Consider the following 72089-nt stretch of genomic DNA (forward strand, 5'->3'; position numbering starts at 1 on the left):
AAATGTGGATCAAGGGACTGGAGAGATGACCCAGCTGACGGAGTACAGAGGATTGCAGTTCAGATTGCATTCACATCATGCAGCTCAAAACTGCCTGTAACTCCAGAGGCAGGATATCAAATGCTCTGTTTTCTACAAACCACCACAGCCAGACACACACTACACATCAGTAAAAGTAATACACATAAGCTAAAAAAAGAATTGTCCATGCTCACAATGTTTCAGGTAGGAGTGGAGACTCCATTATGAATCAGATTCAAGGCTCTTGATTATATCATGGCAAAGACCATGATTTTGTCTACTCCTTGTACTGTTGTGGGACTCTGATCATAAAGATAAGTCACTTTATCTGCCAAAGAAGCTTTTAAGACAGCAAAACTGTGACATGAGTATCATTGAGCTAAATTGATAGTGACAATTGTAGGCAATGATTGAAAACTTTGCAATTTGATAAAAACAAAAACAAAACAGAAAACAAAAACACCTCCTCCAAACAAGAATGAATTAAAAATGCATCTATGATGGGAACATTAGCTAAGGAAATTAGCACCAACAGAAAGAAGTCACAGGTTTGACATCCTGCTCAGTTTAGATATCTTTAAATATTTTTTGTAATGTAGGTTTGGTGGTCACAAATTCATTTAATTGATGCTTATTTTAGAAAGCCTTTATTTCTCCTTTGGATTTGAAGAATAATTTTGCTGGAAATAATAATCTAGGTTGACAGTTCTTTTTCTGAGCATTTTAGCTACACCTTTACATTGTCTTTTGGCCCTCAGAGTTTCTCATAGAAGGTTGTATTTTCTCTCAATTCTTATTCAATACACTTTTTTTGAAATTCGAGAACATTCAGGCCAGATAAATGAAAAAGCTATGAATAGGAAATAAGGTAATTATATTATCCCTGTTTATAAATGACATTAATCTTATCAAGACAGACTAATTTGATGACAAAATCAGCAAAGTGTCAGCATCAATATACAATATAGACAATCAGTAAACAAAGCACCAGTAGCTAATAGTTACCTATCAGAGAAAGAAAACAGAAAAACAATCTCTTTCAAAAACAGTCTAAAAAATATTTACTAAAAAATCTAAGCAAATAATAAAAGAGCCTCAACCTACAATGAAAATGTGTGCTGATATAGAAGTCAAGGAAGATACATAAGCAAATGCAGGCAATCTTTTTATCATTTTCATAAGCATGTCACAATCATAGACTGGAAAACAAGATTATAAGCTTGCTCCAAATTGATCACAAGGTTAATGACTTCCTATCAAAATCCATGAAATTTCTTTGTAGATATTGTCATGCTATTTCTAAAGTTACATGGGAAAGTGTTGCCCTAAGCATTGCTTAATCTCATATTGAAATAGAATATAAAGTGGAAAAGGAATGACCATTCTACTAACTATTAACTTATATTACACAGCTACCACAATCAGGATCATACAGTTTTGGTGGAAGGAAAGAGTCATAAACCATTAGGATAGAGAATACAGAAACAGTTCCCAAGAAATTTTCCAACTAATGGTTTGACAAAGATAATAAAAGAAAGACTAATGATATTTTAACAAATGGTGTTGGAATAGAGATGAAGAGGAAGAAGAGGAGCTCCTGAGGAAGGGAAAATAGAATGTAGTACCATAGAGATATACAGGGGAAACTACAATAAGAGGATTAAATAGGGACGTGCATTCGAGAGAAGAGTCAAGGAGGAAATGTGGGGTAAGGTAACTAACACTAAATGTCATTTGAAAAACCAAATAAAGGCCCACTACTTAAGAAGCTTCCTAAAACATAAGCATATTTGGAAGGAATCTGAATGGGATCACCAAATAAGAGGGGAGACAATGGCCAAATTAGACATCTTATGCCACCAAATAAAGCCTCCAATGTCAGAAATGTGCTACATCTTGTTGAATTGTTGGCCAAAATGATCCTATGGAACCCCTAAAATACCAAAGGCTATTGACAAGGTTGCTCTCTAAAACATGATAATAAGATCCTATTGGTAAAGACAGCTCTTACTTGTGTTATTAATGATGGAAAAGTCAAGGTGGTGCCTTATGAGAAACTCTAACCCTACAGACTAGTGTTTATAGTTCTGGAAGGTTCTCTGTGCACTGCCAGAGGAGAAAGACACCAGTTCCTGCTTCCAGGTTCCTACCTGGTTTGGGTTCTTGGCCTGATATCTTTAGATGATGGACAGTGATCCAGAAGTATAAGTCAATAAATCATTTCCTCCTCAGTTAGCTTTTGGTCATGGCATTTTATTACAGCAATAATACCCGAACTAGGACAAGCTCTCACTACTAATCAAGAAACTATCCTCAAATAACACCTGCTGGCAAAGGAGAAATCCACCTTTTTTTTCCAGTAGAGTCTCACTGAAAATATTAAACAAACTCTAGAGCAGGTCTCATACCCAGGAGCAGTTGGCCAACACAAAATAAACTCTGGGTTTTTTTGTTTGTTGGTTGGTTCGTTGGTTTGAACTTTGTTTTTTTGTTTTGTTTTGTTTGTTTTGTTGTTGTTGTTTTAAATTTGAAACATTTTTGTCTCATTACGTTGTTTTGCTTATTTGCTTAGACTTTGGTTTTGTGGATATCTTGTTTTGTTTTGTTTTAGTTTTTGGAGAGAGAATGCAGGTGGGTGGCTAGGAAGGGGGAGAGGATCTGGGAGCAGTGGGGGAGCAGGAACATGGACATATGCTTCAATTAAAATGTGAAAATGCTTCAATTAAAAAGCAATAAAAAGCCAGGAAAACTCTTAGCCAACAAGAGAGAGAGAGAGGAAAAAAAAAAAAAAAAAAGGAGTGAAAAGAGCAAAATGAAATTGAGTCTCAAAATTCATTTGAGTATTTTAATTTTTGCATTAGGTTTGTACTAGTATTACAAAATGACTTAGTTTTCTTTTTCTTTTTTTTATTGTCTTTTCTGAGGTTATGTAAGATTCCTACTGATTGTTTCTTAAAACTTTAAGATGGTTCACCAAGAAATATTTTTGAGCTAAAATTTCTTTCTGGGATGATTTTGAATTGTACATACAGTTGTTTTCATTTAAACAACAATTTTGATCTATAATTTGTTCATGTTTTTAGGACTGTCTCACTTTTAAAAGAAATTTATGCAGTTGTTTAAGTTTTGTCTTTTTCTCTTTTTTTTATAGTATTTTACTATCTTCAGAGGTTTCAGACTCATATTTTTACTTTTTATTCTTTTGATTTTAGTTGATATAATATCTGTATATATTTCTGTCTTGATACTTGTGTATATTGCTTTACAATAAAATCAATGATTTTAACATATACACTACCTCAGAAAGTTATCATTTCTTTAAAATAAAGTCAAAATCTTTGCTTCTGTCTATTTTTGAATTAAATAAAAATACTATTACAATGGACACTCTAATATGCAAAAAAACCTCACACCTTCTAACTGTAACTTTGTACACGCTGACCAAACTTCTCTTGTCCCCTTTTAATTCTGAGAGTGAAAATTTATTTTTTCTGTTTTTTCCTGATAAGAGAGATAAATATTTAATTTTCTTAAACTTTTAAAGAAATCAACTTTGATCCTCATTCTATTTTTGGCATTACTGAATATTGAGCCGAAGGCCCCAGTACAGTAGGCACCCGCTCTACCGTTATCAATAGCCTTCTCTTTTCTTTCTTATTTTTAATTTTTCAGACACCTTCTAATTTCTTGGAAGTGGTGTGTTGTGAAGGCTCTGCACACCGTTATCATTTTCTCAGTGAGATTTTGTTCTAGTGAGAGTTAAGTACCGAGAGGTTCCTTTAGTTGGCAGTGTCTTGTTTTGTGCTTTATTAGATACAACTGTGCTTTGTGGTCCACCTACTCTTCAGGAATGGCTCATGGTTTTCAGTGGAAACTTACTTTAAGTCAGCAAGACATGAGATACAAAGTGTATGTCTATCCTCTCCTGGGAAAACTGTAAACATTCATTCATAAGACATCTTGCTGACTTGAAAATAGAAATGTGTGACATAAGAGTTTTCGTTTTGCTTGCTTTCTTGAGTTGGATCCATAATTCCATTGCTAATCCTGATTAAAGCAATTTTAACTTCAAGCTTCAATGGGCTGTTTGTTTTAAAAATAAAGACACACCACACACACACACACACACACACACACACACACACACACACACAGAACAATGGAGAAGAATGAAGGGGCCAAGTGAGGCAGCCATGAAGCAAGAAGGAGTCTGTACTTGAATAATTATAAATTGTTCATGGGGGAATGATTGAGTGTATGTTAGTGCTCTTGACTATTGGTAGCACATTTATAGAGAAAATTGCTCCAATTACTTCACAGTGAGTGTTCAACAAGTTAACAGCTCAGGGCTCGACTTTCCTTTCCTTTAGAAATTAATCTGTCCACAGTCTTTCTTCAGGAACCCATTAGTGGGTCAGGAGGTCTACCATCCATTTCACTCTCCTCTACTCTGTTTCCTTTCAGAGCTCTTTTGTTTCCTTACTGTTTTCATCTCCTTTCAGAGGCGGATAAACTATGTAGGGGTAAGTTTCTTCCTTCAAGTGGGAGTCTAGGTAGGCACACATAATAAGGTCATAATCAGCACTGAATGGAAAGATTGTTTGGTAGGTAACAGCTGCAGCAAGCATGACTCTGGAGCCTCTAAGTGATCTGAATCCTTTGCAAGCATAAAAGCTAAGGTAAATACTTTCAATGAAGGAAAATATTTGCAGGGGATGCAAATTTTCAACCCACCACTCTTCTAAGAAGATTGCTTTAATTTTCACTAGGCGTGTTGGAAAGCTAACAGTTATAAGGCCATGGTTGAAACATATCCAGTTCACGTCTCTTAGGCAGGGCTTTTATTCATGTGAAAAACAGCACAACGTTTAAACATTCCTGAGGAGAAATGGTGCATTCTACTCTTCCTGAAGGTGTAAGGCTGATACTTTTAATCTCCTTGTTAAGTTTTTCATCGAGTATCTCTCATCTTTCGATGAATGTAAGTAGGACTTGGGAAATGTTAATATGAGACAGGCCTAGAGCTTAGCCACCTAGATTTGGCCAAGAGCTTACAAGCAAGGAGTTATGGCCTAAAGTGGAAATGAAAGTGCACAGTAAAGCTCTTAACAGAAACTAAAATTATAGATTCGGTAGAAGGAATGACTATCTATATACCCAAATAAAAAAAGGCCCTTCCAAAAAGCCTAGCTAAATCCTTCAGCTACTTTAAGATGTCTTAGTCTCTTGCTGCCTGGCGTTGGTGCAAGCTTGTGTCGATTTTCTATCTACTAAAAGAGCAAAAAGACTTCCTCTGATAATTTCATGTGTATCTGATTCATATAATCACCCTGCTTTGGATTAGTACTGCTCTTTTTGATACCGATAACCCATAATACATGACTCATAAGCATTTCTTTTAAAGTACCACAAATAACATAAGGGCCAAGATGTAAGGGTGGTGGCACCATCATGGTTCAGAAGTCTGTTTCAGTTTCATTGATTTGTCGAGAGGGCTGACTTCTCCTCAGCTGGTCCTATGGAGTCCATCCAAATAAGGACATTCAGGTAAAGATGGCTACCCTTTCAGCGATTTTTCTTTTATGAATGATTTGTGGGTAGTTATCCTCTACTGAGAGTCTTAAAAACAGCACAGAATGTTTAGTTTTTCAGTTACTAAATTTGAAGTGATATTCTTATTTTTTTTTTTTAACAACATAAGGTGAGACTTGGACTTTTATATAACAGTTGCGATTTGAAATTGTAATGAGGTGAAGAACTCACCAGAAAAATGCTCACAAGTGTGTCTCATGAGAAATGACTGAAACTCAGGGGAAGTGAGACTGAAGAGGAGCCTCAGGAGAGACAGCAGACAGAGAAGGGCACCTCTAACCACCATAGCCTCTGCATCATCGAGGTCGCAGGGGAGAGGCTGAAGGCCTCCTAGCCTCTTTCTTCATGGGAAATGGTGTTCCCTGAAATCAGGGACGCTAGGCAGGCAGGGGGAGGCTGGAAAGTGCAGAGGACAGAGCTTGGGGCAATAACACAAGAAGCCTTTCTGGGTGGCAGATGAGACAGCACAGAAGGCTGGGAAGGCAAGAATACGGGAGAGGGATAAAAGACATTTTATGGCATTGCTATGGATTATAAATTGAGGCATTTCAATTTTATTAATTATGCCGGGGAGGCCTGCAGGTTTTTTTGTTTTTTTTCATACTTTAGGTTGCTGGCCTGAGCTGCCTTGAATCCAACTTTGAGTCTGACCCACATGGGGTCCTGAGTTTGTTTTGTTCACAAAAATTCCTGGTTTCTAAGTGTGAAACTTAGATTAAATGTTGATTTATCTTTTAGAACAAGAGGCAGGGACCTGGGGAGAGAACTACATCCAGTGGGCCCTTTAAATTCATGTGTTGCATCTTCCTTCAATTCCCTGAGTGACTTTAGGGGGCCCTTGACCTATCTGGGTGACATGGTTTTTTTTTTTTTTTTTTTAATTCATAAAGTAAAAGGCCAAATGAGGCAACTAAAAGTTTAAACCCTCAGCTTTAAAATGTTGGGACTTTTAGTTTAAAAAGTATTCTACAGATTTTATTTGTTTCTTCCACTAGTCCAAGGGATGCGTCCCATGAAAAACTTTACTTACCAGGAAAGTGGGTCAGAGGAGAGGACATCCTATTGAGACTTTAGGTAAGAGTAGCATGGAAGAATGGGGAAACAGAAGGATCCACAGGGTCCTGGAAACCTACAAGAAGAACTTTATGACAGGCAGATCTGGATCCTGGGGTCCTCCTCAAACTAAGGCACCAGCCAAGGAGAATATAGGCAGTAAACTTCGAACCCCTACCTAGACCTAGCTGATGAACAGGATATTCTCCACCATTGAGTGGAGAGTGAGATCTGACTCTCACATGAACTCTGGTGCCCCCTTTTCTGACCATGTCCCCTGGATGGGGAGGCCTGGCAGCACTCAGAGGAAGGATAGCAAGTTACCAAGAAGAGACTCGATACTCTAAGAGCATATATAGGGGGAGGAGGTCTCCCTCAGTCACAGACATAGGGGAGGGGAGAAGGGGTGAAGTGGGAGGGAGGGAGGAATAGGAGGATACAAGGGAAGGGCTAACAATTGAGATGTAATATGAATAAATTAATAAAAAATGAAAAAAGTATTCTACAGTAAATGCAGTTTTAAACAGAAGATTGTTTGCAGTTATTATCTGGTTCACTCATAAAATTACGACAAAAGTAGCAATGTGTAAATGAGTCCAATCAGAAATTATATCTGTATTTTATTTAGTTTTAACAATAATTCTTTAATGTAGGGGCTGTTATCACTATATCAGGGCTACAGAAATGGAGGCTGAGAAAGCTTGATTGTCTGTGGCCAGACATTTCATTTAGTTAATGGCAGAAAATGGATTTGAACCAGGTTTCCTGAGCCCAAAGCCTGGCCAGAATCTCGTATCTTTGCCTACACGTTCAGGAAAGAAGGTTTGAATAATCTACCTTCAGTGTTGGACCTAGCATTTTCCAGAGAGTACTAGGCTAATTTCCCAGCATTCCTCAGAGTGAGAGTTGTCATGGAACTGTCATTCAACCAATTGGAACTTGGGAGCGACATTTGCCCTGCTTGTCCCCGGGTGGAGTTCCTTTATTTCCATTTCTCCTTGAAAACATCTCTTCTTGTGAGTAAGGTATGTTTACAGCTTGCAAAGTTTGTACGGGTTTCACCACAATATCTGCATTCTAGGTAGATGGGTGCAGAGTGGAACTTTTTGTAGCCCGCTAGCTCCTGCCTCTTTTTTTATTCTTTGCAGTAGAACAATATCAGGGCGTGTATTAGTACTTTTGTTGCTAATATGGCAGTGACAAAACACCCTACCAAAAAAAAAAAAAAAAGCATAGTGGCACAGGCCTTTGATCCCAGCAGTAGGGAGGTAGGGCCAGGTGGATCTTTAGTTTGAGGCCAGTTTATACAATAAGAGTCTGCCTCAAACATAACAACAAAACAAAAACACAAACCAAAATGAAGGGTTTATATAGGATCATTACTCCTTGAGGGGTTTACCACAGTAGGGGAGTTCAAGGCAGGAGGAGTCTATGTGCTGATCACATTGCAACTGAAATCAGGAACAAAAAAAAAAAAAAAAAAAAAAAAAAGACTGGGCCAGGGAGACTGCCAGTCTCTTCTGTTTGTTTTCTTTAATCTGAGACCTTAAACCGAGGTCCCTGGGAGAGTGCTACTAGTAGTCAGGGCATTTTCTCTCCAGTAATACCCCTCCAGAAGACTCTCAGAAAGATTCCTAGACATGTGTCTCCTTGGGGTCTCCAAATCCTGGCAGGTTGAGAGTGCAGGTGAAGCTCACACAGAGGGTACATCTCTACTTCTGCTCAGTTATTCTTAATATTCTGCTTTGTTTTCACTTTTTTTTCTCTAGTTGCTATTTACCCAGGTTGCAGAAAGTGCTTCAGGGGAAATCAGTTTTGAAAGTCTGATTTTCTTGCTACTAAGAACAATTTGTGTGTGTATGTGTATATATATATATATATATATATATATAAAATATCAGCTTACAAGCCAGGCAGGCTGTAGATAAACTACCTACACCCTCTGTTTCCCCTCTTCTCACTTCCCCTAAGGCAAAAGCATCCCTTACCTTCTCTCCTTACGTAACCCAAGGCCCCATGCATACCAGAGCCTTTCCCAGAAGGAGAAGGGAGAATGATGTATTGAGCCATCTGCATCCATTTTTAACTACACAAAATACCACCTTCTACCCAAACCAAATTTATGAAGGGAATATCTCAAGCTGAGCCTTGGACATAGAGGTTGTTGTTTTGACATCTAAATTAAGTCATGAGATTTTGGAGAATGCATCACAGTCTTCTTGCACATAAATTTTTATGCACATTATGATCTTTTCAGGTAAAATTAATCACTGTCTCTCTGTAGTCCTATACCATATTTATTTATATCTCTATTATAATATGGGCCCTACCTTTTTCTTCCATTATCATGATTTATGTGTGTGCCTCATCTCTCCTTCTAGACTGTAAACTTGTTAAGACTGGAGATCATTTTTATAGGCTTAAGCTGAATATTTAAATCTGTAGAGACACAGCCTAAGTCTGTATGATATTCTCTTATGATATACCTAAAAAGACACCAAAAGTTAAAAATTTAAAGTTTGAAAGATTATTTTAATTCAGAATTCAAGGTTGGCTAAGATGGTTAGGATTTTTTTAATGCTATGCAACATTTTGGGAAAGAGAATTATTAAGACGTATAACATGTCCTCACCATTTAGCCAAGTTAGATTCTAACACTAAGAGAGATTTTGTTGGATGGATAGAACTCTTTTTTACTGGCAGTCTCCCTTCCCAGAGCAGGCTAGGTTTTCAATAGAGTAGTAAGCCCACAATCCAAGCCTGGGGAGACATGAAATTGTCTGTCTTTTTCAGATTCTTCCCTCATAATAATAAGGATATGCAGGATAATTAGCAAAAAGGAAGAAAATAAGATTATCAGATTATATGCTGCTAAACATGTTAAAATTTATTTACTTAAGGTTCAGTCAAAGGTGGTCAGTTTTAGTGATGTCTTAAAATACCTTTGAGCAATGCTTGTTATTTTTAATGTCTTCCCATTTTTTAAATTGCTCTCCCCAAAACGATCAAAATCAATGTATCAGGTTTTAGGAGTTTTCACTTCTTAGACTCTGAAAGATTAATAAGTATGGCAGTTAGCCTGAGATGGTAAACATTAAGAATCCAAGAAGCTGCCTTTTAAAAGAGCAGCCTGCTGATCTTGCTAGCAGCTTTCCTGCTCCCTTCCCTCGCTCCCCACTTATCTTCCTTCCTGTCCGCTGTCTCTTCCTTTGAGTTCCTTTAGGCCTCATACACACTTTAGAATTAGGACGAGAGGACTTCCCGGCCTACTTATGCTCCAAACCAGCAAAACGCTAAAGATAAGCAGCTCACATGGATAGAGCCAAATGTAAAATGAGAGCAAAGAGAAGGAGCAGGCAAGAAAAGAGATAGGATTTGAAACGGACTCTGAAGAATAAGTGAGGAGGAGCTTTTGCCCAGCCATCTCAGGCGGAGTTATATGTGTCATGACAGAGATGAGATGGGAGTCAACAGTGAACATTTCCGTATTGCAAACACCAGGATTAACTTTAAGTCGAATTATGAAGGAAGAGTGGGGTGAGGTGCGCCAGATGATGACCTTGGCTGTTACGGATAAGAGTTTGCTCTTTATACCAATCACTCTAAGAGCCTTTGGAGGATTTTGAGCAGGAAGCAACAATCTGAAACTTTGTACACCCAATGGGTCCTCAAGCAAGACAGGACTGTGTGGAGACAAAAGTCCCCACTATGCACGGAGGACCTTTCAGGGGAACTGTATTGGGTGAACCCTGTGTGACATGAGCATTCAACCTGTTCTGATCAGCAGAATAGGTTATACAGATCAATTGAACAGAAGGTCCACCCTGAGCCTTATGCAAATCATAGATCCCATCCTCCAGGGATTTGATGAGGTCTTAGATTCGGAGCGAGAGATCTTCTCATGCCATAAAGACCCTTCTCAGGTCTGTATTCCTAGGAGGATGGCTTGAGAAGACCACCTTACAGGTGGTCTCTCAGCATTTGCGTTCTGAAGCCGGAGGGAGACAGTTTTATTTATAAATGTATGAACTCTCTTAATAAAGTCTTATTCACCACAGAAAATGCCCCTTAGATTCTTTAGTTCCTGTGGTCATAACAAGAACACCAGAGAGATACTTATTGATTTCAATAATATTAGAAACCACATAGGCTAACCTTTAGACATTCTGATCTGACACAATTAGATCTGTGAGATTTCCATAATTATCAACGCATGGAACTTTTCAGTTTTAAAAGAAAAAAAAAATGTGGTTGGCGTGTTTCCTGTCTTAAAGTTGTGTTTAAAATTCTCCTTTTGTTCCATCTTGAGTAGTTGGAGGAGTGCATGATTGAGCCTGTCAATTTGAAATATGGTTTTCAGACTTCAAGATATGGTAGAGATATTTTTTTCTTCTTCTCTTCACATGACTGCAGAAGCTAAGCAGCTATTTTATAAGATATTTTTGTTTCCATTTCGTGAGGCAGTGCACTCAGCGACTCACCTTCTTCCCATTTTGTAACAATAAAACCCAATAATACTGCTACCTATAGTTTGCTGAAGTACAGGCATGTTTTTCACCATACATTGTATCAACTATTGTATGTAACTTCACAGTGTGTATGCTGTTGCCTCCACTTTGCATGTAAAAAGGCATTTTAAAAATGCTAAACAGGTAGTGAAAATAAATGTTAGATTTGAAACTAATCTCTCTAATTCTACAGTTTTTGTTACTTTATTGTATCAGACCTATATTCTTTCTGAGTTACATACACACACATACATACACACATACACACACACACACACACACACACACACACACAGTTTTCAAAAAGAACATTGTCAAGTCTGTTAGTCGCACAATTCCATACTGGACTTCTTATATTTTCATATGATATGTGTCTTTTAATGAATTACTACTTTAACCTATAAAAATATCCTGCTAGGTAAAATAATAACAAATACATGTGATAAATAGTATTTATCTTAAATATATTCAAATTTTAACTTTTGCATGGTTTGAACAAAAGGTTTCTAAAACAAGATTCATTAGGAGGAATTCTTTAACAGAGACATGTGTCAAGTGTTCAACTTATAACCACAGATAAATTAAAAACTTCAGGCTTTTTTTCTCACTTAAATGGTATTGCATAAGAAGTCTTTAAGAAATAGATATCTTTGTACTGGGAGAACTACAAATATCTATTTTTAAAAGTTTTTTATTATTATTTTTAAATATACATTTATATTATTACACAGAAATACAATAAACTACATACAGCAAGAAGAACAATGAAATAAATGTTATATTCACAATGTTTAGGCTATTTGAATTTGGCAACCTTGAAGAAAACATCTTTCCTATCTTGGTGAATCTAAAATTCTGAATGTAAATCAGTATCTATCATATTTCATCTCTACTAACTTAAAACATCTATCTAGACCTAAAAACATCTTAATCCCTAAATAATTAAGCTTAATTGTAAAACTAAATTATCTGGTCTTCAACCCCGTCAGAGATTTGAGAAGAAATAAAAATTAATTAACTACCCGAGTAAACAGAAAGTGCATGTTAGCAGCTTTCAAAGGGAAAAAATGACAGAGACAGTTTGTTGCCTAGACAGTCATCCAAAACTCCCTATAACAATGGAGCATCATCTTCAGCCTTATGGCCCATATTTGTGAGGCAGGAACCATTAGGAACTGGATTATCCTGCCTTGGCAGAGTTTAGCCTACATCCAAGCTTGCCCATTTTTAGGCAGAATTCTGTCTGCGGCAGAAAAGAGAACATTTTGCTCAGTCGCTGATTTGCCACATTTGAAGCCATCTCCACAAGGAGGTTCTTTGGTGCTCATCATCTTCTTTGAGGTAGACTGGGTGCTGCCAGTAGTTAACTTGTCTTGTCAGGGAATCCTTAAAATAAGAAAAAAAAAAATTTAAATGCTATCTTCTGTAGGCCTCTGAGGTTTTTCAAGACCTTATCTAATTCAAATATCTATTTTTTAATTTTTATTTTATTAATTTATTCATATTACATCTCAATGGTTATCCCATCCCTTGTATTCTCCCATTCCTCCCTCCCTCCCATTTTCCCCTTACTCCCCTCCCCTATGACTGTGACTGAGGGGGACTTCCTCCCCCTGTATATGCTCATAGGGTATCAAGTCTCTTCTTGGTAGCCTGCTGTCCTTCCTCTGAGTGCCACCAGGCCTCCCCATTCAAGTCTGAGTTATAGTCTATAACTCACACAAATTTTAAGTAAATATAGCTTCGTTCAGGGCATTTCTAGAAGTATTCAAAACTCAAAACAGAAAGAGTATCTTTAAAATGCAGGGAAAGCACGGATAGAAATAGTTTCCACAGTGCTGCACAGATCACGGCTGGTTTTCTGGGTTACCAGCCTGGCCAGTGAGCCATTGGCCTTGGCTTTTCTCAGAGATCACGCGTTCTTGGGTTCCTCGGAGTGGAAGAGTCTCAAAATCCAGAGAACTAGAAATGATTGTTTCCATTTATCAAGGCTGCCATGTCCTTCTAGAAAGCACACACGGGCACTTCTCTTTTCCTGTATTTTATCTTTTCTCAGGATGAGCTCTGTTTGATGTTGGCTCTTCACTAGTCAAATCACTCAGGCAGCCACTTCCGAGTGTTGTGTGTATGCAAAAGGAATTTTTTAGCAATGGTTCCTGCTCTTTAATTTCAAACTAACATAAGAGAAAGCAACTGCATGTAATAAAAACCACAATTAACATTTATTTACTGTCACAGTTTATAAAACACTTTTAATATGAACTGTCTCATTTAGTCTTCACTGCAGTTCTGGGGGAAAAAAAAAAAGCACTTTCTTTACTTTGCCCTGCAGCTGAAGACTAAGAGAATCGGAGCCAATCTCATGTCATTTGGCCACAGAGCAAGGGCTTGAACTCATGTCACTGCCTTGGACAGCTCTTGGGACATGGTAGCTAAATGAACATTGATTTTCTTTCTCATTCTTTGCTTGCTTACTTCCTCCTTGCCCTTAGCCATAGTCCCTTTCTTCTTTACATCCATTGTTCCTATTGGTTTTGTATGTCCACTTGACACAAGCAAAAGTCATCAAAGAAGAAAGCACCTCAGTTGAGGAAATGCCTCAATGAGATCTGCTGCAAGATGTTTTCTCAATGGCGGAGGGCCCAGCCTATTGTGGGCGGTGCCATCCCTGGGCTGGTGGTTGTGGCTTCTATATAAGGAAGCAGGCTGAGCAAGCCAGTAAGCAGCACCCCTCCATGGCTTCTGCATCAGCTCCTGCCTCCAGGATCCTGTGCTGTTTGACTTCCTCCCCTGACTTCCTTCCATAATGAAAAGCAATGTGAAAGGGTAAGCTAAATAAACACTTTTCTATTCAACTTGGGTTTTTTTTTTTTTTTTTTTTTTTTTTTTTTTTGGTTACAGTGTTTCATCACAGGCACAGAAACCCTAAGTAAGACACTCATCAACTCTGCAGTTTATTCTCTTAGAAGCCGTATAATGTGAGATGCCAGTAGTCCTCACATTAATAAGTTTTAATAATTATTAAAACCTTAAAGTCATCACATAATGATTGTTAAGGGAACAATAAAGAAGGGACTGTGAAACGCATATTAGTTGAATGGCTGCGTGGCAACTGAATAAATAAATTAATAGAGTAGAAACCATTTTTATAATGGTTATTTCAGATTAGACTATAAACCTGTAAGGTTTATAAAGGTTTAGGTTTTTCATTCTTAATCTAAAATCACAGGAATTTAGTGGTCTAACTCTAAGGTTTGATCCCAGGATTCCCAGAAGGAGTTTTTAAAATAAAAGTGCCCATACGATTGTGGTCAACAGAACCCGTGAGAAACCAAAAACTCAACATCTAATACATACTAGGCAAGCCAGGCGTTCGTCATTCTATGAGGAGTTGCCATATGGCAGCATCTGGAAGACGTTGGGCCTTTTCTCCTCTCTTAATGCATGCACAGTCACTGTGAGCAAGAATCTCACTCACTGGGTTCCTTAGTGAGCCAGTTGTACACGGCCAGCTTTCCCAAACAAAACTTCTCATTTAGAACTGAATATCTGACATGTTTTGGGTGTGAAGCATCATGAAAACTAGAGCAACATCTGTACATTCAGAAACTGGTCAATTTTCCTGTTTCCTTCCTTATGACGCCAGGGCTTCTCTGTGCTGAGGAGCTGCGAAGATAAAAGGGGCTCCCATGAATATGGGTGAAGAAGGTCCATCTCATAGCTTCAGCCATACTAAAAGAAAATTGGTATGATTTCTCAGTGTCAATGTCCCCTCCTTGTGTTTTTTAAATGTGGAGCAGAGAGTGGAACAGTAGGGAGAGATTGATGATACTGAGGACTGGGAAGGTCAAGACCACGGCTTCGAGTTTGGCAAGAACAATGTGGAAGTGTATGTAAAGGGGAAAAGCAGAGGAAGTTTGTCAAAGGCAGGACAATCAGGTGTAACTCAATGCGAGCCAAGATGACATGCGGACCAAAGTAGGAAGGGGGCAGAGGCTCAAAGCAGCTGGACTCAGGCTCTGTCTCACCATTCCCGGTCTGCTCAGGCATATAAGTTGTCTTGGTTTTTTTTTTGTTTTGTTTTGTTTTTTAAACAAAGCTCAATTGTTTTAAAAAAGAGAATAACCATTTGTACCACCGTTTCTTAATTATGTTGATGCTTTCAAAATACATAAAGAGAAAATAACATAATCCAGTTTTGTTATTATCAAGACCATTCAACATATAAGAGATGATGGCTCCTAGGAAGATGTCTTGCCAGCAGAATTGGGAAATGGTATTTTGTAAGCAAAAGAAAAAGCTGCTTCCAGGGGGAGCTGATGGCATGCATTCTTCTTTGATAAACAATTTCCTTATGTATAAAATGAGAGTGTTCGGAAAAAATTGTGCTAGGAAGTATTTAAAACTCAGCCCCATATGTATACACAAATATACACACACAAAGACTACTCAGTCTATACACACAGACAAGCACAACTTACCCTCATACACACACACAAACACAACCCACACTTATGAACACACAACACACAACTCATTCTCATACACACACAAATACAATTTACCTCACAGACACAAACAAACACACAAATACAACCCACCCTCATATACACAAACAAAACACATCCTTAATACATTTCTAAACCCAGCTTACTCTCATACACAAACATAGCTCAACCTCATACACACAAAAACAACTCACTATCATATACATGCAAACACAGTTTACCTCATACACACACACACACACACACACACACACACACACACACACACACACACACACAACTTACCCTATTTCCCAAATTCTGCTGATCCTAACAATCAATTAAAGTGCTTGCTAAAAAGATATAGATTTCTAGGGCCCTATTTTTAAGACTTTAATTCTTCAGGTCTTAAAGCCCAGGACAAATTAGTTTGAAGGCCAGCTCTAAAGATTATCACAGTTGTACCCTGAGTACACAGTGGATTAAGCATACTATATTTTATGTATTAAAAATATTTCAAAATAGCTTATATTACAACAAACACAATTATATCAGGATATTTTACATATTTCTGTTGGGCTTTGTGTGTGTGTGTGTGTGTGTGTGTGTGTGTGTGTGTGTGTGTGTGTGGTGAAACTGGAGAGTCCAAAGATATTTTAGACTTTGTGCTAGTAGAACCTATGGCTCTCATGATTTCCAGGGCCCTTGCCTGAACCTGAAATTTTGGTAGTCTCTTACATTCACTCTTCTCTTTCCTTAGATAGGTATGGTGGAAGACTTTACAACGTCCTGAGTTGGATTGTTTTTGGCTTTCTAGAATACGGCAGTGCAAACTAATGTGCTGTGGAATTCATACTTGACTGACCCTCCCGTACTGTCCCTTATGTTGACTTTCCTCCCTTCCTCCTGTCCTGGGAGCATCCTTTGTTGAGATTTCTCTGTTAGGTCTCCCCGTTTCAGCACAGCCTCCTCATGAGAAGTCTGTCCACACCTGCTCAGGGGCTGTCTTAGTGATGGATAGTTTCTGAGTGACTGATGTTTCTAGGACCCCGTTATAGTAACTTATACAACTCCAATGAACAAATGTACACACGGATAGCTGTGATACATAGTTTCCTCTTGTTGTGGCAGAATGTTCAAGAGAACTTAAAAGAGTAACGATTTATTTTGAAGCATGGTTTGAGAGACAAGTTCATGTTCACTTGGCACCACTGTTGGTAGGCCCATTGTGTGGTGAGACAAAAATATCATGACAGACGGGCATGGTTGAGCAAAGCTGCTCACCTTATGGTGGCCAGGAGGAAGAAAAAATGACTGGAACATTTGGAGATCCTTCAAAGGCAAGCTTCTAGGCACCTATTTTAAAGTTCAAGGAAGGCCCATTTCCAAACCATCAGTCTATGAATTTATCAGTGGATTAAGTTAGATTCTTCATAATTTAATCATTTCTCCAAAGCTATCAACTGGTGAGGAAGCCTTTTTCATAAGGGCTTTCTGTTGCAATACCTCATAGCCAAGCCATAACAGAACACTCATGGGCACTAGACAGCATCTTGGTGAGTTAGAGGTCATATCACTAGGAAAAGCCAAATAGAAGAAGCGGGCAGCGTTTCTTCACACCATCCCCTCTGGAGATTGCTGAACTTAGTGAGGCCTTGAAGGGCATCAGAGTTCCTTCATGATTACAGATACTTGCAAGAGGCTTAAGCCACCTGTCTGAGACACCAGCACAGGTGACAGTCATATCTTCACTTTCATCAAACCAGCAACACTTTTTTTTATTGATTTTTTTTTCATGGTTCAGAGAATGACGTTTAACTACTAGACTTATCTCAGTGCCAGTGTCACTAGGTTATTTGGATTGGAAGTCACGGGAGCAGAAAATCTCAGTAATATAATAAAAAAAAGAAGTTTGGTTAGCCTTCAAGCACTTCACTCAGTGGGTGAATCAAAAAATCATTTTGAATCTGAAGGTTATTCATGTAATAATTAAGATGACACATCTCGAACTTTCCCTTCCTGACAAATGTTCCTTTAAAGAGGCACGGATGCCTCATAGAAAACTTGCAAGATGTGACACGTCGGCAGAAATTGTTTCTGCACAGACTGTTTTGCAATGATTTTTTTTTTCCTGAGTAATCACTGGCATTTCCCCCCATTTTCTTATAGTCTTTGCAGAACCTTCTGTTACTGCATGCTTTTTTTTTTCATTTAGTAAAGGTTTCATTTTTAAAACAACTTCTGAAACCACAGTATATGTAAAATTGAGTTTAGAATAAGGCAAACACTTCGATTTGAATACTGATTAGAATGGAACACGCTCATCAATAAACATGGAGCATGAATGACCTCAGGAGGACACGGAACTTGTGCTGTGCATCAATTGTTTGTGAAATAGCTTTTCCTCGTGACTTGGAAGTCTACTTAATCTGGGTTCCCTGGTGCAAAGGACACAGAATTTCGGCCTCACCTGCCAGCACTCCCTGCAACACATAGGCTTGGCTTCTGTTCAGTCAGGAAATCAGGCAGCGTAGTAACAACGTAGTCATTTCTGCAGGATCACTTTCTCTTCCACTTAGCTCATGTTGGTTGGGGGGGGGGGGCGGCGATTTGGGGGAGTGGTTTTCCACTCAGGGAGGTGACAAAGCATTCACTATTCCTCAACTTTGTTCTGTTTGTATGTCACAGGCTTAAAAACAAGAGAGACAATGAAATCAAAATGTACTAATTTCCTAGCGGTGGAGTACGAAGGCTTCATGCAGTCTGACTAGATACAGAGCCTGTAGTAGACAGATGAAGGGCAGCTGCTAGGAAACAAACATCATTCATGCGATGCTTGTGAGAGAGAGGTTTGGGCACCTTGCAAAGGAGGCAGAGGGTGTCCTACTGGACCCAATACTTCAGCCTCTAGGGAGCTGGTGGACACAACCTTCACAGTGTATGCCAGTGGGTATTGAGGGCCAGCAGAGGACAAAAAAGGACAGGGGCTTTCTTCACTGTGGAATCCCAGACTCAATGGTTTAGTTCTATGTGCCTTGGCCTGAATCTACGCCAGCCCCAGGCAGTGGTAGGTAGGTGAGGTGAAGTGTCGAGCTTTATGCCCCTTTATGACATAGGAACGTGGCTGGACTCCCAAGGGAGGAAGGTATAGGTGGCATGTGACACACAATCTGTGCAGAGGGAAGTCTTGTTGAGCTGTGTGTGCCCACCAAGTTCCTCTCACACTCGTGCTCCATGCATGCATTTTCCTCTTGTTCCCTGGTTGAAGAGACTCACCAACCTCTCCCAGGCATGCTCAAACCCAGAACCTACTTGCTTCTCCGTGGAAAGAAACCTCTGCACAGTGAGGAGATTTCTGGGCTTGCTTGAAACTGAAAGCAAATAACTATAGGCTGGGAAGGAGGAAGACAGCAGGGTAGAAAGACAGACGGAAGTCTGGACTAAGTCCCAAAGAGGCATCCCAGAAGGCAATAATCCTTGAGGGATTTACAACCCTACTGATGGCCACTTAGCCATGCATCTGGAAGATCCTGGGCAGGTTAATAAGCTTTGACAACTGGCGGCTCCATCTCATTTTTTTTTTCTTTTTTGCAGCGTTATGAAATACTCTACAGCTCCCAGCTTATTGCTGATGTAACAGCTGCACAGGGTTACTCCACGTGCTGTCACTGCTTTGTGATCAAGTCCACCATGGGCTGTGCCCTAGAGCTAGTCCTATTCTGCAGGAAGATTCTACCCTCAGGATCTGTTGTGCACCTTCTGCAGATGTCTGGGAAAGAACTTTCAGGACAAGTTAACCTCCTGACACTCCCGAATCATCATCTTTGTGATATGTTCAGATTTGCCACAGTTTTGTGTCCTTCAAGGTGTAAAATGCCCCGAAACAGGTGCCAAGGGAAGGATCGTTTTGTTTTTAGTCTCAGACCACTTTTGGACCTCGGTTTTTGCAACGGAAATGACCCATGAGAAAATAATTAGATGGGTCTGTCTGATTCTGAAAGAGAAAGGTGATATAATCTTTATTTAGCAAGTTCCATAGGTGTGGCTGGGACACTTGACACCGAGTCTCACACTGTAAACACAGCCCTGGCAAGTACATTGGCTCACCTCTAAACTTTAAGTATTTTCTAAGTGCTGAGTTTATCTTATCTCTGGTCTTAAGAAACAACAAATTATATTGGATTTACTAAAAATCACTTATTAAGTGACAGTGGGGGATGACTTAATGCTATTAGAGAAAGATGGCAATATTGATTTCTGCTTGTGTTTCCTAATGGAAAATAGCTGCAGTGAAGGGTAATAAATATTGATAGGGACAACAACAACAATGACACCAACAAAAATGACTATTAGGAAGGTAATTATCACTGAAAGGTGGTATAATAATAAATTGATGATTATGCCCAAATATCAGCAGCAGCTTGGAGTAGTTCACAAGGTGAAGAAGTCACAGAGGATTAGAACTAATTACAGATTGGGCGGGAGTCTGGGATCTTTACCACTGACTCTGTCTTGTGAACTGTGTCATGTAAGTTAGGTGTTCGACATCAAAGGAGAGGCTGTTTGTTTATCTGACAAAGCCCCATAGCCTGTATCACAGTTTGAAGAAAGTGAGCAACATGTTAATTTAATACCTGTACTTCTGAAGGACCAGAAGTCACCCTTCAAGAGGAGGTCTTTGTGTGCACTTGATTATACATTCTAGAACCTTCTACCCAGCAGAAGAGGGAGCAGGTCCTCTCAGCATTCCTGTGGATTTCCCTCCTGTAACAGCCATGATCACATATGCCTTACTCAGGGTCATCATGCAGGTTAAGGGTAGCAATGTGATGAAATGCCTTGGTGAAGCTCTCTATTGCACAATACTTTATACCAGAGGATTGAAACAATGAAACTTTTAAATTATTTATTTATTTCTATAATTTGGTTGGCTAAGAAGTCTAAGATAAGTGCTCGTGCAGATTCTGTGCCCGGTGAGGGCTTGCCACTCATGGATAGGACCGTCTACGTGTCCACACATGGAGGAAGGCCAAGGGAGCCCCCAGCACCCTCTCCTATAAGAATTCTGATCCTATTCTTTAGGGCTGATCTCATGTGATTTAGTCATTTCTCCAATGCTCAACTTTCTTTTTTTTCCCTTTTTTTTATTAGTTCATTCATATTACACCTCAACTGTTATCCCATCCCTTGTATCCTCCCATTCTTCCTTTCCTCCTGCTTTCCCCCTACTCCCCTCCCCTATGACTGTGACTGAGGGGGACCTCCTTTCTCTGTATATGCTCATAGGGTATCAAGTCTCTTCTTGGTAGCCTGCTATCCTTCCTCTGAGGGCCACCAGGTCTCCCCATCAAGGGGGCATGGTCAAATATGGGGCACCAGAGTTTGTGTGAAAGTCAGTCCCCACACTCCACTCAACTGTGGAGAATGTCCTATCTATTGGTTAGATCTGGGTTGGGGTTCGATGTTTACTGCACATATAGTCCTTAACTGGTGCCATAGTTTGAGCAGGACCCCTGGGCCTAGATCTGCCAGTCATAATGTTCTTGTAGGTTTCTAGGACCCTCTGGATCCTTCTATTTCCCCATTCTCCCATACTTCTTTCACCTAAAGTCCCCATAGGATGTCCTCCCTTTTGTCCCACTTTCCTGATAAGTGAAGACTTTCATGGGACATGCCCCTTGGGCTAGTGTCCAGATATAAGTGAGTATATACCATTTGAGTCTTTCTGCTTCTGGGTGAACTCACTCATTATGATCATTTCTAGTTCAATCCATTTGTCCACAAACTTTGGGAATTCCTTGTTTTTAATAGCTGAGTAGTATTCCATAGTGTAATGTACTACAGTTTCTTTATCCATTCTTCTACTGAGGGACACTTAGGCTGTTTCCGTGTTCTGGCTATTATGAATAAGGCCGCTGTGAACATGGTTGAGCATATGTCCCTGTTGTGTGCTGGAGCTTCTTCTGGGTATAATCCAAGGAATGGAATAGCTGGGTCTTGAGGAAGTCCTATTCCCAGTTTTCTGAGATAGTGCCAGACAGATTTCCAAAGTGGTTGTACTAGTTTGCATTCCCACCAGCAATGCTCAACTTTCTAATGCCATCATCTTGGTGATTACATTCCAACATATTAGTTTTAGGGATACCCAAGGTTTCAGATTTCAACAGGGACCTGTGAAGACCTTCAGCTTGTGTTAACGCAAATATGTTCATCTGAAATTGAGTGAAGTATTAGGAGAGCTGATGACTGCTGTAGTCCCATAAAAATAGCAAAAGGCCACAGACGTCATTTTCTGAAGCATTCACCAGTGGAAGAACAAAAGGGAATAGGAAGTTTGGAAATATTAGTATTTGTAGAATAACAGAATTTTATTGGATAGCTAAAGAAGACAGGACACTGTTCTAGAACCCTTGTTCATATTTTTAAGAACTTGGAGGTAACAGTTTTCAGAAATCTTTCCCAAACCTTCAATAAAATTGGCCACTTCCACACTTTGCCCATGAATACCCTGTAGAGCAGCTTAGAGTTTGCTGTGTACACATTTTACTTACTCTATCCCATTGCATTTCTGAACATTGAAGGAAGTGATATAATTTTAAATGTCCCATTTTTGCACATGCTTGACAAGTGGTAGGTGTCTCATACCTATTTCTTGCCTAAATTAACACATGAATGCTCATGCATGGGAGGCCCAGGAACCAAGATGTGAGACTGAGACATTCACATGGCTACAACATCATGACTATCTGCTGCTTGGGTTTGGGATAAATTGAGTTGTAGGTGGGAACACATTCATGGACAGTAATGTTAAAAATATGAGATGTACAGGATTGGAATTCAAGTTTAAGAAGTTGGGGTCTACTCTTGTGAGTCAACTATATTAAGAAGAGAGTATCAATATTAGGGAAACCTGGCAACAGCAAGGTAAATGGCTTGGAGGGAAGGAGACTTTCCAGGGGTGTGGAGAAGAGTAAGGGTGCTACTGCAATAACCCTGGGCAAGACTCTAGAACAATGGGAGCTTGATTCAGGGCCCCACAACATTGCAACTATTATCGGAATGCAAAAAAGTTTAAATCAGTTGAAAAGCAATTTTAGGGTGAGGTTGTTAACTTTTATTAAACTTTATCTTAATTATGGCCAACCATAAAATATTCCTATTGGACGCTGTATTGAAATAAGCCTGTGTTCTTTCGAGAGATATGTTTAACTTTTACTTCCCAACGCTTGTTACTTAAAGAGATAATCAAGGTTATTAAAACATGCCATGGGTGGCATCTTTAAAGGGGATATTGGGCAGAGATAGAGGCACACAAGAGAAATGTGGCCTGGAAACCCAGAGAAGAAAGATGGCGATTTGACAGGAGCCATACCTGAGAAAGTTCAATAGTGCACCTTGGCGCACACCAGAGACTAGAGGAGAAAAGGAACCTTGCTTTTCCAGAGACAGCTGGAGAAGCCTGTAGTGCTGACACCAACACCTTGGCCTTGGCCTTGTAGCCTATAGAATAAAACAATAAATATTTTTCTGTTAAGCCATATAGTGTTTGTTACAGTAGCTCTAGGAAATGTAATAACATATTAGTTCTACAATGTAGCTTATTTAATATAAGATAGGCACACAGTATGCACATAGTAGCATGAGAAAGCATTACAGGAAAATACTTAATACTAATTCCATCAAGTGTTTACTATTTATACTTTGTTTTTGTTTCTTTCAAATTTCTGTATACTTTTTCTAAGAAGCAAATAGAAGTGCTTGATTAAGAATTTTCTATCTGGCATTGGTCATCATACACTGTATTTACTTGCCTAACTTTGTATATACTTTGTATAGACAACTTCAGAACATTCTAGTGGCCACAATTCCTTTTCCTGTTCAAGGCTCATAAATCCATACTTCTGTGCAACTTAGTATTTTAATGTATTTCTTCTCAATTTCCTAGAAGATGTTTTCATGGTTTAATTTATAGCATATCACAATATAAACTGTGTCTTTTGAAGAAACATTAAATTACATTTGTTTTCTCATTGCAGGGAAAGGGCTTCAGAAACTTGGTATTTTAATATCTATCATAATGTTTCACCAACAGATACAATCAGTTCCTTAATGATGAATCTTCGTGTTGTCTCTGGGTTTTATTTGACCATTATTAAAAAGTGCAATAAGTGCTTTTTTGTTTTTCAGAAATGTGTTTATATTTCTGGTTCTGTCCTTGAGGCATTTTCACAGAAGAGTAATTACTTGGAAAAGAGGAAATGAGCAATTACGAGACTCAATACACATCATTTATTACTTTCTGGGGTGGTTGTACCAATTTTTCCTCCTATAAGCAATGCATTGGGGAATCTAGCTCATTCAATATCATTGTAGACTTTCATTTAAAATTTTTTAATTTGACAAGAAAAAACACATTATATTATTATTGCTTTCATTTACCAATTCTTTCATTAATAGTGGAAATTAATATTTTTCATGTCTTACTTAGATATTTACTGCTTTAAATCTTTTGCATATTTATGCATTATTTTTTAGTTTTTTCCTATAAATTCTTTTCTTTATTATGTAATGTAAAGTATTATAATACTATGTATAAATATAAATACTTATATGTACATGCTATTTGTAAGTATGAATACTATATACTTATAAATGCTATATACCTATAAATATATCATCATAAGTAATATATACAAGTATATAATTTAAACTGTGCTGGTTAGTTTTTGTCACCCTGATACACACTAGAGCCACCTGAGAAAAGAGAAGCTCAGTTGGGGAACTGCTTCCATGATACTAACCTGTGGGCATGGCTGTGGGACACATTCTGACCTGATGCCCAGGTCACTGGGGGCAGTACCAGATCTGGTAGGGTGGGCCTGCAGGGTACAGTATCAGTAGGTGAATATGAAGCCAGCCAGTAAGGAGCTTTCCACAGTGCTTTCTTCTTTAGTTTTCTGCTTCCAGTCTTCCTGCCTTAGCTTCCCTTCATTGATTATAACATGTAAGATAATTAAAGTCTTTTTCCCATCAAGTTGTTTTTTGTAAGTTTTATCACAGAAACAGAGAAACTAACTAGAACATCACTTTTTTCAACATCCATCTTATATATATATATATATATATATATATATATATTTCTTTTCCTGTTCAACGCTCATAAATCCATACTTCTGTGCAACTTAGTATTTTAATGTATTTCTTCTCAATTTCCTAGAATTTGTTTTCATGGTTTTAATTTATAGCATATCACAATATAAATTGTGTCTTTTGAAGAAACATTAAATTACATTTGTTTTATCATTCTCATATATATATATATAAATTAAATATATAATTTAAATTAAAACATATACACCTATACATTTTATTTAATTTAAATATTTATTTAATGTATAATATATTAATTTATTTAATATATAAACATATTAATTTATTTAATATATAAATATGTTAACATATAATATTAATTTAATTTATTTTTATGCCAAGGAATTAATAATACTAGAAAATATGTCTCTTCAGTTCTGAGTCTCAAGCTAGAGCCTGGTGCAAACACATAGGTGTCCTTCCAGTTAGTTCCTTAAGGAGCCTTATTTTCCCCCATTTTAAATATTTATCTATGTGTTCCTCTGGAGTTAGGGCTTATTAGGTGGCCTATGTTAGGATTTGGTGTTTGGCTATTTGTGGAACATATGGACTGAACAGCCTCATTTTTGCAACATGTTTATCAGAGCCAAACGTGTTGCGCTTTGGAGAACTGGGTAGACAAGGAATATGATGTTATTTTTGCTGACTTGTCCAGAAGAGAGGATTGAAAATCATTATTAACTTCCCTAAACCATGGTGTAGATCTAGGGGGAAAGCAATGAATAGGATGATGGGGGTGCACTTTTAAAAAAAAAAAATCAAGACAGGGTTTCTCTTTATAGCCTTGCTATCCTGGACTCGCTTTGTAGACCAGACTGGCCTCAAACTCAGAGATCCTCCTGCCTCTGCCTTCCTGAGTGCTGGGATTACAGGCGCACAGCACCATGCTCAGAGTGATGGGGTGCACTTCTAAGAGAGTTTTGTGCTGTAGTTTTAGTACTCTGTTTTGAGTATTATTCCTCTTTTGTCATAAAAACCACATATTAATCCTATCAGTAGCCTAGGAACTTTACCTGAGTGTCATGCTTAAAAAGTTAGGGCCTCTAGGAAATAATTGAGTTAGTTTTGGTCATCAGAGTAAAGTTTCCACGACTGAATCCTGTTAGAATATTAAGGACAAAGAGACCCACGGGTACAGAGAGGGTGGGTATATGTTCCTGATTTAATGTACTGTAGCCAGGAAGTCCAGACTGTAAGTGAAATCTTTTTTTTTTTTTTTTTCTTTATAAAGTAACCCTCCTCTGGGATCTTTGTATAATAATAAAAGGTTGGCTAATACATTCTGTAAAGTGCTGGCTGTCAACAATTTTGCTTCCAGGTTAGGAAACAAGATGAAGTTTGAAGGAATAGAGGGACAGTCTGTACTTGCGTGCAAAAATTGACACTCCTCAATGTCTCAAAATATGTAATTTAGGGAAAATATGAGATGTTTACGAAATAACTCAGCAGCTTGCGCAGACCAGGCCCATTCCCAGATGGAGACGCTAATTCAGCGTGAAAAGCTCTCATTTTCCAGAAGTCTGACTGACAACGTGAGACATCTTTACTACATCTTATTAGGGTAAATTAATATACATAATAGTGGGTTTAAACTATGGTGTTTTCGTAATTGTAGATAGTGATTTTTTTTTTTTCGGTTTTTCGAGACAGGGTTTCTCTGTGTAGCCTTGGCTGTCCTGGAGTTGCTTTGTAGACCAGGCTGGCCTTGAACTCACAGCGATCCACCTGCCTCTGTCTCCCGAGTGCTGGGATTAAAGGCGTGCGCCACCACTGCCCGGCTATAGATAGTGTTTTTGATCACCTTCATCCTCTATTACCTTCTGGTCCTTTACCCCTCCTGCCAATGCCCCTTCTCTTCCTAACTATCCTCCCTTCTACATTCAGGTCCTATGGTTTTTGTATTTTTTTTGATTTTTGTTTTTGTGACTTAGGTTTTTTTTTTTTTTTTAAACAGAAACATGGTAGATTACCACTGACCACACTACTAATGAGAGTGCTGTAGGCATAAGGTTACTGTGTAATTCAAATGCTGATTTCTTACCCCAGCCCCATATCTGGTTGCCATCCTCGTTCTGAGAATCGCCTGTCTCAATGTTGTGTAAACACTGCTCCCCAATTGTCCCTAGATATGCCAATAAAGCAGTTTACAGCCAATCACTCAGCAGAGGAGGGAATAGGGCTGGACTTCCTGCTAGCCAGGGGAGGAGGAAGTAAGGGAATTAGCCTCCGGAGAGGTCCAGGTGTCTTCAGCAGAGGAGCTCAAGCAGGAAAGCCACAAAGGCAAACATCTCTGGTATATACGCTGGGAAGAAGTCAGATTAGTTTACAGGGTTAAGAATAGAGAAATTACTGCTCAGGACTGTGTTGTGACGCTTATTATTAAACAGATATCAATGGGTCTCAATTATCTGTGTGATAGCTGGTTTAAAAAAGAAACTGACAGTGTCATAAAAATAACTTTAGCAGAATGTCTTTCTTACTTTTCTCCTACATGAACTGTTAACTACATAGAGATTATTAATTTGAGGATTCAAGGTGTTACAATGGTCTCATATACCCTCTATCTTTCCTTAACAGGGCCCAATCTCATGGATACAATCACAGCTGCTATGGGTTAAGAGCCATACCTGGAAGTCAGCATTCTGGACCCTTATCTTTTTTTTTTTTTTAAACGTTCTTTCTGTCCCATATTCTGTGATGAATGTTCTCTCATCCTTGGAGAGGGTAATGTGATGTCTTATTTATGGCTTGGCATTCAACAGTCACTTATTCTCAGTACTTTGGCCAGTTATAAGTCTCTGCAGTCACTGCTATTGGAAATGAAGCTTCCATGACCAAAGTGGACAGTAGGACTATTCTATGGGCATAAACACAGTTATTTAGAAAGTCAGTTTGACAGGATATGATGTGCATTTTGAAAAAAGAAAAGCAATAACTTGTCCACTAAGGCTTTAAGCTCCAAGACATGGGCTTTTAACTGGTTTCATAGTAACAAAAATGATATCAAACTCAGTAAAAAAAGAAATAAAATGATTACCTCCGTAACAAACTTGCCGCTGTACAGGAGTGAACTTTTCTTGTCGAGGCAGTTGGAATTGTTGCACAAAGGGTCCACAGCTGAGTAAATGTGTTAAGGACAATTCTCTCCTAGCAGCCTGCATGACATCTATCACTATCGTATAGACGACCCAACAAGGAGAAAATTCCCAGCCCAGTTCCGGATTGACTTCTTTGTTTTATAACAAAGTTTTGGTAGGAAACCTATAGCAGTGACAATTTCCTGTATTCTAGGGGCCCCATGAATCCCGGTTACCAATAACCCTTGGGGATGTAGCCCATTGAGATTTCTTTTGTTTAATGACTTTTGGCTTTTGGGGATAACATTAAGCCCTCACACTCTCTGCTCATGTGCTTTTGTTCTTGACCAGCTTATCAAGTACCCCTTATGGGCTTTATCATTCGGTATTAGTTTTATCTCTCACACTTTCCTCTTCCTGTTCTCCCTGCCTCCTCCTGCTTAACCCTTTCATCCCTAGCATTTTCCTTTCCACTTTTGCACCACATGAGTTATACTATGCCCTGGCTTGCCACCTCAAAAATATTTTCTTCTCCACTCATGGCCCCCTGTGTCCAGTTTTCTGGGCTCCACACACGTGCGCTCTCACATAATGGCTCGTATGTATGAGCAGATACCAGGATCTACTGTGAGAGAACATGTGGTGTTTGCCTTTCTGAGCTTGGGATGCCTTTCTCAATAAGGTATCTTGAAACTCCATCCATCTTCTTGAAGTTTTTATAATTTTATTTTTCTCTATAGCTGAGTGGAGTTCTATTGCATATATGTAGTCATTATTTATTCATCAGTGGGTGGACGACTAGGCGGATTCCATTTCCTTGGTGTTATGAATATAGCAGCAAGAAACACAGATGTGCAGATAACTTTGTGGTATGATATAGAATTGTTTGGGTGTATGTACGCCATGAGTGGTATAGATGGATCACAGAGAGGCTCTATTTGTAGTTCTATCAGAAATTTCCATACTGATTTCCACTGTGGCTGTACTAGCTTATACTCTCACCAGCTGTGAATAAGCTCCGCCCTCACCCACCCCCGCCCACATTTCTTCTTATGAGACCCTTTGAATGTAGATTGGCTGGACTTAGCCACTGGCTGCTTCTGAGAGCCCATAAAGAAAACAAATTCAAGGAGCCCGCTGTACTGGAAGGTCTAACATTAGTAACAGGCAGATTCTTGCTGACATCTTTGCTCCTGCTTCATGATGTGCCTCAGACTGGGAACTACAAGCTTGGTTAGGAGAATGTTCCCGAGGCACTTTGAAACTTAAGTGATATGGGGTAAAAGTAAAAACCATGAAAGTAGAAGAAAAGCCAGGAGGGATACTATCTATTCGTGGATTCACGTAGTCTTTCTCTTCATGATTCATTCTACAGCTTTCTTAGAAAAAAATAATAAATTTGTGAAATTCAGAGTGCTTGAGAGTTTTAGCTTCATTTCTTCGAGACATTTCAGCAGAAGGAACAGGGAGGAGCAGATTGCAGTGGGCTGAGGGAGCAATGTTAGGGGAACTCGGGATGCACAACTCACGGGGTGAATGGAAAAGACAGGAGGATTGTAATAAAAAATGGGAAACAGATACTTTGAGAGGCAAAAAGAAATAGAATTATGTTTACTAAGTGACCAGGATCCAAGCTGAGCACTTGACTTACACTATCTTTAGTTATTTCCTAAAACTTTGAAAGACACAGATTATATTTCCATTCTTTACAAGAGAAAACTGATGCTAGATGCTGGCTTATGGCTACAGACCTAGAAACAGATGTTGTAGCTAGGAGAATGTATTTGTTTCCAAGGTCTCACTGTGGATATAGAAAAAAAATTAAAGTTTAAAAATAAAAATGAAGGACTGGAGAGGTAATTCAGGGCGAGCATGCTTGTCATGCACGTGAGCACGAAGAACTGAGTTTGGTTTCCATAGATAGCATAAAACAACAACAACAACAACCACCACCAAATAAGCTCGATGGTTTTATAGCCCCAGTTCAAGGGAGGCAGAGATAAGAGAACTGATGGAGTTTGGTGGCCACTCCAATTGACTCAGTGAGCTCCAGGTTAGATGACAAATATTATTTCAAAGCAAAAACATGAATAAATGACTGAACAGTCAATGTAGACCTCTGGCCTCCTTATGTACAACACACACACACACACACACACACACACACATCTATACAAACAGGTGGCTAATTGATGGAGAAGAATACTGCAGCCTGTTGAAGAGGAGATCCTTATATATGTAAGTGGTTCACAACTGAAAGGTCATAGAGTGGGGGAGGAGGTCCCCTTCTATCAGCGCTATAGGGGAGGGGAATAGGGATGAAGAGGGAGGGAGGTTGGGAACAGAAAGATACAAGTGAGGGGACAACAATCGGGATGTAATCTGAATAAATTATTTAAAAAATAGGAAAAAATATGGCATTTTCCTCTGAGAAACCAGGAATAAAAGATGAGGATAGAGTTACATAAGAAAGCAAGGAGACAGACAAGAAAGTTGAAGAAATTGGTACTGGTACCCTCTGATTTTTATTAGGATATTATTACTTCTATTGGTAGTCAGATTTCAGAAGCTATGGTAGGAGCTTTAGGAAGCGATTAAAACTTGAAACAGCTTTATGGGGTATAGTACAGACCATGGAGTAGAAAAAGTGAAGAAACTGCTGGGCTTTACCAGAGGTCCATAGAGGAAGGGAGCTATATTTGAACTGGTTTTAATTAGTGTGTGTGTGTGTGTGTGATTATTCATCAGCCAAGTCAAGTAACCTGGGAGTAAGAACAGATATTCTCTTTCCTCCAGGCTGATGATCCACAAGAATATAGCTTTAATTTATCCACCAGACATTTGCTGGGTATTAGTGCCTGCCCTAAACTGCTAGCATGTAAGCACAAATGAGTCAAGGGTTTACCCTTTGTGATCCCAATTCTTATGGAGGGAAATAGACAACTGAAGAGACCATTGCACTATCAGACATTGAGGACTATGGTAATACCACAGTGGAGGTGGGAAAAGACCTCAGAGATGGACTTAAAATGTCCTTGAATCCATTATATCTGAGAATCCTATACCTCCACTGCTGTCTTGGAGGACTTTCTCCTTGACCCTTGCAACAGCTCACGAGTCCCAAGCAGCCTGAACATGCTCGGTCTTCAAAGGTGAAGACTCCTTTCACACTCTGATATCTTAAGAATTGCATTTATTGTCTGTCAGAAAGCTCGGGTATTCCATTAAAACCTACTCAAGGCCATGGGTGATCTAAACTCAACCAAAGTACTCTCTGTTTTTTAAAGCTAGAGTGAATTAATTGAACACCCAGAGGTGACCCAGGAAACTAGAATGGTTCTCCCCACACTCTCCAGCTGATCCTGTGCCACATGTGTAACAGAAGGCCCTGCTGCCAAGAGTAAATGTGATGTCATGGCTACCTGCCAGTGAACTGGACCAGGAAATTCGAGCCTGCCTGAATGCTGGACAGCGGATAGCATTCAGTGCTTTTTTTTTTTTTTTTTTTTTAATAACCTTCACTCAGTATGTTTCAGACAGAGGGTATAGAAATGGGATTGGCATACCTTTCTAGGTCAGACAGGCAGAAAACATCCATTTTGTCTCATGATAACAAAACACCCTTAAAAGGCAGCCATGGAATGATGGAAGGGAGCACTGGGTTGAATAGCTATTTCTCTCTCCCCTCAAGTACAGGGCTAATATTGTCCTGATGCCCCTCTGTATCAAGGCTACTGGATATTCCCCGTCTCCTCTCTGTGAGAATGAGGATTTTCTAGGCTAAGCTCGAACTGACTTCTAGCTTCTCATTTGCATTGTTGAGTTGCGCTCTTTCATAGTTTCATGAACAATAACCTCCCACTTCTCCACAGGCTGATAGGGTAATTTGCTCTGCCGAGGAGATGAAAACCAAAATGCAGAGAGGTATTTTTTTTTTTTTTTTTAAGACTGTTGTTCAATGGAAAAGCATCCAGCCGTGCAGGCAGCAAAAATTTTAGGTCTTTTAGATTATAGCCTGGCATAAAAGGTCTTCCGGTAAGGAAGATGACATACATCCCACGTGATAGATATTTTAGGCTTAAAATAAAACAAAACCCTTTGACAATGTAGCTGCGTGCCCTCGGTGTCCTGACAATGGTGGTGGGAGAGAGCAACATGCTTCCGAGGTCAATTGATGGGCCCTGGAGTCCAGAAAGCGAGGGTAGATCCCGGCTATGTTCGCTGTTCTGTAAAGTCCTTTGTGGGCTCTGGGTCTGGTGACCGGCGTGGAGATTTGCTCCCAAAAGGCCCCGGATGCCCGTGTCGGTGCTGGTTGAGAGCTACAGCATAGTGGCTACTCAAAATTCTCCCAAACCTACATCTCATGGGTAGGAAGGTAGAGGAAAATCTGTCGAGCTTGTTGGTGTCCTGTTTGGAGATACCGTCTGTGTTAACATCTAATGAATAGCGAGTGGAGTAGGTTTTTTTTTTTTTTTCTTTTAATTATATCTGAAATACACTAAGAACAGGTGTGGAAACCTTTGGCTCATTGCTGTACTTTACAGACTTGTAAAGAGAACCTGGCCTTCGATTCTCTAGCATAGTCATTTACCTTCTCCGTGAAAGAGAAAGAGTGATGAGTCTCACCAGGATATTTTTTATTAGTGCTGGCAGGAGAGTCTAAGGCAGCCCTGGTGGAGCATAATCCTAGGGAGAAGTAATAATGGATTATGCTTTATATTAACTTTGGGTGTTCAAGCTTTGTTTTGCTTCTGAGTGACTGACTCACGGGGGATTCTAATAGAAGCATTCTGTAATCATTACTGTTGTGCTTTCTGAAGGAAATGCCATAATCTTAACAGATGTTATTCATATTCATGGAAATGTCCAAAGCTATTTTTTTTTTCTTTAAAGATTAGCTAACTCCCATCATGGTGCCAATGAACTCTGCAGGCGAGCACGGGGAATAGCTCACTGCCTTGCTTCCCTTCTTCAGCCTCAGGCCACCCATGTCTACATCCCTAGGAGAATGGCTACAGGCGATTTGAACCTCGAAATCCTCCCCTAGAAGACAGGAGAAATGATAGGGGTATAAGTATAAACGATGTGACTATACACAGGTCTTTTAAGATATCGGGTCCCAGCCTGCGGGAAAAATTGAATCAGGAAAAAGGGAGAGGGGATTGAAAGTAGGACACAGAGAGGCGAGAAATAATGAATCAAGTCAGGAAATTTCTGATCAAGATTCACTTCATTGCCGACTAGCAGGAACATATATAGGGCAAGGTCAATAGGACCTATTCTTATCTCACTCACCCTAGCCCCGGGCAAGAATGCAATAGTCTAAATCGCTCCCTGTAGAACTTCCTAGTTCTCTGAGTAGTTCCTTGTAAGAACTTCCTAGATCCTCTGGGTGGTTCCAAGTTGAGACTTCTCTACTTCTTTCAAAGATAAATAGTCCAAAGATGGCCTAGAACACAAGACTTCCTGGTGAGGTAAAGGTCAGCAACTCGAAGGTCACAGCATACAGCCTAAGCACAGGATTTCTGACATGGCCGAATTTGGCATGGGTTCCCACATTAAGATTATTTTGTTTGTTTGTTTCATGTGTGTGGGTGTTGTATCCTCATGTGTATCAGTGCACCATGTGCAGGCAGTGTATACTGAGGCCAAAAGAGGGCATTGGATTCAGGTGGCACATAGGTAGCCCCGAGTCTCATTGTGTCCTTGCTAGGAATCGAACCCTGGTCCTCTGGAAGAGCAGCCTGTGCTCTTAACCACTAAGGCACCTGTCCAGCACCTATGCACATCTTTTGGATAAAGAGCTTCTTGGTTACTTTAGTGCCTGGTAACTCATCTTCTCCAGATGTTAACAAGGTTCCTATGTGAATTGTACTTGTCATTCAGTGTTTTTCACGCAAGCGACACACTCGGTTATAGTAGCAAATAGATTCATCTTTTCTACTCCTTTCTAGGTATGAGACTATCTGCAACTTTGAGGGCAGACTAAAAGTTATTACGTAAGACTAAAAATCTGGCTTCCTGATCAATTCAGAAATTTTTGTGCAATGAACTTCCTTAGGCCAAATTCAAATTTCTACCTTTGTCTGTTATGTATTTGTGTAGTTTGCATGACCAAATCATCTTTTGTTTTATACGTATCATTTTCCTTGTCTTTTAGGATCAGACTTTCTATATTCTTATTCTCAGACACGTCTTCGTTCATGGTGAGATCTCTTGGTTCTCGATGTGTTGAGTGATATCTTGATTGAAATCTGTGCATCGGAGTTTGTGTCTGAGATCCCAAAGAGTATTTGGAGCTTATGTTTTTACAAGTCTCTTCTGTCACTACTCTTGCAGGGCAAATGGGACAGACATGACTGCAATATAAGAGTGGAGCCCACTCTTGCCGCTTGACTTGATACCCTATGAGCATATACAGGGGGAGGAGGTCCCCCTCAGTCACAGACATAGGGGAGGGGACTAGGAGGGAAGCAGGAGGGAGGGAGGAATGGGAGGATACAAGGGATAGGCTAACAATTGAGATGTAATATGAATAAATTAATAAAAATATGTTCCAAAAAAAAAAAAATGGAGCCCACAATTCCAGCTTCCTCATTGCCTTTTGTTTGACACCGATAATTGGTTTTGCTAGTTATTTCTTAGAGGAATGGTTCCCTTGTCTTGCCTGCTGCTGCTAATGAGCAATGCCGAAACCTGCCACCCCTCCAAGGTTCCTCTGACAGCACTCAGAAGGCAAGAAGTCCCGGCTATTGTACTGTGGGGATGTAATTATGGCCGTTGTGTTTATCTTTGCTGACTACACAGGAATGTGGCCAAACATTCGCTCCTTACTGGACTTTCTGACCCTGCTTCTTTAGAGCCAGGAGTTGGGAATGATTCAGCAGAGTCTCAGAAGGGTTAAAATTGAAGCTCCCCACTAGGCCTTTTATGGCCTGGATAGGGTGACCACTCTGCCCCCCCCCCCCCTTTGCCAAAATGTTTGCTCAGAGGTGAACATCTATTGTCTAAAAGTAAGGTTTTATGTCCCTGTTTGTTTTTCTTGCTAGGTTGATTCTTTCTTGGTCATCTGCTAGAGACAACAGATTTATTTTGCTTCTGTCTGTTTTGTTTTTCTGGTGCTTGATCAAACCCCTGACATTGCACCTGTTAAACCAGCAGTTCAGTCCATCCTCAACCAGTTTGGGGTTCGATTCTTGTTGCACCTTTGACATTTCCAGTTTGTCATCTTTGTCTTTAAATGCATGAGCCTAAGGAATTTTCTGTCCTGTTGTTTAGAGAGTCTGATGGTCTCTAGCAGGTCGGTCCTCTCTCATTTTTAGAGTCATCTTATTTATATGTGTATTCTCTCTCTCTCTCTCTCTCTCTCTCTCTCTCTCTATATATATATATATATATATATATATATATATATATATATATATATATATATATATTCAGACTACTCTGTCTCCTCCATCTTTCTGGAAGAGTCCATTTATAAACAGCAGTTAGCTTTTTTTGTTTATGATAACTACTGACAGTTTAATGTCTAAAAAGATCATATTTAGTCCTCTTATATTCGATGTAGTTAGTGATACAACCATATATTGGTCATTCCTCATTTTTTTGTAGATTCAGTATTTTGGGGTTCAACCAAACATAGACAGAAGATACTTGGAAAAATGGTTTCAGAAAGTTCCAGAAAGCAGGATTTTGAATTTTCCATGCATCAGGTTCTCAGCTGCATCTCATCTGTGTGATGAGAATGGTGAGCGAGTATCATGCTTGGAAGCCACCGGTGAGCTGAAGTGTGCCCAGGAGCTCCCACAGATAGGTATTTGCATACAACCCGAGCAAATTTTTTGTGCTCTTCAAATTTTTTCTGCATAACTGAGACCCAATACAATGTAAATGATAAGTAAATTGTAGTTACACTGTATTACCTAGAAAAAGGTGGCAGAAGCCTCGACATTTTCAGTACAGATGCAACTCTCATAAACCTAATTACAAGCTGGCCCATGAATGGTTGAATCCATACATATGGAATAAGCAGAGCAGGGGCCAGCCAAGTGTATACACCCCATGTTTGCTTTTGTGATGGTGTGTGATTAACATAAGACTTTACATTACATAACACCTCCTTTTCCTCTTCTTAAACAACATGAATGAGCTCAGACCAGTTGGCCCTGGAGGCCCCAATGTTAGTTCACTAGTGTTCACAGCTCTGGTTTAGTCTTTCAGCACGTGGATACTGCTGCCTCTCTGACATGACCATTCCCTGCATTTGTTCTTGAACTCAGTTTCTCCTGTTGCAGTCAGTTGCCTTCTTTCTGAAATGCACACTCCCAGATTTCTTTCACTGAGGAGTAGCTGAATATAAACTCGTTTTTATGAAAATGTCATATTTCCCATGCTCTTAATAGATATTTTGGTAGGTACATGTTTATAATTTTCTCTCAGCATACCAAATACATCAGACTAATTTTAAGGCTTCCTTAAATTCCGATGAGGACCCGGGTCCTTTGAAGGCAAATGCTTCCTCTCTGCTGCTTATAACCTAATTTCCTCCTCAGGGTTTTTATAATGTATGTATGTGTCTTGTTGGGCTTTTGATTTCATGGATTAGAGAGCATGATTGATCTGGAAGGTTTTTTCAACTCCCACTCTTTTAACTATTTGCCCTTCTATGCTTTTCTGTGAGTCCAGCTGGAACTGTGCAGTGGGTCCTAGATTTCATGGTTCTGGCCTTTTATTTTTGCTTCCTTATTTTCCTGTTGCTTTATCCTTCTGTGCCATGTCAGTGTGTGTGTGTATGTATGTGTTTGTGATTTCTTCCTGCCCAATGTCTAGTTCACAAACTCTTCCCTCATCCTCTTGCTGTTGAACCTATGCATGAATTTTGAAAACTTCTCATACAGAGTTATATTTGGTTGGTTTAAAATACACTCTGTCCATCACGTTTTATTTTCTAGCCTGAAAGATGTCTGGAGTTGGGTGTGGTGCTCCATATGTCCGTAATCTCAGTGCTCAGGAGGTGAGGACAAGAAGATGGAGAACACAAGGCAAACTTGGGCTATGTGGACCCCGTTGTACACACTTTGCCTTTACACACGGTCAGCACAGTGATCTTGTGATCTGGGCATGAAAATGTCCTCATTGGAAAGGAGTTCTGGATGTTTGCTCCTCTGCTGCCCCTCAGTAACGATTTCCCTTCCGGAAAGTTTAATTTATGAAACTAGCTTCCCCTGAGCTGACAGAGGTTTCTATTGAGATGATTTTCATCTGCTTCTGACTGACAACAAGGGTATAAACACCTAATCCTTAGGTACCTACATTTACTCCTTAACTTGAATCTTTTCTAAACATTGAGGCCACAGGCTTGTATTATGTGGACATTTCTGAAGGGAGACTTCAGATTCCAGACTTTAGGCAATGACTTCTCTCTTTTCTTCATTTTTGAGGTAGGCAGATCTATGTGGTGAATTTGTAATGGAGGTGGGAGAGGGGATTCGCTTTGGTTAGATATTTTAGGGAAAGTCTATGTCTTTGGGGATAACAACTAGATAATATTATGTCTATAGGCATCAGACTCATTCTTCCTAGCTAACAAGGAAATGGCCTAAATACAAAAAGCTATTCCAGTATCTGATCTACTTCTCTGGGTTATACTTTAACTATAGATCAGTCTTTAACTTGAGAATTTCTCTTAGTCCAGGTAGGTATTTTTTTTAAAAGAATATTTAAGATATTTACTATTCATAGGAGAATCATTTCTTTTCAACAAAATACTGTTCCATACACTCAAGAAATTATAGGAATGGAAACAGAACCTCAGCTATCAACATTTCTATCTCAAGTATATTCATGCTATTTTTTTTTTTTCAGTTCTTGAGGTTTATTTATTGCCACCCACCTTAGCATACACTGCTCCTGTCTACTAACTCCTTGTTTATATGAGGCTTTTCAGTGCTAGTGCACAGATGGCTTCTCCTGGTATTGTGTATTCCTGACACTGTTCACTGTTGCACTGTCCAAAGAACAAAAATAGTATTTAAAAATTCCTCATGTGTGTGTGTGTGTGCACGTGCGTGTGTGTTTGTGCATGCATGTGGTATACTCGTGCTCATACAGTTAAGAAAAGTGAATCTCAAAAACCTGCTGACCAAATATATTATTTCACTAATTACTGTCTTCCATGGTTTATAGTAATGTTGCTTAACAGTGTTCTTGAGAAATGAAAGCACAAAAATGTTATGATGCTGTTTCTTTTAAAGACCAAAGCTGAAAAAAAATGGCTGACAGTTAATTAAAATGTTAATTTGTAAAACGTTAAAATGTGCCCATATTTAAACACTGGAATGTGTAAGTTTTACTTCACCAGAAGATTTTATGACAGCATTAGACTTATTCAAAAACCTGAAGTATGAGCCACTTAAACAGAACTTAGCTGCTTATGCTATCAGAAACTTGATATAACTTCTGAAAAGATGGTTTTCCAAAACTCATTCATCACACAATGCTCAAAGTTCATTCATCAGGAGTACTTTATGTCATTCTTAAAAAAATAAAACTTTATCAGGGATTCAGATTTCTGTAGCACATTGTGATGTGTCCATATGGTGCATTTTGCAACCAACAAAAGAAGAAGGAAATAGCATCCTAATCTGTTCCGTTCATTCATCTGCTCTCTTTATTTCTCTCAGGAGAATTTTCAGCAGTGTGCTCCAGTGATGGCAGAAGTGGAAGAAATGATGCTGGGAATGCGTTATTGGATGCAAATTTCTGAGAAGGGAGATCAGCCTGAGTAATTCTTCACACTCTGCTTTGCATAGCCTGGCCTATGTTGTCATAGGAAAAGTCAGAAGATCCTCTACAGGAAACAAAGGATATAACCACTGCCCCGCCTCTCTCTGTTTGTGTGTTATTTGCCAGGAAAGCCTCTAGTTTGTACCTTAACTTAAAATCTGAGGAGGCAAACTCTTATAAAAAATGATATCGCATTTGCTTTAAATGTATTATAACAGTTATAACATATAGTTTTAGTGGTAACTTGCTTAGCATGCAGGAGGCTCTGGATTCCATCCTCAGTAACACACACACACACACACACACACACACACACACACACACACGAGGGGGGGAGATAGAGACAGAGAGAAGAAGAGAGAGACATAAAAAGAGATTAGTTTAGAGAGGCACAAACATGGAAAATGAGATAAGGGAAAGAGAGAAACAGAGAGAGAGAGAGAGAGAGAGAGAGAGACAGACAGAGAGAGACAGAGACAGAACAGAGAGACAGACAGAGAGGGCGGGCAACGTGTAAAGTTATTTGAATGGTATAACTTGCCTAAAATTGTATAATAGTTATAGAACGCAACAGAAATTAAGATAAATAGGCACATGGCTATCAAGGTGACTAAACAGGTGAAAACACTAACACTTGCTTTCAGTCCTAGTGACCTCTGTTCAATCCCCAGAATGCATATGGTAGGAGAGAGTCAACTCTTGCTAATTGCCTGGATTTACATACATGTGTAACACCGTGGCACATTCCTTGCCCTAGTGTATAATTAAAGGTAAAAAAGAAAAATAAATGGCCAAACCTTTGTTTTATGTTCTACTTTAACCAATATATTCAAAATAGTATCATTGTAAGGTACAAACAACTCCAAAATATTAATGAGACATTATATGCATGAAATGTGCGAAACAGTGCATAGTTTGTACTTACAGATAATATTGGAAATGTTTTCCTGCCTTTAGGCTCCATCTCACAGACAACAGAGAAATCAGGACTTAAATGATCTTTAGTTGCTCTAGAAATTCTTAATTTTTCTAATAACTGAAATGAATACAGAATTTACAAATTGCCCCTCAATTAAAACTACATAAAACTAGGATTATACTAGCCACATTTCATGTGTCTGGGAGCTTTGTGGACAGCACAAGCAAAGTGATATTTAAGAACTGAATCCTTATTTATGACATACAAGTGAGCTTAAACTAATGCTACTGCTGACAGCTTGGCAAATCAGTACAATTTATATGAAATCACAGGTTTCTTATAAATTACATAAGAGTTTATGTTGTGATTTTTTTAATAGTGATTTGTCCTCAAGACCCAAAGTTCTATGGCTAATTTTGGCACAGGCACAGATGCGGTAGTCGCTTGCTCTAGATTTGCTGTCTCCCAGCCGATCCGAGGCAGGACTCCTAGTCAGCAATAACAAAGTGGAATCTAGGTTACATGCTCGTCTGGGTCAGAGCCTTGGAGGTCAGGGTCCACTTGGTGTGAGGCAGAGGTGGTGAGGTTATAGAGACAAGGGCTGGCCTTTTGTCCCTGGAGTTCCAAGGCTCAGAGTCTTGTTAACCCCCAGCTGCCCACACAGCCTCCTGCACTACCCTATTGTATCCTAGGGGATGTGTGCATGTTGTGCACAGGAAAGCAACCAGCACTGATTTTTTTAAAAGTAGTTAGTTACACATAGAAATATACTATGCCTTCTGGGCTTTCTCTTAGAGTTGACTTAGGCAAGACCACTGCATCCAATACTTTTGAATGTGAAAAAGAAAATACAGTTCTACTCAAAGCTTCAATTTATTTAGCTAAGTTACTATAGGGAGACACACTTAGTTTTGTTGTAACATAGCATTTTTTGGCTTCTTGGTCTATATGGGGCATGTTGCTTTCTTCTCAGCCAGTATCTGGCCATAGTGGAAGTGAAGGTGGGATTCTGTTCGGCACTGGGCTTTTGCTGAGCCTCAAAACACTAGAAGGCCTACACCATCAGTGTTGGTATTTACATCAGTGTTGTCTATTTCTAGAATCAGCCTAGGATCATGAACTTCCTCTCTTTAGGACCCAGGCAAACCCATGTATGTTCTGATCTCTTGGTGACTGGGAAACTGCATCATTTCATTGAGGTATCACCCAATTTTTACATGTTTCTCCTTTCAGTAATTTTTAACCTTTCCACTATAACAGAGTACGTATGATATGCAAACTTGTACAACCACTTTGGAAATCAATCTGGCACTTTCTCAGAAAACTGGGACTAGCGCTACCTCAAGCCCCAGCTATACCATTCCTGGGCATATACTTGAAAGATGTTCGACCACACAACAAGGACATTTGCTCAACTATGTTCATAGCAGATTATTTATAATAGCCAGAATCTGGAAACAACCTAGATGTCTCTCAACTGAAAAATGCATAAAGAAATTGTGGAATGTTTATACATCGGAAACTATCAAAAACAAAGAAATCTTGAAATTTGCAGGCAAGTGGATGGAAATAGAAAAGATCATCCTGAGTGAGGTAACCCAGACCCAGAAAGATACGTATGGTATATACTCACTTACTTTTTTTATTTAAGTAATTTATTCAGATTACATCTCAACTGTTATCCCCTCACTTGTATGTTTCCTTTCCTCCTCCCTCCCTCTTTTATCCCATTCCCTTCCCCTAGGTCTGTGACAGAGGAGACTTCCTCCCCCACCATATGATCACAGCCTATCAGGTCTCATCCTGGTAGCCTGCTTACTCCTCCTCTGAGTACCACCAGGCCTCCCCAGCAAGGGGAAGTGGTCAAATAGGGGGGCACCAGAGTTCACGTCAGAGTCAGTCCCTGCTCTCCACACAACTGTGGAGAGTGTGCTGTCTATTGGCTAGATCTGGACAGGGGTTCTATGTTTACTGCATGCATTGTCTTTGGTTGGTACAATAGCTTGAGCTGACCCGCCTGTGTCCAGATCTGCCAGCCTTAATGGTTTTCTTGTAGGGTCCCAGGACCCTCTGAATCCTTCTGTTTCCCCATTCTCCCTTACCTCTATCACCTGGAGTCCCAATAGGAAGTCACTGTATCTATCCCAATCTCCTGCTAAGTGAAGACTTTTAGGGGACATCTCTGTTGGGCTAGTTTCCAATTATAAGAGACTATATGCCATGTGTATCTTTCTGGGTCTGGTAAGGGGATATTAACCCAACCTAGAAGTTCTCTGAGGAACTCCACCCATCAGGGGTTCAGGACAGATACTGGAACTTGCAGCCAGACCTTCGGAGGAGAGCTGAGGGCTGTGTAGAAGACTTGGGGGCATATGGAAAGACCTGGATAGGTCAGGAGCTCCACAGGGAGATCACAAAAGCCAGCAGATCTGGACCCAGGGGCCCTGCACAAACTGATGCACCAACCAGGGACAATGCATGCAGATACCTAGACCCCTGTTCAGACGTAGCTGATGGACAGCTCATGCTCCATGTGTGCATGGGTATGGGGAAGAGAGGGGGACTGACTCTGACATGAACTCTGGTGCCTGTGAGGTGATCACTGCCCCTTGCCAGGGTGGCCTTAGGGGCACACAGAGGAAGGAATTGCAGGCTACCTTGATGAGACCTGATAGACTGTGATCAAATGGTAGGGGAGGAGCCCCCCCATATCAGAGGTCTAGGGGAGGGGAAAAGGGCAGAAGAGGGAGGGAGGGCAGGAACTGGAAGATAAGAGAGAGGGGATAACAATTTGGATGTAATATGAATAAATTATAATAAAAATAAATAAATAATAATGGAAAGGATCCATCACACAATTTGCAGTAAGAATATCAGCCTGAACACACAAGTCAGCTACGGAATGATTTTGTTTTCATTTCTAGAAAGTATTTTTTATAGCTTGTTCCTCCTATACCTAATGTAGAATTTGTAAAGCATGCATAGCAACAGGGTGAGAGCCAAAACAGAGACAAATATTTAGCAGTGAGGGTGAGGGTAGGGGTTGAAAAACCGAGGCTGTTAATTTTCTGAAAGCCGAGATGGTACAAGATTTGGTCACATCTTACATATTGAAAGAATATGCATTTTATTAGTAAAACCTTCAAATAAGAAGTGAGAATTGGGGAGGGGAATAAGGGGAAAATGGGAGGGAGGGAAGAATGGGAGGATACAAGGGATGGGATAACCATTGAGATGTAACAAGAATAAATTAATAAAAAATTTAAAAAATAAATAAATAAAAATAAATGTATTTTTTTTAAAAAAGGAAAAAAAAAAAAAAAAAGAAGAAGTGAGAATTAAAAAAAAAATCTGAATGGCCATCCTCTAAAGGACCAGCACTTGTACCTATCTTGAAGAAAAACTTGATCACATGTTGACAGATGACCATGGGTTGAGCAATTTGAAAGAGAGAATATGGGGTATTGTGACACTAAGGAGATTTTCAAGGATGGAACAGTGGAATTTGGATATCAATTGAGTGAGTCTACTAAGGAAAAACCTAGTACAAGAAGAGTTTTGTACTGGCCTTATCTTGCCACCAACTGCAACAAGGATGGCCGAGGAAGAAGAAGGCTTTTCAGGAGGGAATGAGGCTCTGTGATTGAGTTCATGGAGAGATAAATATGAAAGGGCCTTTCAGTATCAAAACGAACTGTGGAGCAGGTTGACAGTGAGGCTGGAATTCCAAACAGAAGCTCACTGGCTCATCAATGGTTAACGCATCAATGGTTAGCCACTTCTCTTGTTGCTGTGATAAAAACAGCACAACAAAAGTAACTCACAAAAGGAAAGGTGAATTTTGGCTCTACAACTCAAGAGTCCTCTCTGTATGGCCGGAGCTGGCCCACTGCAGCCACAGTCAGGAAGCAGAGAGTGTTGAGTGCTGTTTCTCCCTTCTTTAGAGCTGGGAACCAACCACAGAGTAGTGCCACACGCATGTGAAGTGGGCCTTTCCGTCTTCGTTACTCTAATCTAGAAAACCCTTAGTAGATATGCTCGGATGTTTGTGTCTGTGACGATACCAAGTCCTATCAAGTCAACAATTAAGAGTAGCGGTCATGGTGTGGTAAGGTGCTGAGGCCAAGTAAGAGTGAGGTAGGCAGGGAAGAAGGGAACAAAGGCACAAAGGATGGGACTATCCAAGCTCTTAGATGTGTGGGAGAAAAGGAAAGAGCTGGTTAGAGAGGACTAAGGAACAACAATATGAAGTGAGAGGAAAGCCACGCCCACCAAGCCTCCTCCGTCCTGTCATGATTGTGCTCTGGTGAGGTCTGTATCACTTGAATGAAAAACATCTCCCATATGGAAAATGGGCGGGGGATGGGGGGCATGTCACCACCCCAAGTCTACACAGTCAATTTTCTGTAAATGTCTACGGCTTTGCAGGCTCACTGTGTCTACAAAAACCCTCAGGCCTGGCAGAGCTGGTTGCTGTTCTGCCTGACTGGAGTCCGGCTTCCACTCACCGGAGTAATTTTCTGTGGGATGGCAGAGAGTTATCCATAACTCTAATCCAAAAGATGAATATTTCAACGTTCGCACTTTGGAATCATTTCCTTCCTTCGTCTCCAGAAAAATTTGCAGCGCTACTTGAACAGCTTCTTGTCATGAAGCTCTCTGGATGTGTCTCTCCAGACGATGTGCATTTGCTAGTTGTGTTAATTGGCTTTCTGCCATAGTGACAGACCTGAGAAAATCACCTTCCATGAAGGAAAAAAAAAGTTATTTTGGCTCACGTGTTAAAGGTTTCAGCCCATGATTGGCTCTGTCTATTCATTGCTTAGGGCCTCCAGTGAGCTAGAGCATCGGGGCTGCAGGAAGGCACTGAGGGCAAAGCTGCTGTCCCCTAGCAGCCAGCATACAGGAAACAAAGGACAGAGAGGGAGAGAGGAAGGGAGGAGAAGACGGAAGTGGAAGATGAGGCTAGGAATAAGACAGTGTGAATGCATCAGTAGCTTAACTTATCAATGGAGTTACTAACTTTTGATCCCATTCTTGCTCAGTACTATGACCAGCTAGGGACCAGGGCTTTAGGACATCAATACACATGTTTATTTGGAGGGCCATTTCATATCCAAAACCATCAAGTCATTCTTTTCCACTTTGGGAATGAATGAAATTGGGTTAAGAGAGGACAGATAATGTTTCCCGTTTATAATAACTTTCTGCTTAGCAACATTTGAATTCTGTCTATATAACCAGTCCATGTTGGGTTGTTATTAAGCCTCTCAATTCAGTATCAGAATTCAACATTAAAAAAAAAAAAAAAAAAAAGAGATAGTTTATGGAGGGACTAAACGAAGATGCGAATCATATCACTTAGTATGTTAAAGAAGAACATTTTATCTTTCATTAAAGATTTGTATCTAAATGAAAGACCTATGGCTCATGTGGATGCATCGTGGTCATCAATGGCTGCCGGAGGTTAGTGCAACACTGCCTTCCGGGGAACAGAATACCCTTCACTAGTTGATGATAAGGCAAAAGAAGTAACCAGTGAAGCATTCCACTTCTATGGGTTTTTGTTTATTTTTTTCTATTGTCTTCTTGAACTTTTTGACACCAGGGGATAGTAAATGTAATAGCTGATGTCACATTTTGTAGAACGGTATATTCATTTCCTTTTATGCAGAAATTCAGTGAGCCATGTATTTAGAATTCAGAAAGCTGATTCTGGAAAAATAATTTTATGTCTTTCCTACTATTTATTTGTGAATGGTACAAGTATGAGCCTCTACTATGAATTAAAAGCTGTGGGTCCTGAAAGGAAAATGCTATGTTTCCTCTTTGTGATTTGTATAACAGCTAAGCAAAGCATTCTACTTGCACTTAAATTAAGTACAGTTTTCTTGGATTAAGTACATTAGATTAAGTCATTATGCTTGGATGCTAATAATACTTAATTCTGCATTGAGAAATAATAGATATTTAGCTGTCAGACAGAGAAAATTTTCTCTTTTGATTATCATTTCTATACAAGAGAAAAATAAAGATAATTTCTTTATCTTTAGCTAAAATTGCTTCCAAGTATTAGTTACATCTTGGGTTGCACACCGTGACGTGGTGTACAGTGCCGGAGTCTGACCATTATGGTATTTGCCAAGCAGGAACAAAGGTTAATTGAAAATCCGTAATAGCTACAATACTATACTGACAAAAATCCTCATAGCTATTTTATTCATTTATAAAGGCTTGAGCCTCTCTTACCATTAATGTCAGAAGCACAAATGGTTCCTTTGAAAGGGATTTGAGAGCACATAGCCTGCAAAGAGGAAAGAGTTGATGCATGTGGATTGCTTTCCAGGAGGTATGCAATTCCTTTCATAGGCTTACTTTAAAATGCCTCCCTTCATCTACTTAGAACATGAATACAGTGGTCGACCTTATCCGCAGGGGAGAGTTCTGACATCTCCAGGGGATGTTTAAATGCTAAAGTAGTACTGATGCTATACCCTCTTCCCATACTCACATATATACTCTGATTAAATTTAATTTATGTATTAGGGACAGGAGGCTACTAACAATAATAGCAAAGCAGAAAAATCATAGTAATATACTATAGGAAAGTTATATGAATATGCTTTATAAAAATATATCATTGAACTTTCATCATTTCATTTAAAGAAAACCATTTAAGGCTTCCTTTAGACATGTCCAAATTGCCAATGTCACTACTCTTATATTTTGGGGTTACTAGTAAGTAAAATCTGGGTCAGTTGGACATGGATATTGTGATAATGTGACTGTCAGTCTGGTGGCTTAGATTACTGACTGAAATGTCAGAATGGGCTAATTGCAAGATGAAGTTATGGTGCATAAATACATGTTTATTGGAAGCAGCTTTTGGCTGCCATGAAGAAAAGGGAGGGAGGGAGAGAAGGAGGAGGAGAGAGAGATAGAGAGACACAGAGAGAAAGACAAAGACAGAGACAAGGAGACAGAGAGGAGAAAGGCAGGAGGCTAAGAAGAGGAGGTATGATACAGAAAGAGAGGGGAGAGCAGAGAAGCGAAAGCAGGAAACCAAAATGTCTGGATTGTATAGTGAAGGGAATGAAGCTCCTGCTCCTGGGCTGGAAGGTTCTGGGTACAGGGTGGGGTTTGCTAGCTGTGTGTGCCCTGCAGCAGGTAGAGACTGAAGGAGACCTGAAACCTCTGATAAGGGACTAGTTATATGGTTAATCTTGATTGTGAACCTGAGGGGGTTTGAAATCACCAAGGAGACAAACCTTTGGGAATGTGTGAGGGCATTTCCATAGAGGCTCAGCAGAAGTGGGAAGACATACTTTCAGTGTAGGTGCTGACATTCCATAGGTTTGAGCCTTAGGGTGAATGAAGATTCTTTTTAAAAAAAATATTTTATTAATTTACTCATATTACATGTCAATGGTTATCCCATCCCTTGTATCCTCCTATTCCTCCCTCCCTCCCATTTTCCCCTTACTCCCCTCCCCTATGATTGTGACTGAGGGGGACCTCCTCCCCCTGCATATGCTCATAGGGTATCAAGTCTCTTCTTGGTAGCCTGCTATCCTTCCTCTGAGTGCCACCAGGCCTCTCCATCCAGGGGATGTGGTCAAATATGGGGCACCAGAGTTTGTGTGAAAGTCAGACCCCACTCTCCACTCAACTATGGAGAATGTCCTGTCCACTGGCTAGATCTGGGTAGGGGTTTGAAGTTTATTGTATGTATTGTCCTTGGCTGATGCTATAGTTTGAGGAGGACCCCTGGGCCCAGATCTGCCCATCATAATATTATTCTTGTAGGTTTCTAGGACCCTCTGGATCCTTCTATTTCCCCATTCTCCCATGCTTCTCTAACCTAGAGACCAAATAGGATGTCCTCCCCTCTGTCCCACTTTCCTGGTAAGTGAAGATTCTTAAGTTGAATACAGCACCAGAAGTCACCTGCTGCTTCCTGACTGCATACACAACATGACCAGCTGCCTCAAACTCTTGGCGCCATAGTCACTCCCACTTTTTCCTAGCATGAATGGGTTGTACCCTTAAATTAGGAGTCAAACTGACCCTCTATCAGACCTGACAGGATTCATTCCTCTTAGCATGTTAGACACTGACATCCTGCATCCTTCGTGTTCCAGCACCAAGTGCTTCAGTTGCTCTTCCTCACCAGAACAAGACAGCTCCCAGGACACCTATGAAGAAAGTTTCCAATCCCAATTGGTCCAACATTTCAGACTGTCCCCCACAGGACTCTAATTTAGCCTGGAATTTCTCAATATTTAGAAATTGGACCACAAATTCTATTCCTAGCTTGTTTAACCATTTCCCCAATTTTATTTGGGCCCCTACAAAGGTATTATTTATCCCAAATTAGCCAAAAGAAACCTTAAAAGAACAAAGCCCCATTTCCTTTAAGTGAGGTTGGGTAGGTTTTTGGTTGCTTTCTTGGGCTGTAGAGGGTTATTTTCAATGGGATTTGGTTCTAAGTTATTATTGGTCTTATTTAGAGAGAAAATAAGGTTAAATTCAGGGAAGTCTCTCTCTTTTTTTATCTCTCATTCTTAGGTTTGGAGATAGGGGTTGAAAATAAAGAAGGGGGAGTATAGATATATATAGGGGAGGTAGAACAAATAGTAGGTTAGTGAATCTACTCCTCAACTTAATTCCTCAATTGTCACTCACAAGATTGTTTTTAATTCAGTGGTATAGAATTTTGTATATAGATGCAACATAAGTTTAATTTTAGATATAGTGTTATAGAATTCAAATGTAAGATTATTCTACACACACATTAGAAATATTTCCACTCTAATATGAAGTATTGTACCCATATAACTCATTATAATACAAAGTTTACTTTCAATACTTTGAAAGTGATAATGCAGGCTATTTAGGATAAATAAATTATACAAATTAATTGTTAGTTGATCTAATCAAGATCACATCAAGTATTAGTCTATTTTTAGCACAAGAATAAACATCTTAAGTGCAACATATAGATTCTATAGAAAGATGAGGTAAATAGTTAGACAAGGTCTTAAAAAACCTCAAAGACGGACTGAATATGGCATTTAAAAATGTTTTTTAAAATCATTTTAAAGATTCACTGACAATGAGACAGTTAACTTCTGGCAACACCCAGCCTACCTCAAAGAGGATGATAAGCATTAAAGAACTTCCTTATAGAAATGGCTTCAAATGTGGCAAACAAGTCACTGGGCAAAATGTCCTTGTTTCTACCACAGACAAAATTCTGCTTGAAAAAAGGGCAAGCTTGGATGCAGTCAGAGTTGACGGTCAAACTCTGCCAAGACAGGGTAAGCAAGTCCTCAATAGTTCCTGCATCACAAATATGTCTGTCAGATATATTGGGCCAGAAGGCTGAAGATGATGCTCCAACATAATAGAGAGTTTTGGGTGACTAATTAGGTAGCAAACTATCTCTGCCATCTTCTCATTTGGAAAGCTACTAACCTGCACTCCCGGCATACTCAAGTATTCAATTTTATTCCTTCTCAAGTCTCTGATGGGGTTGAAGACCAGATAGTTTAGTTTTACAATTAAGTTTAATTGTTTAGGGGTTAAGATGTTTTTAGGTCTAAATAGATGTTTTAAGTTGATAATGATGAGATATGATAGATATTGATTTACATTCAGAATTTTAGATGCACCAAGATAGAAAAGATGTTTTCTTCAAGGCTGTCAAATACAAATAGCCAAAACACTAAGAATGTAACATTTATATAATTCCTGATTGTGTCATGGTTCTTCTTGCTATAGGTAGTTTATTGTATATATGTGTAATAATATAAATGTATATGTAAAAAGTAAAAAATATTCAATAAAAAAATTAAAAAATAAATTATGAGTCCAAATGAACCCTTCCTTTCCTAAGCCGTCTATCATTTTGTCATGATAAAATTAATTAATAACAAGCATTGGGACTGTGTGAGGCTCTTGCTGTGACAAAGTTGAACTGGCGTTTCTTAAGCTTTTGGAACTGGTTTGTGGGAAGATCATAGGACAGCTTAGTGTTGCAAGCTAGCGAGATCCCAGAATGCTTTACACAGAGCGCATTGGGCCATTGTGGTGGGAGCTCAGAAGACCACAGTGCCCAAAGGAAACACAGAGCAGCAAGCAGGACCACAAGCTTCCGAACAGGAATGAGCACCCTACCTAGGACCAGGCTAGATGCCATTGGCGTGATGTTCTGGCAGAGACGCTGACTACATTCTGCCTGTGTCTGAAGAACTTCAATGAGATTGAATTTGAAAATAAGTGGGCTGGTGGTTTGCTTCGTGGAGGATGTTTCAAGACAGCATAGCTTAACAACTGTGGTATGATATGCCATGCAATAAGGAAAGGATCAAAGTGTAAAGTTTCTGACCATGTTGCTTTTTACGCCCCCAGTTCTCAATCTGTGGGTCACAACCCTTTTGAGGCCAAATGACCCTATCACAGGAGTCGCATATCAGACACTTGCCTTATAATTCATAACAGTAGCAAAATTTCAGTTATAGAGTAGCAACAAAAATAATTGTATAGTTGGGGGTCACCACAACAGGAGGAACTATATAAAAGAGTCACAGCATTAGGGAGGTTGAGAAGTACCCTGGTGCTGACAAAACATCTGTTACTGTTAAAGGGATTACTACCATTAAAGAAAATCTCTTCCCTGAGATAATAAGGTACCCAAGGGTAATACACCAACTGTCCAAAGCTCCTACTTCTAAGAATGCAGGTTCATTTGAAAAGATGGGGTGTAGCATGAGGATGCAGCTGAAGGGTTTCTCTGCTTAAAAACAACTGTTCAGGCAAGTGTTTTCCTGCTTTGGGCAGCTAAGGTGAACAGAAACCACTACAGATGTGGCAGAAGACAACCAGGCTATATTTTGAGCTCGCAGCAGAACTTGGAAGTATCATGCCCCTGGTGCTGCTTGTGAAAACAAGCAAAATGCCAAGAGTCATGTGGTTATGCAGTCTTGCACCAACTTTCAAAAAGATGCTGAGATCAAGCGATGGGGCAGGGGGAGGGTCAGATTTCCTGAAAGGGACTCTGAGGCCCTGCTCCATAAAGCTGTGATGGTGAAGTCGAAAGTGCATTGGCAACCTGAGGAAGCTGGACGTACAAGGGCCTTGGGATATCTTCCTGGGAAAGTTAGAGCTATGACATGGAGATAATTCAAGCATGACACGTATGTGCTGCAGACGGCATAGCTAGGAGAGGGGGCTCTCTGTACCAGGTAGAGCCCACATGGTGCTTCTGCAAGCTCTGGAGTCTGGACATGGAGGTGTAAGATTTGGTCTTCACTCTGTTGAGTTTTAGTCATCTTAGTTTGATGTTTCCTTGCTTTTCTCTCATACCTCCATTTTGCATAGTAGAAGTATTATTATTAATATTTTTAATTCTACAGAGGCTGGTAGTTAAGAAATCACCTTCAATCAGAAGGCACTGAACTATAAGCTTTGGAAAAATACTAGACCTGTTAATATTTGGGGGGTGGGGTGGTCTTTACTGTATAAGCTATTTTCATGAGGATATTTTTAGAGATGTTTATAAAAAGTTCCCATGTTCAGGGCAACCCACCCTGAAAATGGGTATCTGTCGTAGTCAGGGTTTCTATTTCTGCAATGAAACATCATAACCAAAGGGAAATTGAGGGGAAAATGGTCTAATAGGCTTATACTTCCACATTGTTGTCCATCATTGAAAGAAGCCAGGACAGGAACTCGAGCAGGGCAGGAGCCTAGAGGCAGACGCTAATGCAGAGGCCATGGAAGGGTGCTGCTTACTGGCTTGTCCTCTGTCTTTCTCAGCCTTATTTCTTATAGAACCCAGGACTACCAGCCCAGGGATGCCTCCACCAACAATAGTCTCGGCCCTCCCCCATCAGTCACTAATTAAGAAAATGCCCCGCAGGCTTGCTTATAGCCACATCTTATGGAGATATTTTCTCAATCAAGGTTCCCTCCTCTCAGATGACTTTAGCTTGTGTCGAGTTGACATAAACCTATCCAGCATGGTATCACTGCCCCATAGGTTGTGGTCCTGAAACTAATAAAAAGGAGAAAAATAAAGGGAGTACTGGAAGTCTTCACTTTCTGTTTCCTAACTGCAGCCACAATGTGACCGGCTGCCTCAAGGGCTTGCTGTCACAGCTGGACCTACTTTCCTTGCACCTCCTCTGTGTGTGGTGTGAGCAACGCAGTGCTTCCATACTACACCTCCTCTGCTTGGTAGACCATACCCTTAAAATGGCAACTAAAATAACTCTTTACTTCTTTCAGATGCCTTTGTTAGGGATTTTGTCATAATGACAAGAAACACAAATACTTCACTAACAGATGGGAGACACATAGCATTATATAGTGAACAAGAAGGCGATTCACATGCTGGGCAGCGTAGGTTAGGGAAGCCGGCAAATTACTCACACTCCCCAGAAGGACATGCTAATTTGCTAATTATTTACTTTGGGCATATTTTGTTTAGTATCAGATTGTGAGTGAGTATGGGAAAACACACACACACACACACACACACACACACACACCAAGGAAAGGAGTACCATGAATAAGGGGAGACATCTGTATGAGCTAGCCAAGTGTAGAGACGGACTAATTGTATAGGTAGTGTAAGATATGGCTGCATTCTGCATTACACACATCTTGGGTTTTTTTTTTTTTTTTCCTTTTCCTCCAAATAATTAATTTTCAATTAGTACTTTCTGATGACACTATGAAAAGTACCATAATTTTGTATATAAAAACAGAGATTCTCTCTCTTGTTCCCTTCTTTTCTCCCTCACTCCCCTACCCCCGACTGTGTGTGTGTGTGTGTGTGTGTGTGTGTGTGTGTGTGTGTGTTTGGGCATGCACGCGCACGCACACGCTGTAGAAAACTAGAGTGAGATCCCACAGACCTTAATGTTTGATGCTGTCATGTTACTTTCTCACATAATACCCTGAGAAATGACTCTCTGGCTGAGGCTGTCAATTGAGACCTGAAAGGCCCTGGTTTCGAGGTTGCTTACTTACTGACATCTGATCTTAACTAAATCACAGAAGCCTCTTTGCTCCACTTTCTCATCAGCTAAAGAAAGATGATCCTCGACACATCCTCAGCTCCTAAGATGTTATTAGAATCTCTTCGTTAATGTGAAATTGAGGAGACTTTTCAGCATCCTAAAAAACTAAGTCAAAGCTGTCGGTGCTTTACGTCATGTCTACTGACTTTCCTGAGTATACAGGAAACACTCTTGCTAACGCTATGCTTGGCTCTTTAGTCCTTCGAATGCCAGGTAAGTAACAAGACTCCATTTGTTTTTGTAAAGAACAACTGATACGGAAGATATGAAGTCAGGAAGAATTATTGGTTGCTGCAGCCCATTAATTATTTTCAAATCCTGCTGAAATTTGAAAGGTATTTGCTTCATTTCAAAGGTCTGGCTTCTTTCTGTCATCAGTTTGAATTAGAGCCTCTAACATCACAGCAGAGAGCTTGCCATGTAAATATTTTAAGTCCTGAGTTCCCACCTCAAGCTAAGAAGTGGTTATCCTTCACAGCAGAGCTACAAATGCATCTTAATTAATGACATCTTAAGTGCCTTTCCTAGCTACTCTGACATAAAAGTAGAAGGCCTGAGTAGAAGGTATAATTGCTTAGAAGAGAGAGGCAGGCCAACCACGCGCATCCGAGAACTAAACTCAAGAGTTCTCAAGGCATTCTCCTCTTCTCTCTTCCTTTGCTTTACTCACCTTGCAGCAGGAAGCCCCGTCATGCCTCTGTGCCATTGCTGCCCACTTTGAGTGATTCCTAAGACTTCCTGTTCGTCTCTCCTGCTGAGAATTGCTTCCTTCCCTGACACTAAGATTGTTTCTCATTGTGCTTTTCCTTTACAGCTTCATAACTGTAGAATTTGTTCCCTTCAGCAGAAAGTACTTGCTTGTTATTTTCCACCTTCACTTATTTCCAATATACCAGTCAGGCAGGCAACCAGGAAAATGAAAGGCCGGCTGGCTTCATTATGTGTGAGAATTTCTATGGGAAAAGATTTCCTTTCAGTCACATTTTTTAATGGTGTCTGAGATGAGGACATGAAAGGAAAAAAAAAAAACCCTCAAATTGGATTTTTAAAAATAAAAATATAGGAAAAGGTCCCAGCTCACAAATAGGAGGCTAAAAGCCATCTTCGTTTTAAGCACTAAGACCCAGCTTTCAAACCGCCTTTGGGCCACTTCTTGGGGTAAGCTGAGCTTAAAGGACAGAAGGCACCATATGGAACAGGAGCTGAAGCAATTACACCAATAAGAATTTGTAATGAAATGGTTTAGGAATAATAAAATCTAGATTAACTAGATCTGGATAACAGGATCTTTGAATTAGCCACATTTTGGGATGTTTTTCTTTAAGAGGCATAGCTGAGTGACAATAGAATTAGTTCAGGGAGCTTAAAAATCCCTTTTGTTAATATTTTGGTTAGTAATTGGTATCTATTCTTGTGCCTAATTTCAGAGCTCTGCCAACTATTTTTTATGAAAGACATAGTGAGAAGAAGGAAACTTTCCATTCCTGAGCACCTGAGACCACTGTAAAGCTAATTAGCATGCTGGAGTGCCCGAGGCCCTGGGTTCAATCCCCGGCCCAGGAAATAAGTGGCAAAAGTAAAGCCAATTTTCTTTTGCAGAGATTCCAATATGCTTATTCTATTGTTTGAAGATGATTTGGTATTGAGATGATCCAAGATCTGCTACTAAGTGTGTAGCCTTAGGTCACATGCCCACTTGACTGTTAGTGTGTTCTTCTGTGATGAGAGGGCACGGAAGCTGTTTCTTCTAAGGTCAGTTAGTGTCCGGTCATCACTGTTTTTCAGAATGAGCACCCCAGGTATGATTTGTCCTTATAATTATTATAATATATTGTGCCCTGGAGAAGTTGCATACTTTACCACAATTACAGTGATAAAGACAGCCCAGAGTGCTTAGTTAGGTAACCAGCTAAAGTTACCGGCTAATAACAAGAGTGTTGGGCTGAGGAGTTTTAGAGTTTCACCCTTCTTTCTGCTTCAATAGATATATCTCCAGGGCTCTGTTGAACTGGGGATTTTGAAGTAGGAAGTCATAATTCTATATAACTGTAGGATGAAGGAAGGTCAGAAATACAAATTAAAAATTTCATGAAATTTGACTGAATGTTGGGACTTGTAGATAGAATGAAAAGACATTTCCACATAGATCAAAGACAGAATGTAAGTGATAGACTATTAATTTGTCTTAGTTTACAACATGTGTTTAGATACTTTCGGCATCTGAAATGCATAGCATTGCTTCTGGTGAGTTAGGAATACCCATTCCACTGGCCATTGGCATATTGCTAGGGAATCACATCTAAAACTCGTGACACATTACGAAATCAGCCTTGATGATGACAATTCTAATCTTCTAAAGATGGCTTGTGTTGTGGAATAGGTAAAGGATCAATTATCCTGTAAGAGAAAAGGCTGCCTCTCCGTCATCCTCTACCCTGTGATGCTATCCTGCTACCTCCCGCCTCCACTCACACAGAGACAGCCAAGAAACAGCTCTGAGAAATGTGTATTATTTATTTTATCATATTAACATACGAATGGGCACTGTGTGAGAAATTCTTACTTTGAGTAGATTTTCATGGTAGGGCAAGGGGGATTCATTTAGGATAAGACTTTCTGTTGTTTTGTCTCCAAGAATGTTCTTAAAAAAAAAAAAAGGCACTGGTAACAACCATTAAAAGGGAGGTATCTTACATCTGACAGAATTCATACAGGCATGTTTTAGCAGTAGGAGCAAACACTTGCCACATAGGAGCAGGTTTTCTATCTTACTAGAAACATGAAGATAATGCATTTTATGGGATTCTAAGTCACAGCTGCAAGGAAGCTCTTCAAACTGCTTATGCAATTTCTCTGATGGAGACTTAGCAAGGTAAAATTAAAGTGGAAGACGTCCACTTAGCCTAGAGATGGATGGCCTTGGCAAAATCCTGAGGGGGAAACCAAACATCACCTAGCTTGTAAAAGTTGCACCTGGGGGGTGGGGGTTGTCCTGATTGTCACAGGCAGTGGTTTATTTCTCTGCTCAAACACGATTCTCAGGAACAACCTTATGTGTACCATAGGACACTGGTGTCAAGAAACTGTAGACCCTGGGGATGAATCACTTGCCTTGGTTTTAGTTGATAGTAGATATTCCTCCTTCATTTTCTCCTGTGGAAAGTATATGCACAACGGTATATATTTCAAGATGGGGTTTTTCCACACCTCTGATCATTTGTTGCAGACTTGGAAGATTGGGATTACGGTTTCAACCTAGAGAAATCCCCGTGACACTACAAAGACATGGTGGGCATTTGGGAACACGGCCATGATGTAATTTTCTACAAAACGAAAATTGCACAACTAAGTTATCTTAAAGACAGAAACATTTTATTTTACCTATACTCTAAGCTTGGATATAAGGATTCCAACAAGGTTCATATTTCAGAAAGAGTTGGATACACCAGCCCTTGGGCAGCAGGCAGGCAGACTCTGGGTCAGCTTCCACCTGCCTGTGAATTAGCACTTTCTACTGTTTTTAAGAAATCACATTTTGCTGCCCCTGTAGTCCTCTAGTATTTCTAATTAAAAGTGCCTTCTCTACTGCACAGGTTCTGGAAGCTTTCAAAAGGCACTTTTGTGTTCTTTTTCCCTCCCTTATTTGTGTTTTCAGGGCCATTTTTTTTTTTTTTAATTGCCTTTAGCAAAGTGAGAGGAATATGGCATCCTTAGATACAGAGCTGTTAATGTGCTTATGGAGTGAGAGAATGCTTATTCGGGAAGTGGATCTGCAACATCTGTTGGAATTAGGTTGCAGGTAAAACTAGGCTTTTCTGAGGGGGAGCGTTGGAGCGGAGGTAGACAAGCTGGTTGGAAAGCTGATCTAAGGTCGAGTTTAGTAGGAACTGGAAATATTTGCTTAATTTGAGGAAAAATATGAATTTAGAGGGATGGAATTAAGATACTTGGTACTAGGGAAAATAAAGTCTGAAATGGCGAAAGGGGAACAGAGCACACCAGGTTTGGGGGAGACTTTAGCATCTGGGAGGGATGTGTGATCACTGAGGACTGAGGACTGAGAACTGGTCCCCCAGCTCTGACTCCCCTCTCTGATGGTCCAGCAAAAGGCAGGAAGATTAGGCACTTAGTAGAAAGTCCTGAGTAGAGGGTGGTGGGTCTCCATCTGCCAACCAGGAGATTGGCAATGAAACCATGTTATTTTATTATTTCCAAGGCCTTTTTGATATGTCTGCACAGTGCCATCTCAATTTTAGACACAGTTTCCCCCAGGATCTAGTCTTATTCCTGTTCCTTCTTGCCAGTGTGAAATTCCATCGGCTCCTTATGTCTGTAATTGCCCTTTAAATCAGAATAGACTGTCACCAGGTGTTGGCATTCTATCCACCAAGTGCCATGAGCCCATAGGCTCCTGGCTGTGGTGAAATGCCAGGACTCAAATTCTCATAACTCCTTTTAGAACGAATTCATTTCCTCCCCTGTTCCTAAGTAAAAGCTCTGGCTTTCCTAACCCCTTATCCCAAAGGCAGCAGCGGAGAGCTGCTTCCGCTACCTTTGATGGGATGATTATTCCAGCAGTTACAATGGAAACGGAATTTGAATACCTTAAGGGGAGTGAAATAACCTCATTGTTAGGTAGAGGGGAATAAATAGATGCTGAAGACCAGCACTATTTCCCTGGGAGAAGATTTTCATTTGTTTAACTGTCTTCATGTGTGGGAGTGCTGTTTAGTTTTCCATAGAATACCCCTGAGTGCTCTTTCACCTTCTTAATCTATTTGTTTGATTATGTTGACTTGGCAGGAAAGGGTATTTGAACGCATTAATGTTCAAATACTCTTGTTTGAAAAACAAGCTAGCAGAACAAACTATACCCCTCTCATGGTGCTACATTTGCAAATCCCCTTATTATGAAAGTCACAATGTGTTCCCCACCAGTGCCCGCTGATCTCACCCACTCTAGGTTTTCATGAGAGTATAAAGGTTACTTTCTGATAGTTGTAAGAGGATCAACACTATTTTACTGATTTTTGTCATAAAATGAATACTATTCAAATGAAATGCTGACCAACAAAGGGAATGTTTTTCAGAAAGCAATTAGGAGTTCTGAAGCACTTTAAGCAAGTATTCAGGCACATATACACAAGCGTGTGCATACACACACACAGACACAGACACACACACCCCCACACACAGAGACACACACACAGAGACACACACACCAGTCTAAAAATAAGAGGAATAATCATGACCAAAAGCCACAGCAGTGTTTAGAAGGGAAAGAGTTTCAGAGAATCCCATTTTGTGAGCATCTGTCTTAATTCTTCTAGCATTTGTGGCATCCTACCCAGTGTTGGCATGAAGCATGCATACAAAGGAACTAGAAAGCTGCATTTTCCTTAGCTTAAAGTCTCATTGGGTTCAGTGTAAAGTAAATACCAGGGATTTATACAGAAGAGGAGGTGGAAAGATTATACGAGCCAAAGGACGTGGGTGACTCCAAGGAAACAACATCTTCCAGATACAGCAGGACTGATAGACACACGAACTCAAAAGACAAGGGGACAGCATGCCTAAGACCAGCATAGGTTCAAACCAGACAAAATCTAAGCACTGAAAATGGGCAGTGGATACAAAGTTGCGCCTCTACCAAGAAGCTATTTGCAATTTATACTTGATGGGAAAATCAGTTTTCCACAATGGTGTCACTGTTTATATGAGCACGCTCTAGGGCAGGCCTTATGCCCAATAGTAGTTGAGCAAAACTAAATGGACTTCTTGTTTATTGTCCTTGTTTGTTTTGGTGTGTGTGTGTGTGTGTGTGTGTGTGTGTGTGTGTGTGTGTGTGTGTATGAGATTTGGTTTGGTTATTTCCCGTTTTACAGAGTTTCTTTTTTTTTCATTGTTTGGTTTGGTTTTCTTTTTGTTATTTTTCCTGTTTTGTTGTTGTTGTTTTAGTTAGTATGTTTGTTTTTTGAGAGAGAGCAAGAAAGACTGTGAAGTTGGGAAGGTAAGAAGGTGAGGAGGATGTGAGGGGAGTTGGGAGTATGATGAATGTATATTGTATAAAAATTTTAAGTAAGAATTAAAACTATCTAATCACATGGATAATTATTTAACATGTATAAATTAAGTGTTTCTACTGAAGGACACATAGTCAAAACTGACAGAAGTAAAATCTAGTGATGTGCTCTGTATAAGAGACACAATTCAAGTGTTCAAACACATGTAAGTTTAAAGCAAAAACCAGAGAAATAGTTCATCTTAAGAAGCTGAGAATAGGTTCAGTGTGTTTCTTCCTCTTGCCTGTCTAACAGTGTATAGCTAATGTGGGACATAAGGACAAAATTGCCACAGCAGTACAGAAAGCTGTATAAATCAGTCTAATAATCACTGGCCATGTAGAAAACCCTACCAATAATTCATTTTCAAAGTCCATATAGTTTAGCAGACAATGAAAACCTATTATAACTTACAAATGAATTTAGCAAATTTCAGGATATAAGGTGATATAAGCAATAAATTGTGCTAAAATCTATTACCCAAAAACATTTAAAATATTGAATTAAAAATTTCTAATTACTACAAAGTGAATGAAAATGAAGAATAAGTGTGAAGTTTTCCTATACAGAGCACTGAAAACACCTCTGCGTGAAATTCAGGGTACCACAGATGAATGGGAGGGGTAGGGGATTTACCACCTTCAAGGACTGATCAGAAGACTAACAGATTCTATGCACAGTTACTCTTTCATCTCAGCCGATTTCTTAACCAAAAGGAGAAGGAAAACAGTGGTGTTTTTCGGGGGTCATAGAAATGCTTTACACTCCTGACTCAGGTATAGTTATCCTGTGGTACATTCTTTGCAAAATCAACTCTTCCGTACCCTGGAAGCATTTCACCTTCTATTAAAATTCAAAAGATGAAATCGCTGCTCCCCTGTCTATGTCTGGCCAGTTCAGGACCCTGGTTTGGCTATTTGTCCTTCAAAACTCTCCTCTCAGCTGCGGTCTGGCCTGATGGTGATAGGTACTCTGCTCTGTGGTGAAGACTTTATGTGCCCTGTGCATTCTTATCTTGATTTCGCACAGTAGGTGCTGAGGAGAGCTTGTCTACCCGACTGCCCACACCTGGTACCTGACTTGGACCTTTGTCAATAGATCCGTTTCTAGAAATAGCTTTATTTCATTTGCTGCTACCTTAAAGTCTGCTGAGAACCAATCAGACACAATTTAGTTTTCCTTATTGGTTCAGTTCAAGGAATGCCAAACTCCATTTTAGGAGGCTCATTCGTTCTGTGAAGACTTGCGACTGTCCAAATCACTTCATCCATTCTGTTTTAAATGAGGAAGAAACATCTTTGTGTGGCCCAATGTGTATACGGAGGAGAAGAAACACATGTAATATGTGAATATTTGTGGAAATGGAAAGTGTGCCCGTACTGTTTGTAAATAATTGACTTAGTTTGAGCTCTTTAAAAAGCAGAACTAAGTCAATAGAAATATTTAGTAAAATGGAGAAGACCACCCTGCATTCAATATTTGTAGCAAATTCAAAATACCTACATTCTTAGAGACAGGAGCCTGATTGAGACGATCTCTCAGAGTCAAATTCTGGCAAATCACTAAAGAATAGTGAAACTCTTCATAAAGATGTCATTGAGTGGCTGGGCAGTCAGCTCAACACTAATGCCATTTGATACACAGAAGAAAGTAGCAATTTTCCATCTATTGAGGGGGAAACAGGCAAGTGGCATTACCTTTGCCTGTATCTAATCAGGAAACCAAAACAGGCGAACTTATATATGTGCCCATCAGGGAGGCTGCTGGGCTGTGTGGCTGGGGAGAGACAGATTGTGACTTTCAAAAGGAAGAAAAAAAGTTTACAAATGTAGTAACACAAAGGTAGTGACAGATGCAGAACTGAAGCACCACGGGGTGGAAGGAGGGTTTTTAGCTGTTGCTTATTAAATCCTGTGTGGGAAGTGAGAAGCTTTCTGTGCTGCACCAACACATTCGTTGAAGGATATTTATGTTTGTGAAATGAAAGAAGCAAACTTCTGTGATTCTTAAGATTCTTGACTCAAGTTCCCTGCTATGAGATGGAGTCCCACAGTTTCCTGTAATCCCTGGGGTGGGGGGGCAGCATAGAGGAGAGAAGCTTTGACATCAAGGGCTATAGTCTGACATGGTGCTGTGTAAGCAGAACGTCTCCTTACTGTGTAACTTTAAACTTATGGAAATGGTGCTCACGTTTATTTGAAGCATCTGATAATAGTTTCAATTATTCACCGAGTGAATTTCTCGTGTTTAGTCATGTGAATTATTATTTGTTTGTGTGTCCTCCTTTGGGGAACTAAGTGACTTCATTTTCCTGTTAAGTCTTCCCATACTTCGTGAGAATTGTGTGGGGCGCCTGTTGTTTGAATCCTACTCTTTCCTTACCATGCTGAATTTTAGACAGAAGAGCGTGGTGATGGTTAGTGCTGCTGGTGGTGATAGAAGTGGTGACGACAGTGGTGGTAGTGGAGGTGGTGAGGGTGGTGGTGGCATCGGTGAGAGTGACAGCGGTAGTAGTGGTGACAGTGATGGAGTGATGATTCATGGAGTGATGATGGTGACATGGTAGCAGTAGTAAATGTTGGGAGAGCAACAAACAACAGAGGGTGGGATGTAGGAGCCTAGCATACACTTCTTCGGGGACTTCAGTCTTGGCAAGCGGGCTGACTGACACAGCATGGGACTATCATTTGGGGACTCGTTACTTAACAAGGAGGTCATCCAAGCTCATCAGAAGGCACCTCTGGTTGTCAGTCTCAGGCAATCCTCTGATACAGCAGGCTCAGCTCAAACTTTTGCAGTCGGTCACATTCTTTTTTTCTGATGTGGTTCTTTTTTTAGAAACCAACATCTTAAAGAGTTTGATTCTTCATGGACCATCCATAACTCAAATTTACTTGAATCTACATTTTATTATTCCAACCTACATACCACAGGTATGGATCTTAAGGACAGGAAGTGTAACAATTGCACACACAGCATGATTTTGCCTGAGCCTGGCCTCTCCGTGACCATCCTCTCATGGTGTCTTTCCTCACCATCAACTATGATCCAGAAAATGGAAATTATTTCACTCTTCTCATTCCTTTATCTTCTAGTTTAAATGCCTTCCCTCCTCAGTGCCTGTCTTGCCCTCTCCTCCCTCTCTCTCTACTCTGAACCTCAAGTTGGCACCATTTGGAAAACGTTCCCCACTATTTTAAATTTGATTCCTGTAATGTAACCTTTATGCTTTGTCCTTCCAGCTGTGTTTTCCTTGCTGATCAGTATTTACGTACAAGCCGTGCATGAATTACAGTGGTGGCAGTGACAATAATAATAGCAGTACCTTTCATTTCCAGGACTTTGCAGAGAACATGTTTGCATATACATTATCTTAGGAAAAGAAATGGAAGAAAAATTTATGGCCAATATGTGCTGAGTGTTTATTATATGCCAAATATTCATTATATACATGTATTTAACACTTAGAACTTTTCGAATTGGCAATAATTATTTTTATATTTTGTAGGAAGTGAAACAAACACAAAAGGCTCAGCAATTTGCAAAAGGTCAGTTCTTGCAGCAATAAACACAGATCTGGGATTTGAAAGTCAGTCAGTTTCATTTCACACCCTCTGCTATGCTTTAATCAGCACTACTTCCAAAAGCATTATTACAGTGGCCAGTTTGATCAAGATCTTTTATAAAGCTTTAAGAAGCAGTCAACACTAGGTTCTAATGTTCCGCAGATTCCTCATTGGAATGCACCAATAGTTTCAAACTAGATAGTTTCAAGCTATTGGGAAGGTCTTCATGCTAAAAACAAAACAAAACAAAACAAAACAACAACCACAACAATCCAGATAAACAAGTTATTAGCTTAATATTGACTTGAGTCTTCAAATAAGCGTCTGTATAATGTGGTTAGATATTTATGAATTCACTCAATACATTGTCATGAAATCACTGACTCTTAAGCTTGAAAGGACCCTACATAATAGTCCTAACCCTCAATATCTATGGGACATTTCAGATGCATTATATCTTAGGTCCTTTTCTAAGATCATTATATATGTTATTTTATATCATTCAATTCTCAGGATAATACTATGAAGTAAACTATCATTTTGTACTGTGATCTTTTCACAAGCGAGAAAAATGGAGATGCTCCAGTTCAGTGATTTGTCTGAGTGCCAATTAAAAGAGCAGAGATTAGGATTCTGCAGACATGTGGTATTGGACTCTATGCTGTTTATTAAGGCTTCTTATACCCACAAACATACATACAATATATACACAAATGATAAAATTATTGTTCAGAGAAGTTGTTACCAGTTCCATTATGACAGAAGGTTCCTGGAGCTCCTTTGCTCTACTCAGCGACTGTGGCAGCTGTGAGGCAGATCTTTTGATGCTGGCAATTCCCAGCATCCTTTGAATGCCTAAGGCCTTGGGGCTTGATTGGCAGATTCAGAATTTAGACAGTTTTAATGCCGGAGCTAGGGACCTGTTGCTCCAGGCTTTAGAGCGGAGAAGCTTATGGCTCAGCACACACATGATGGAGGCTTAGTGCCCTGGACTTTAATCATCAGTTGCCCCAGTGCTTGGCAGTGTTTGCAATCCTCATGTTTTGGCAGAGCGAGCAGCAGCAGCATGCAGGAGCAGGTGCTGACTCTTCCTGGTCCACATCATGTACAGACTCAGCTCTGTGGTCCCGGGAATTACTGTTTGAGGTTGACAGTGTTGTGACCCTTTAAGCAAGAAAGGATACAGCTCCCAAGCCCAGGGATGTTGACTTCTTAGAAGTTGACAGTGGCTAGTGTGATAGCTTGGGTTTCTGAACCCATTGGTTCTTTGGTAGTTTTACGGAATTGTTTCAGTGACCAGGGTGAGCAGTATTGTTTCTGACTTCTTATGATTTTTTTATCCCCCTCTCCTTCTCCCTCCTTCCCTCCCTCCCTCCCTCCCTCTCTATTTCTTCTGTCTGTCTGTCTGTCTGTCTGTCTCTCTCTCTCTGTGCACATGTGTACTTGTATGTCCATGTGGAGACATGAAACTAGTGTCAGGAGTCCTGTAGTTCTTCTACTTTATTCAGAGGCAGGAATTCTATGCATTAGTTATGGTTCTGTAAAGGAACTGGACTGATAAAATAAACATATTTTAGGCAGGAATTCTCAGTTGCATTAGTCAAGGTTCTGTACAGGAACTGGACTGATAAAAAAAAAGTATTTTAATGGGCTTTTTATTTTAAAGTGGCTTACAGAATGTGGCCCAGGTTTTTCAATAATGGTTGTCTCATGATACAAAGGCCAAAAATCTGCTAGTTGTTTAGTCAATGGAACTGATGTCTCCAAAGTCCCAATCTGGTGCTGGCATCCCAGAAGATTCCTAGAGAGTGTCTGATCTTCAGTCTACATTGGAATCTTGAAGTACTCTTTAACACCAGCAAAAGAATGGCTCAGCCTTAAGATGGGTAGACTTACCAGTGAGAGCAACAGCAAATAGGAAAGAAGCAAAGCTTTCTTCTTCTGTGTCCTTTTATGTGTGCCACCGAAAGGATGACATAGATTTAGTGTGAGTTCCCCCATACCAAAAGTCCCAACCAAGAAAACTCTTCACAGCCATTCTCAGATGCTTGGGTTTTAGTTTTTTCCAGGTGCAGTCAAGTTGACAACCAATGGTTGCCATCACACTCAGTCAAACCAGGTCCCACTGACATGGTAGTCTTGCCATGGGGATCCCCTGCTCCTACCTTTAAGGCTGTAGTTATAGGCAGATAGATACATGTACCTAGCAAGTGAAACACCATTTGTACAAATCAAGTTGTCTGCTGGCTCATCATGGGAAAGGGTCTATGGTGACGTAGATGCAAATGGTTGTATATTGTTCATTGGCCATTTAGAGCTCACTGATGCTCTTGAGACAGAAGCTGTTTGAAAGAGTTGCTGGGGCGATGACTTCAGGAGCCAGAGTAGCGTTTCAGGGACCAGTCAGCATGGTAGGAGTGTGGCTTCCTCAGTGCATCTTCAGACTGTAGAAAGCAGGCCACGCCGTCTTGAGACCAGTCCAGCTGGCTGCTTGGCTGACTGTCTTTCACTCTGGATAGCTATAGGCCCAGGGAGGATTGTAATATCTATCAATTAGGGAGTCAAAATTGTCCCAAGTAGCCAACATTTTAGCTTATTTAACGGGGAAAAAAACTGAAAGGAATAGGAACATTTCTATAAGACTTTTTGACATCAGTACTGGTTTTATAACAATGCTCCGACAATGCTTTTGGAAGAGGCTTCCTCTTATTATGGATGGTTGGGCTGTCTGTAAAATGATCCCCACCCTACTCACGTGTTTGTTATATACTGTCCTAACAAGTCACATGACGTAAGCTTCCACTTCCACAGATTGAGCTGCCCATTGCCATTCCTGCATTGCTGAGTTGCATGGTTGGTCCTGAGCCATGTGTTAGAACAACCCAGCTTCCGTACATTTCATTATGCAGGTATTTTATCATGGCAACAAGAAAAGTAAGTAATATGGTCAACTTTTCATTCATTTTAGCTTCTTTTCCCTAAAGTTTCACTTATTACCTCTATGTTTATTCTTGTTGCTTTTGGTCCAAAATTGGGGCTCAAATCTGTGGAGAAGACCAAGTATGAGGAAGGATACAAAGTGAGTGTGCTTTCTAAGATTGTATAGCCTAATGTGGCGTGAGGAAAATAGATAATCAATTAGCTGTTTCAAAAGATAAGGCATATACTATATTGTAAGTACAAGTTAGGGGTCAGCAATATGGCTCCACGAATTAAAGTGCTTGCTGTGCAACATTGACAACCTAAATTGTGTCTCATAGGGGCAAAAGGAAAACCTACCATGGAAGATTTCCTCTGATCTGTGGCATGGAAAACACATACTCACCATAAACCTCTTCTCCCCTCCCACACAAAACAAACAAACAAACAAACAAACAATACAAGTGCTATATACAACAGTGTGAGAGAGATACAGCATTAGGTTGGTCTTGTCAACAATGTGTAACTTGAGCCTTGAAAAGAGTTCAGGAGCTAAACCTGTTATTCTGTCAAGTTAACTCTGCATTAGAAGCAGCCAAGTGCTGTGCATGGTACAAAGGTAGTGCCAGGAATGACAAGGCAAAACAAAACAGATAAAGAGAGTGTTATGTTTAAGAGCTGTAGGGGTGAGAGACAAAGGGATATGGAAGAACCAGAGTGTGTAGAGAAGGTACACAGAGAAATCAGCACCTAAGTGGCCCTTTGTCCTTTAAAAAATGGGCACAAGTCTTGGGGGAGGGAAAAAAAGTAGTCAAGGGGAAGATCCCTGGTACAGCCAATTGGGCATACATTAAGGACTGATGACAGAGTGGGGAGATGTAAGTCTCAATCTCTCTCTCTCTCTCTCTCTCTCTCTCTCTCTCTCTCTCTCTGTATGTGTGTATGCACATGTGTATATAGTAGTCAAAGAGTAGTTGTGTTGACAGAAGCTGGGCAAGTGACCCTATGAGTAGGATGGCAACATGAAACAAACAAAGGATTCAATACAGTGTCATAGAGAGCATAGAATGGTGACAAGCCCCAGAGGATATTTTTGTTTATGTAGCATTGTGTAATAGCAGTTTGCGTGTCAGTCCTGTGGCCACCTGCTGGGTAAAATAATCTTGCTTATATCCTCCTTCTCCAATATGAAGAACAAAGATGATGCAATACAATACAAATTATTTGTTTTTGAGGCTTCTTCTTTTGACATGGAAATAATATTTGTTATGTGTTCTAAATCTAAACACACATTGAATTCTGTATTATTATTATTCGTCAAGCTGGTCACTAGCCTTCTCCCATGACACTCTAATTTGGACCCATATTGATGAAATATTTGAACTCTGGATAACAGACATGGAGGGGTAAAGGAAGCAGCAGATATGAACCTAACACAGGTTAGGAATTAATCAGGATGTAGGAAAGCTGGCCATTGGCATCCACCACACATTGGGAACCACACCTGAACCACATCCATCCTCTACTTGAACTGCTAAGCCCTGAGCATGAAGGCATGAGTAGTGTCTAGAAAGATCTATCTAATGAGAGCCTCCTTTCTGAGTAACTTCTGTATTGGGATGGCCCTACTGGGCCTATTTTTTCCCATCATGTCCAGTTGTAGATCAATCTTGCATCTTGATCTGAAGGCCTCCCCTGACCAGTTCTCTTCTCCACTCCTCTTAGTACACTTCTTATTCTTAATTACTTTCTTGGTATCTGTTTCCCTGAAGACCAGATCTAATATTTTATCTTTATCTAGATCTACTAAATAGAGCAATAGAATATGGATCAACAAACAAACAAACAAACCCCAAAACAAACAAGCAAACAAACAAACAAAAAACCTTTTAGCCCGCATATGTTCCCTTGCAGTTTCCTTCTTCAGTTCTTTGCAAAATGTGAAGCTCATCTTCCATTTGTGGACTGAACACTAGACTTGGCCGCTTCTTCCTGCTCTGAGGATATACAAAATGTAGTTTGAGGCGTTTGTCTACTTGCGGCATGTCTCCATTATCTTATCTGCACAATGAGGCTTCTTTCTGTTCAAGTTCCCAAAAATGTTTGGGGGTTTTATCAGTGACAGTGAATAATTTTAGTGTGGTTGGATGCTAATAAAAACACACAGGTCTGGGGACAGGTAGACGCTGATGGTAAGGGAAACTGACAGGGACAGCAGTAGTGGGAGCCCCAGAAGAGCTCTCTTCCTGTTTTGCAAGCCAGGTGTGAGTGAGGATGGGGGAGGGTGGTGGGGGGGGGAGGTGGAGAATAAACATAGGTGAAGAAAGAGACAGCGAGGTGGGCAAGGAGGGAGGCCAGATTATGATTTTCTCTGTTGTATTCTACGGAGAATTGTTTGAGAAAAGAAAAAAAAAATCATGCAGCCTGTGGGAGTAGACTAAAATCTGATAGAAAGGAACACTTAGCTAGAAGTTGTGTTCTTGCTGCACAAACGGAGCTTCAGTGAGAGACAGCAGTGTGCGGTGGAACACTGACTGGAAAGCAATTATACCTAAGACAAGAAACACACTGTTAGTGATTCAGATTTGATGTGAATTATAGCTTCCTGAAAATTGGTGTGAATTTAATGACTGAACTACAAGAAAAGGGGAAAATTCTTTAAAGGGACAACTATATAGACTAGTTTTGTTTATTTTCTCTAAGGCAGAAATATGTTTCGGCATGTTAAGAATCTTTGTTCTTTATTAAACATTCTATAAAAAGCAACATGCTAGTGTGGCTTTCATCTAGAGAATATAAAGATGAATTTACATTAAAATGAAGGGATAGTCACTGCAGCTCATACCTGCCCTGCTCAATTGTGCCATTTCTTGTTTCTGGGCACATTCTGATGCTAAGTTGAAGGAATTCATGTGAGTCTGAGATAATGAGAATCGAAATACAAAATGTCTCTTCAAAGATCTATTTAGACCCTCTAGTGCTCTCTTCTTTTACAGTGAGTAACCTTGAAGGCCAGTTGTGGCAGATGCAGTAGCTAGAGCTTAAACGAAGGGAGAATATTGTTCCATGGCTGGGTGAGAATTAAGGATATATGATCTTTTGTTGTTACTTACTGTTTTAACAAGACCTAGCCAGTTCTGTTATAAACATCCTATATCAGGATCTAGTCAGTGGTTTGTTACAAGAAAAGGCCTGGTTATTTGTTAGGCAAGCTGATATGATTGGGTGCACATGTAGGAACTCAGGAAAATTTCTGTTGCAAAGAAGGTTAATAGAAAAGTAGAAATTGATGGAATTATTCCAAGGATACAGAGCATTCAAAGGAAAAAAGAAGGGGGCTAGAGGATGAAGTGAGAGAAGAAAAGCAGTGAGGAGAGGGAGAAGAAAGAGAAGGGGAAAAGGAGGAGGAGGAGAAGGAGGAGGAGGAGGAGGAGGAGGAGGAGGAGGAGGAGGAGGAGGAGGAGGAGGAGGGGACTTGTGAATGACTCCCGACCAGGCAAATTGAAGTAACCTTTCCTACTAGTCCCTCTGTGCTGTGACTATCAGCATTCAGGCAGGTTATTACTGCTACTGCTGGCGGAAGCTATTGGTTCGGCTTGGATATAGTAACACATTCTAATGATCAACAATTATTGAAATGGGATGTTTTTGTCTGAAGATTACTGTCAAATATAGAGCAGCTAGCATTGAGACACAAATATCCACGGAGTAGAAACCCCATGTAGCATTCATTGAGACAAACTTCTGTCTTTGCTGGACCCAGCTTCTACCTCCTCCCTGAGGCACCACGCAAGCTTGTCATACTGAATTATTTACTGTTTTCTAAATGAGTCATCTGTTCATGCACCTCTCTGCCAATTTCTCCATCCTGGAACCATACTTCTTCTTTAAGGCCTAAAAACATGGCACCTTAGAGTCTTGCTGCAGCTTGTGGGCAGAAGACCCAACTTAATTCTATTCCCTGGGAACTCTGCGTCTTGGTGAGGAGCCAGGGTCCTACCAGGTACATCTCACTGTCCGTGTCAGTCTTCTCTTCTATCCCATCTCCACTCCTTTGTCCTTTTTGCCAGGAAACTCTGGTAGATGCACTGGGCTAAAATCTAGAAGAACCATTCTATACCAAGGACCTCATTGGCACTTTGGTTGCCTAGGATGCAGAAGGGTCAACAGGACTCCTCAAAAAGGACATTCACCTGAAAATTTCAAGACCAGTTATCTACATCTAAAACCTCCCTGAGCATCATAACTCAAAATGCCTAGATTCCAGAGCCAACACAGAAACATGAATGGCCAATACAGTATGCCTCCTCCAGAAGCTAGCAATTCTATTGCAACAGGCCAGGAGAAATGCAATTTATATAAAGCACAAGAACTTTAAAATAGCAATTATGGATATGTTCACAGACCTTAGAAAGGATATAAATAAATACTTTAATGAAGACCATGAAAACATGGTTGAATAAAATTATTAATATTAATATTAATATCATCTCTGTTGCAGAATATTTGATCACATTGTGAACCTGGAGATTGTGTTGTTTACTGGTAAAAAACTATTTCTAGTTGTGATGTGGCTTAGCCCTAGTACACACCTTTAATCCAAGAGCTTTCTGCTTGAACAGAACTAAATAAAATTAGCCATAGGTCAAAAGGCAGAGCAACCAGTTGACAGGAAGTTAGTATAGGGAAAAAAAAAACCATAGAAAGTAAGAGGAAGTCAGGAGAATAGATAGAGAGATGCACAGGAATTAGAAGGGAGGGGGACTCGGTTTGAAGGGGGTGTTAAGACAGCGTGGGAAGGACGATTCCTTGTGGGACTTTGGCTGAGAAGGAAGGTCAGCTGGGTTCTTTTTCTGTCTCTCTGAGCTAGGAGGATTTCACTCCAGCATCTGGCTCCTCAGTCTTTATTGGTAAAATCAAACAAATGAGATTTTCATTAAAAATAACACATTTTATCAGAACTATTATTTTGCTATAAACATATATTCCGTTAAATCAAAGAAAATCAAAATGTGAAAATACTGCTACCTTTTGTAACTCTAAGGAAAAAAAACATTAAAAGTGAGAAGTGAAAATATTGCTATGAGAAATGAGGAATGAAATAGAAGGAAAATGGATAGCTAAATATTTACTAGGAAATATAATGTGATATAAATATTAAGTGTTTTAAATAAATCATGATATTTGATTTTTAGAGAAAGGAAAGAAGAAAAAAAAGTAGGTTAAGATCTATATATTCTACCAAAATACAAAATTTCAGATACATGTAAACATTTAAAAATCAAGTGGTAGCAGTGGTGGCAGATGATTTTAATCCCAGTACTCGGGAGGAGGTCGAAACAGGCAGATCTCTGAGTTCAAGACCAGCCTGGTCTAGAAAGTGAGTTTTAGGACACAGAGATACCCTGTCTTAAACAACAACAACAACAACTACTACTACAAAAACAAAATAAAAAGTCTCATAACATTGACTAAGGTTAATATTAACCCTATATATCTTGTATCTCAGTTTGAAAGGACTCATAACTTTAAAAGTCATGAAAAATCACAAATAAATATGAGAAATACACATAGACATCGGAGTTCAAATAATCTTGGTTCTTTAAACAAAGAAAAATATAATTTGAAGATGATTAGACATTTTTAGCACTATTTTCCAGAAATAATAAAAACAAAATTTCCAACCAGAGAATATGCAGCTTTCATAACTTAACCAGACAATGGGAAGTCTGCAGAATAAGAAATACGTTGGAAGAGTCAGGGAGAGAAATGAATATGATCAAATTACACTGTATAAAACTCTAAAAGAATAAATAAAATCATTTAAGAAATAAAAAAGAAGCAAAAATATCCAACCTTATTAAAGTTAAACAAATGCAAATTTAAAGAACAATGGGAAATTGAGGCAATTGATAGCATTAAGGGTTTACAATTGAAGCTAATTAAACAATTAGATTTACTCATTTTATTTTATGCACATCGATGTTTTGTCTGTACATGTGTGTATCTTCCATGTGTTCACCTGGTGCCCTTGGAGCTTAAAAGAGGACTTCAGATCCTTTTAAAATGGATTTCGGTACGTTTGTGGCCCATCATGGGAATACTGAGACCTGAATCCAGGTTTTCTTCAAGAGCAAGTCTTAAGCACTGAGCAAGCTTTCTAGGGCTGGTAATGTTTATGCTGTTGTTGTTAGTGAAGCCATGGGAAAACAAGCAGCTTTGGGATTTGGTCTGAAAAGAACAGTTCGGTACATTGTGATATGTCTAGCAATAAAATTCTACTCAGATTTGAGGCCTGCTCCACAGGAGGGAATTTCATGCCTCCCACTGTAATCCTGATGCAAAGCTTGTGGCTGGGGAGGGCCTAGGCCCTAGGGTTGAACTCACTGTTGTCATTTTGCAGAATGATCATGTTGCCAAGTTGCACTCTAGGTGTCTTCCTTGATATCCACACTCCTCAGGTGCATCCAAAGAAACCTCTTACATGCAGCATTTGGTGCATACACATACAACTGGCCAAAGGGCTGAGAGTATGTGACTCCGAGTGATCTTTTGTAAATGACATATCTCTATAACTCTCCCACTGGCACTCTGTTCTTAAGGCTCAGGGAACATTGCAGAAGAGGAGGTAGAAAGAATGTTAGATCTGGATGCTGTGACACTGTCTTTGGACATGTTATGACTAATGCATTCATGAGTTTGTATCAGCTGTGGTAACCGGCACAGGGTCTATACAAGATCAAACCAAATCAAACATCTGGAATCCATGAAAAAGATGATCTTCAGGCCAGAACCCTCACTGGGAGCAGCTGGAGGTTGATAGTTCCTGGGAGAGGCCTTATACTTCTTTGAGCTTGTG

This window comes from Acomys russatus, chromosome 21 (genome assembly GCF_903995435.1).
Source record: "Acomys russatus chromosome 21, mAcoRus1.1, whole genome shotgun sequence".
Classification (NCBI taxonomy): domain Eukaryota; kingdom Metazoa; phylum Chordata; class Mammalia; order Rodentia; family Muridae; genus Acomys; species Acomys russatus.